Raw genomic sequence first — 71,846 nt, forward strand, 5'->3', positions numbered from 1 at the left:
ATAAATACTTCCCAATGTACATATTGAACTTGTGCTCAGAGGACAGTATAAAGCAAATATTCCTCTTTGAACCTGTGCCTATTCTACCCTGGGGAAATAGCTAAAGCATGTGTACCTGTATTTATTTACTATATACAGCCTCTCACAGACATGCAATATACCACAGCTAGTATATTCCAGCCTCTCTATTGGCTGGCATCCCGTTCACCAACTCTGCTCTTCCCACCACTTTTCCCCTGGGTTAGACAGATTTGGTTACCACTCAACCCTGATTTGCATGTGGCTTACTCCAATTTCTGCACAGAGGCACAGCTGGAGGAGGAAGAGGAGGAGGAGGAGGAGCTCTCCAGGGTTCTGCTCAACCTGAGGTGCAAGGATTTGGGGAAAAATACCTCAAATCTGCCCTTTGATTCAGCCAGCTTGAATCACTGCAGAAGTGAGAGCGTGCCCAATGGCCATGGAGGGCAAGTAAGGCATCAAACTGGTAAAGGCTCTCCACTGTAAGGTTAAAGATAGAAACAGGAATTCTGGCAAGTCCCCATCTACCTGCCTGCATCATGATGCTCTGAGCAATGCCCTGAGCATGGAGCTTGCAGTCCTATGGTCAGGTTTCTGGAGAGATGGTAGACCAATGAAAGTGGGAACAATGGCTGCACTGGAGGAGACAGTTAGTTGAGGGGGGAAGTAGGAGAGTTTCAGGAGCAATGGTGAACTCACCAGAAGTAGACCTGCAGCTGATAGAGTCACTTTCTGAGGGTCCGTTCAAGAATGATCTCATGGTGCTGGGAATTGCAGAGTAGTCCTGAAGCAAGGTGGAACATAGTTTTTAAACAAAATTTTCAACAGGAATTTTGAAGGAGGCAACTTAAACATTATCTTTCTGATTATACTGGAAGTCTAACATCACTTTTTGATCAGCAGCTTCAGCTGGGACATTTGAGTCTGCCTCTCCGTGCTGCCTGATAGATTGACCTTGACTTGGGCTATGCAGTCAGGGAAAACACCTGTGGAGTTCTCACACTGCACTGAGCCTGCTGTTCTGAAGTAGAAGAACTGAGGGATCACAAGCTTAAGACAAAAGCACAAGGATCAGAGTGACCAGTGATGATAACCATGTGGAAGAACCAGAACGAATAGGGGAGAGATAAAGGGGCACACTAAGAAGCACGCTGGGATACTATGAAGCTTTTCAGGAAACAAGCATAGATGCTAAGCAGCTCATTAGGAAGGAACAAATCTCTCCAAACCATAATACCAGACCTGGCCGACTACAGCGTGACTGTGAGCGTGTGTTCTCTGCGCCTCTGCAGTGCGGAGGCTTGAAGACAGGTTTCCCACAAGCACACGTGCACACGAGCTAGGATGCAGCAATATACAGGTAACCTTGGTGACAGAGGCAGGACTGAAACATGCAGATTCATAGCTCCCAGCTCTGTGCTCAGACCGCTAGACTACCTTCTGCCTTTCTTTATCAGCAGTGATGAAATACAACAGTCGCTGCTGCAGGCAGAGTAGGCTAATGGCAGCTGCGCTCTAGGCTTGCCCTATTTCTCACACCCTTTGCCTCAGCACTCCTCTCTATAATCAGAGATTGGGTAAAGGGTCTGACGGGCCTTTGGTTCAGCCCCAGCGCAGTTCTAGTTTCTTGAATGCCAAATAAAGCCCTCATCCAACCTACGTACAGAACGGGATGTGGCACTGTAAGTTTCTTTGTTTACAGAATCTTAATAAATTCTAGAACAAATGTACTCAAATTGGAAGCAAAAGAACATTTTCTTACTGTCATCTCTACAAGCTGGTCTTGAAAGCTGATAGTCACCAGGTTCTTTTCTTCCTGCACATCAATGCAAGTAAAGCTCTGGAGACATAATCCATTAATTTCTTCTGTAGTACCTTCTCCCTGCCTTCACGTCCTGTCTCAGTGCTGTCTCCAGTTCTTACCTTCAGCAGGTTTATGAAATGTCTCAGCTGAATAAAAATATGTTGCTGCTGATACAGAAGGAGGATTGGAATTCATTTCATCTTTATTACAGTGAAATGAAATTAGTTATGTTGACATCTCAGTTATAAAGGGAACAAAAGCTACAATGTGGGGCTTTTTTTACCCAAGTAAATACAATAACTCTGTTCATAATCCTAATATGTTACATAGCAAATTTATTTCTGTACGGTGCTGTTTAACGAAATAAGGTCAATATATGGATTGGATAGGTGTTAGTAGGAACAGCATTTGCTCAGAACAAATAATCCATGATCTTATTTTGTTAGTTAAGTTCCATCTTATCTTCATTTTATTCATTCTCCTTGTGATACTTAAGTTTGCCATAATAAAGACTCTGCTGGGATTCTAATTAGTGACTTTTGCAGAACACCATTAACACAGTGAATTGACAAAAAGGTTACTGCCTCAAGGAATCTGGAAAATACTTGGACTGGAGAAAAATGTCTTTCCTGTTGGTTTATTTACATAATTCAAAGCTTTAAACAGAAGGAAACCAGATAATGATTAATACAAAGGCTACTATCACTCAAAATGTATTATCAAAGCCTGACTTAAAAATTTCTTTCAACCAGATCTGTCATTTTTCATTTGGAAAATATTGGCTTGTTCATCTTGGGTTTTTTGAAATGTGCTTAATCAGACAAAAAAAATCAGAGTAGTCAGAGAAAGGAAACACCTTTGAGACTCATCCCTAATATATTTCCATTAATCTCAATGGAGTAACAACAACAGCATCTAGCCGATATGCTCTGCAGAGGAGAGAAATGCAGTTCCATAGACAAAAGGCATGGTCTGGTTAAATCAATTTCTATAGCATCTTGTCTCGACATAGTTGAGAGCACTATCTTTCTCAATTAATGTCAGTTCTGCTCTGGGAATACTCTTTGGTAGTTAACTGTTGCTGTTAGAGAGCTAACTTTAGATATAACACAGCTGGCTTATATATTTCGCTGTTAATAATTTTTGTAATGGAGCAACAAACGCAAAGTGAACAAGCTACTAAGCAGAATGCAGATTTTTCCACCCAAATAAATCAACTTTAAGGAAAAGAAAACCCAATGGTAAATTTCTTTTGACTGACTCCAGGTAGAAAAAAAATCAATTACAAACTTCTGGAACCCACTTTAGGTAGGTCTCAGGGTTTTCTTTTTTCCCACTTTTCTATGTCTGCAGCATACTGAGGGTCACACACGTGCCTCCCCGCAAACACCACCAGTCTCTAGAATGTTTCATTTGAAATTCATTCTTGGCTTTCATGGGTAATTATCCACTAGAGAGAGATAGCCTGTAACTTGTTGCCAGGTGGATTATGGCAGAAGTTGGACTTTGTGAAGTCCAAAGAAAAACACTGTGGTAAGAAAGCCAGAGAACATGCAAGCTCCCTACCCTGGTAGAGTTTTTGTGCTGCACAGTTCTGTGCAAGTCACCAACACAACTGAAATCCCTTCCCTTTCTCACCTGGCTTTCATTACACTTTTCTTCAAAGAAGCCCATCTCTGTTAACCAGTTCATTCTTTTCTTGGTGACAGCCACACCTGGAGTTGTAAGGATGGCAGGAAGAGTGCTGTGCTTATCAAGGACTAACTGCCACGGCATTGTGAGCCATGTGTGCCTCAAGTCAAGAGACTTGACACCTACCAAGGTGTCGCCTTGGTGACCTTCAGTCCACCTCAGACACCTAGAATCACAGAATATCCCAAGTTGGAAGGGACCCATAAGGATCATCAAGTCCAACTCCTGGCTCCACACAGGGCCAGCTAAGTCAGAGCATGTGACTGAGGGCATCATCCAGACGCTTCCTGAACTCAGTCAAGCTCAGTGCTGTGACCCCTTCCCTGGGGAGCCTGTTCCAGTGCCCGACCACCCTCTCAGTAAAGAACCTCTTCCTAATACCCAACCTAAACCTCCCCTGTTGCAGCTTTATACCATTCGCTTGGGTTCTATCACTGGTTGCCAGAGAGAGGAGATCAATGCCTGCCCCTTTGCTCCCCCTCATCAGGAAACCATGGACTGCAATGAGGTCTCCCCTCAGCCTTGTCTTCTCCAACCTTCTTGGTTCTTTCATTAGGTGCCAACAGGTAATCAGTTGTGGTCTTATTCTCACCTCTGCAGAATGGAGAAGCCTTTTAAAACTCAGCAGACTCAGGCATGCCCTTTCCTCAAGGGAAATTGAGAAGGGAAGTAGAAATGGATGCTTGGGAATCTATGCTGGGAAACAGGGCATAGGGAAAGAAGCTCTTACCCCTTTGTGTCATTCCTGCTTGTGAAAACAAGTATTTCAGGAACTTACGAACTAGGCACCACATCTTGAAGAGCATGTGTCAGGCACTGTTTTGAGCTCAGCTCCCATACATTCGTCTACTTCCTTTTGAACCTATTTATTTAAATTTTGGGGGTTTAGAACATCCCGTGACAATGAGTTCGTATGAAAATGTATTTCCTTCTGTTATTTAATAAACCCTGCTCCCTGACAAACTGATTGAATTAATATGGTATTATGAGCAGTGATAATAACAATTTTCTATTCACTTTCCTCCCACCTTCGTTATTTTCCAGACCTCTGTGTATCCTCTGTGCATTCTGTGTTGCAGCACAGAATGCAAGTCTGGCTCCTGTTTCTACCAAGATTTTTGAATGGGATGAGGCCTTTCCAGAGTCAAGCTATTAGCTGCAACAGTGGTCTCCTCTAAACTCTAGCCTTGCCAGAACTGTTGGATAAATAAGAACATAACGCAAACTCAGAAAAGATGCATAATTATTTCCACACAGGAAGTTTGCAGTTGATAGTTCGGTGTCACAGACAGAAATGACTAGTCTAACGTGCTGTGAACTAAGTCAGAGCCAAAGCAATTATCTATCTAATGCCTGTGAACCCTCAGGGTCAAGTATAGTCTCTGCTATCATGCTTAATGCCAGAAAAGTTCACTAACAAACACCAGCCATCAAAACCACTTCTTCCTCCCAAACTCCTTGTGACTAGTTTTGAAAGCAGCCTGTGGTTCTATCCTGCTTACCTTCAGATTTCCTCAAAAAGAGTACAGGGGTTCTGGGCATGACTGGTTCATTAAGGATCACTGAAAACATGGCACAGCTTAGTTTGTCAGCACCCTGATAGGAACCTTAACACAAACCAGCTTACAGTAAATGGAAAATAGTGTCTTTGCAAAAGTCCAAATATAAGCAACACATTTGCATCATTTATCCAAAGCAACACACAGAAATGAAAAGAAATACAGGACTTTTGCAGACCTGGAAAAGCAGCTGGCTGTGCTCTGTAAAAAAACTAGGCACAGGTGCTGGGATTGAGCCCAGGGCCCTGATTCCCAGCTGGCACGCTGAAAGAGGCTTCCCGCTCAGGGAGAGTTAGATGTCTGTTCCTTGGGAGGAGAGGCCTCGGAAAGGGGAGGTGGTTGTTCCCTTGACACAACAGGAAAGCGCTGCTGGCTGAGCCAAAGAGGAATGGAGTCTTTTTGATGATATCTGTTGGGTGTATTTCCTCTTTTGGCTATTGGATTTGTGATTAAAACAGAAAATGATTGATATACGTCATCTTAGAATGACTGTGGGGCTTGTAACCCTGACTGATGAGCAGTCTGGATGACTTACTTTTACCTGTGCTCAGATTGGTCCCAACAAGTTCCTCTTGCAAGTTATAATGGCTTTAAAGTAAAAGAAGGTAGATTTAAATAAGATACCAGGAAGAAATCCTTCCCTGTGAGGGGGGTGAGGCCCTGGCACAGGCTGCCCAGAGCAGCTGTGGCTGCCCCTGAGTCCCTGGCAGTGTTCAAGGCCAGGTTGGATGGGGCTTTAGGCAACCTGGGCTAGTGGAGAGTGTCCCTGCCCATGGCAGGGGGGTCGGACTGGATGGGCTTTGAGGTCCCTTTCAACCCAAACCATTCTGTGATTCTAGGATTATTTGCAACCCCTGGCTATGGCTTCAGTTCCTTTCTAAAATTCCTTTCAGAGGGAGCGCCTGGTTTGGGGGACTCTACTTGCCCTGGATACTGATCAGATCCAGTGGTAAGGTTCTTTTATGTCAACTTTCTGTTGTCTTATACATGCATGTAACTTGCTTGCTGCACTTTATACACTCTCATAACTAGGATTAAAGCATGTAATGTGTTACTGAGAAAATAACTAATCACTTTAAAGTAACAGGACATTTCGGGGTGAATGCCTCCTGAGTCTGTCTCTAGGGAATACTATAATCGTAATAAAGTGAATAGAGGCCTAAGGCAGGAGAGAGGTTGCTGATTACATGGGAAAGCCCAGACAAAGCGTCTTCTGTTTCTGATGCCTGAAATTCAGCTGCATAGGAAAAAGGCAGGATACTGGCAAAGCACCACTGGGATGTACTTGTGCTGATGCCTCTTTGTTATTTTTCTATAGCTTCACATCACATTTTACTAGGTATTTCCCCTCAAGATTCTCATATACCTACAAGCCAATGCGAACCAAGTGTTGTCAATAGAGCTGCTGCTTCACTTGCCTTGGAGGTTGCCATTCTTTCTGTGTCAGGAGAACAAAGACAAAATTGTTAATTTTTAGCCTTTAACCAACACTTTCATGATATTATGTGGCAAGCATCAAGATTTGATTTTACAGATACATAACTGCACTTGTTCCTTTGCTGCTCCGTGTCTATGGATGTTACTGATAGCAAAGGGACATGGCATGCATATGCATGTGTAGGATTGGGGCCCAACAGCTCGGGTCCTGCTGAGGTCAAGGCACAGACATCCAGACAAACACTGATTTAGAAAATTTACAGTATGGAGGATGGTTGTAGAAAGGGAAAGCGCACTGACCATTCCAAAGGAACCAAGTCCTTTTTTAAATCTCTTAATCTGCTTTTCATTATCTCTGTGGGGAGGCCACTTGAGAAAAGCAGCTCTTTGACTTGAATAAAGGAGGGGCTGTGGGCTTGCACGCTGGAATGGGGAGGTCATTGTACCGCAGCACCAAGATGTGAGTGTTAGTCAGGTCAAGGAGACCAGGATAAAAAAGTGTGAGATCTGTGTTACAGGCTTGGTCTGGGTTATGTAAGGTAGAAAGTTTAAAGCTGAAAGGTAAGTAAGAGAGAGCAATTAAAAGGTTGGAAAGACATATTCTGGTAGGGTCATTCAGGCCGATTGTTAGGGAAAAATATGGGCCAGGACTGATAAGATCAGCAACAAAACCAGCAAGAAAAGGTAACAACAGCTGAGGCCCAAGAGGGCTAAATTCTGCACAGGAATTTTAAGCAGCAAGCTTCAGCAAATCAACCTATCCTATCTTATTTGTTCTTTTAACAGAAATACCCAGTTCTGTTTCAGTCCTTAGAGGAGGACAAAGCCAAAATATGCCTGGGGGGACAATAGGGCTACACAGTATTTTGCCTGCTACCAAGTCATACAGCCAATTGCACGTGCTGTCTGTAATCCTTTCCTCTGGAAACCCGGGCTTATCGCAGGCAGCCCCAGCGTGCCCGGATCACTACCGAAAGTTACGGTATTGCCACGGAAAATGCCCTTGGAAGTAGCCCATTTTCCTCCCTTTTAGAATACAGACTACAAAATGTTGTGTCGACCTTCTGCTGTTTCTTTAAAGGACACAAACTGAAAGGTATCTGTGTTTTGCAGGGACCTCCTATTTTTTCAGCGCTCCTATAATACTGGCTGACTTCACCAGGAATTTGGAGGAGTGCAGGATCAGGTCAACAAAATCCGGGATGGGGGAGGGCTTCCCTGGTCGCATGCTCTTCTTGTCTCTCTTGTTGATGGGTTCGTAAAAGCAGAGGTGGCAGATTTTGAGCTGTTACTGACAGTTACACAGTATTTGCTGTTTTCTTAGAGACCTAACTCTGAGAGGCAGATGATGGCATAGGGTTGACACCTTTCTGTATTTCTAATTGCAGACGGGAACTTGCAAACCTTACAGATTTAAAACCAAAACAAAACAAACCACCCAATGAAATCAGAAAGCACCCAACAAAAAACCCTGGAGGCAAAAAATAACCCTGAATACATATTTTTAAAGCCTGTAATTCATAAAATCAAATGGATGCATTTGGAATCATAACAGGTTATCTAGTTTAAATGTAGGATTGATAATTTTGCAGCAAAATCTCGGACCTTCTCATATCAGCTGGACCTAACAGGTGCATTTTTAATACTAGAGACTCCTTTTGTCGTGCCCCCCCCCCCCCCCCCCCCCCAAATTCTCTAGGTCTAATGCAGTTTACTCGTTATAGCTACGTTCATCCCTTGTTGCTACTCATATAGCCTGAACGCTGCCTGCCCTGCCTCTTCTGCTTGATCCTGCCTTGGACAGAACCTTCTAGCTTCTTCCTCATATCCTCCTCCAGTCCTGTTGACAGCAGCGCCCCAAAATACTGCTTTATGGCATGATTATGCATCTTTTCCGCATGTTTGTTTCACATAAGCTCCATCTGCTGGTTAAAACTAGAATCTGTGTGATTTTTCACTATGGACTAAATGCTAGTTTTTTCCACAATTTGAAATGATTTTCAAAATTACCTGTTTGTACTCTGCAAGCTGCACTCTCCTCATCTGCACGCCTGTCAAATTTAATTAATGACAACCTAATATGTTATTAAGTATTGCTAATTTGGGTCAAGCCTGTGCCATCTTTTAAAATACCATTTTTTGACTAGAGCTTGAGCAGGTAATTATCCTTGGATCTGGAATGACTCTTTACAGCACGTTATTACTGTCAAGGAAATCTCCCAAGCAGCTCTTCACCACATTGTTTGAAGAGGCACCCAAGGCAGATTGTTTCTGTGCGGTTGCTAATGTGTAGCCGCTGCCGCTTGTTTTTGGCACATTACAGACAGGCATGAACTTGTGACCTGGACATACATACAGAGCCAGTCTGTAATCCAGTGGCCACTTGAACTTTTACCTTTGGGCTCTAACATTCAAAAAGCAACAGGCTTCGGTATCCCACGAATCCTTCCTAAAAGTGTAATAAATTATTAGTAGTTGTTTAAAAAATACAACTGATAATCCGTTGGGTTTCTCCCTCGAGTGGAAACTTAATGTAACTTGCCACACAGTAATGTCTCCACACGCCTGCCCTCCCCCACCTTTCCTCAGATTTATGCTGAATAAAGATGAGGTTAATCCCATATTGTTAAACCTATTCAAGGAGACAACCTGAGGATTGCCATGGAAACACAGCCTACAAACTAAAAGCATAACCCTACTTTTAAATACTGTATATGGACCTGTACCGCTACGTGTCTTACAGAATCACACTGTGGACACAAGGGTGATGCTACAGCAGAGAAATGGCAAACCTGTCTCATCAAATACTAATAATGCTCCCACCTCCTCCTGCTTACAGCCCAGAGCGTGGAGTACTGCACCTCCTTCCCTTCCATCCACAGTGTGGAGCCTAGGCTGTGCCTGTGGGATGAACACGAGTGTCATGTTTGGTATTGCTACACAGCCACTTTAACATGCTATAGGGCAACAGATCATGTATCTGAACTTGGGAGTGGGGGTCCTGTTATCCATCCTCAGAAAAAATCAACAGGATCTAGGAAGTGCTTCCTGGGACATGTCTTTGGGGACTGGCCAGGCCGCAAAGGACTCCTGCTCCCTATCTGCTGCCCCTGCTGCCCACTAGAACTCTTAGATTGGAAGGAAGGAAGGAGTGAGGGACAACAGCAGATACAAATTTCATGTAACTACTATGGGAAGTCTCTCGTGCTGTGAAGCAGAGATTTTCTGAAAGAGAATACTGCACATATAGGTAGTTACCTCACAGTTTTGTTCCCCATTCATATTGTCAATCTCCCCCCCCCCCGCCCCCCCCAGACAGATCTGTAAACTCTGTCAATGAGAATTACAGGTTCATCTGCTCTTTCCTCATGTCTGTGCAAGTAATGCCCAGGCATAGGCACACTTTGTGGCTGTACAGATCTTAGGCACAGCCATCTCTCAGACAAGTGAAACATTCTTGCTTTTTTTGTATCACTGGGCTGTGCCCATATGTCCCTGAGCACATTCTGGTATTTCCACAGCCTGTAACAGATAGCTTTCTAATTGTTTATACAGTGCTCACCTTGCTTTTGCTTCTATTTAATATTCGGGGTGTGTTGTGTGTGTGTAATCAGATGTCTAGCACTAAATAATACTCTTAATTTGTTTAACCATTATATTTCTTTCACCCATTCTCAGATCCCTCTTAAAACCAGCTAGAACGGTTTGTGTTTCTTCCTTTTCGTGTCTGTCCCCAGTCCTGCTGGAAAACGTGTTTTTCAACAAGATGGCTGACAACTTCTCCAAACAACACGGTTGCTTTAAGAACCAGGTCTAAAATGGCCGTAGCAGCTGAAGTAATTTAAAAATACACACAATACACACACCACCCCCCATAACTACATGTATTGGGTTTTATTCTGGGGATGAGTGTTTTCTTTGTACGCTCATTGGTCTGGATGGAGTGAAAGATGTTTTTCTTTACAACAAAAACTGACCAGCCTGGAAGGCCCATGTATCACCTACAATCACCCAGGCCTTTTCATCTGGGAGCAATTTGTCCAACTACTTGAAAATGACTCATTCTTCATTTATCTTAAGTGTTACTTCATGATGCTTGGTAAATGCACAAAACCAATTAGTATTTTGAAACTATATCCGTTAGGGAAATTTTCACTGGGTGTATTATCATTCCTTTTCATACAGTAGAAAAACATGTAACTTCCAGGTATAAACAAATCTGGGACAAAAGACTGTATAAACCATAACAGATTTGGCTCTGAAAAGGCTCATGCGTGTACATTGTCTGCTACCCTGAATACTAATGATTTTAATGAAACTATTGAATGTCTGGTTACTTGTCTGCATAAATGTATTGAGACCTCTGTAATCATCTGTTTGCTGTCTGAAATCTCTTGTCAATAGTTTAATGACTTCAGAGCATATTATTCTTCTTGTATAGGCTTCATATAATGTTTCTACATAATTAAGCAGCTTTGTTAGAGGAACTGCCATTAGTTGCCCCATTTCATTTGGTTTTGTTATCAGCCAACCAGAAAGAATAAAGAATAACAAGAGAAGGCTACAAACCCAGTCTCGTGAGAGAAATGTGTAGATTGGGAAGATGTTTTTTTGCTGTTGCTGTTTGTGGGGGCGGGGGTTTAAGATTCCTTATTAACATAAAGCACTGTTAAGTTGCACGCTTTAAAAATTTTAACCATTTAAATGAACTGCACATTTAAATACTTGTAAAGCAAACACAGCTGGCTAAAAATCTTGCAATACATTTGGGAGCCTAATACTTTAAGAACATCTCTAATAATAACAATAGCAATTCATTTTTTAATAGTCACTAAATTTAAATGACACTAGTGTTTCTGTAGGCAGCAGTGTCAAATGTGAAAAAGGGTATCTTTATTATTTTTTTAAATTGGGTCAATTGAATATTCCATCTTCACAGATTCTTTTGAATTAAAAAAAAAATGTGAACTTTTTTGTGCTTCTGAGAAACACTGAGGATTTTCTTGAAATATTACCAATTAAGTTCCTGCATTTGCCATGTATCGAGCACAAAAGGATGACTGCAGACACATTTGTTTTTTCATGCTGTTTCAGTCATGTTTTGGGTCAAACCTGAAGCTTCTATTTGCACCAATTTTCTTCGGGGTTTGGATGGATGTATAGGTGGGCAATGCCTGGCATTAGAAATAACCTCTGAAATACAGGAGGCCTGAAACCACGGTATCCTTGTTACTTTTGAGCCCTGCCCTTGAGGCAGCCATCTTGTTGCCGGGGTGTCAGCCATCTTGTTGGGAAACAGTTACTGCAGCTTCGCTCCCCAACTGGTACAACAAGGAAGGTGTTAACACCCCAGCCTCATACACATAGTTTCAAAAATGTCACTGATGTCTGATTAAATTATAAGTTGGGCAGTCTGGTTATTGCCTTCATCTGCCTACAAAATTAAAGCCTAAGCAAAAGCAGTGACAATACTTAATACTGTTATTAGCCGAGTGTGGAAATAGTAAGAGATCCTAATGCCAGTCAGGAGTGGATTGGTATTTGAAGAATAATGTAGAACAATAATAGACCTGTAGCCAAACTATTAACCATCACTAGTGAAGCACATCTGTTGACTAATGTACTATTTTATATCAAAAATCTCTTAGCTTGGCAAGAACGGCATTTATAATGTCATGCCCTGAGATGCACGAGCAATACTTGGTTAAACAACTTCTATGTGGTATTTAACACCAATATAAACGCCAGGTTTTGGCCCTAAACATGAAGGAAGGTCATTGCACACACGGCCTGGTACCGGTGAACTGCACTTAACGCTATGGCTGTGTTCTCGTTGGCCACACTGGCCTGATCCGCCCAGGGCGGCTTCACGAGACACCAGCGCCCTCCCCGCTGGCAGCGGCCCCTCAGCGCACATAGTATAGTCAACGTGACCTTCCCGGCACGGCGGGGGATGAGGGGGGGCGGTGAGCCGCGACCCCGCCACACGCCGTTTCCACGGTCCCCTCGGGTAAACGAGCCCCGCCAGAGCCGCTCACGCAGCCCTCTGAAGCCCCGAACCTCAGCAGGCCCCTGGCAACCTGCCCGCCCCCCACCGGCTGCGCGCAGCCGGCGTGCCTGAGCGCGGACTGCGCCTCCCGGCATGCCCCGCGCCCCGCCGCCACGAACCCCGCCCTCGGGCTCCCACTAGCGTCACGCTCTACCCTCTGCGACTACCGATCCCGGCATGCTGCGCGCCCGGCGCCCGCAAGCGGCTTACCGTGCGCCCCGAGGACTACAGTTCCCGGCGTGCCCGGCTCCGCGGGGCGGCCCTATGCAAATCCTGCCGGCGGTCGCGGCTCGGCGCTGCTGGGCGTGTGGGGATCGCAACGCGGGACCCGGGCGGCGGGACATGAGCGAGCCGCCAGCCCGCCGCCGTTAGCCCGCTGCCGCCGCCCAGCTGCGCGCGAGCGCCAAGATGGCGTCCATGCTGCTACAGACCTGCGGCCGGCGGGCTTGCCGCCTGCCCCGGGCGCTGCGCCGCCAGCCCCAGCTGGGTGAGGCTCCTCGCTGCCAGTCAGGCGGCGGCGGGTGGGGGTGAAGGGCAGCTGCCCCGCGGCCAGGCCAGGCCCGGCCTTGGGGCACGGTGCGGCCGCGCTGCCGCCCAGCCCGCGAGGCCTGTGCTGGCGGCGGTGCCGGAGGCCTGGTGGAGGGAGGGGGAAGGGCGGGCGGAGGCGGCGACGACGTCTGGGGGCTCCCGGTGTGGGCGGAGAGGTCGTTGCGGGAGGGAAGGGCTGCAGCGGGGCCCTGGCTGAGTCCCCGCCGTTCTGTCTTCCGGGGTCGGCGGCAGCGGGCCGGGCCTTGGCGCGGCGCTTCTCCCCTGCCGCCCTCGGCCCCCTCCCGCGGCGCGGCTCGGCTCCTCCCGGGGGGAGCTGCTGGCGGACCCGGCGCGGGGCTCCGAGCGCTGTCCTTGCTCCCCGGCTGCTCTGCCCGCGCCGGGCAGCTCGTCTCTTCCCACTTACTTCCCTGCCGGGGTGGTTGGAGGGGACGCTTTCCCCTGACGGCAGCACGCGTGCCTCACACACGCCGGCTGCCTGGGGAAGAAAGGTGCGGCCCTGCCCGCCTTGTCTCAATATAGCTTGGCTCTGCACTCGTGTTGTCACTAGTTACGTGCTTCTCGGTACACTTTAAGAAGATACGTGAAGTTATTAGGCCATAGGAGGAAGGAAATCTGAATTTGCCTTTTTTGAAGTGGCTTTGAAAGCTAGTGAAAACAAAAAGGAAAGGTAGTGCTTTATGCTGTTGCCGTTGCTAATCAAGATTATGTGATAGTTTGGACGATGGAGTTTAATGACAGGAAACAGCTGATGACTTGTGACGTGGTTGCTTTTTATGTCCCTGAGTTGGAAGGGCAGGGGTTTAGGGAAGAATGAGCAAAAGCTTAACAGGCAATGGTTTGTCACCCCTGCTTGTCACAGAGGTGCTGTCAGTGAGAACAGAGCATCTGCGTGTTCAGATTCCAGCAACCCTGATCAATTGTATGTATGCTGCTTCACTTTGATAACTAAGCTGACTTCTTGGTCAGCAGTAATCACTCAATTGCGGTAGCTTCTTCAATATTTATTTAGGTTCAGCATGTACAGTGACCTGAACAAAACCTTGGAGTATCTTAACCACTCAGTTTATTTAAAACAGGGAAGAAGCGCATCCATGTGCCTTCAGATTAGATGGGAGCTTTGTTTCTTGTGGCATGGCATCAGAAGGAATGCTAATGATCATTACAGTTTTGTTTGTTATAAATTTTACTCCATGTGAAGGGCCTTTTTTGCTGAAATACTGGGAAAGAATCAAATGCTGTGATGAGCAATGCCTACCTTACATTCAACACTTTTATTTGGAGTTAACTGCTTTACTTAGCTCATCTTCTTTACTTTACCTGTAAGTAGTCTAAGATTAAGTTAAAGCTAAGTGCTTCTAAGAATCCTAAATGTTCTTCCTGTAAAGATCAGGCTGTTAAGTACTGCAGGCTTATTCTTCTGTAGGGACTTCATGTTAGCCTTTTCTTTTTTAAAACTCAAAACATAATAACAGTACACAGCTATTCTACCTTTAAAACGTTGGTTTTGATATTTCATTAAAAATGAAGTTTCTAGTTCTTTTTTCTGAGGATTATATTAACGTAGTGCTTTTCTGACACTATCATCTTTCTTGCTTCCAAACCAAGTAATCCTAACGCATGTTTCTTAAATGAACAGTGTTGGGCAAGGTAAGCTGCATTCACCTCGTTTAGATGCTTCTGGATATCAGTATTACCCTAGAAGCATGGAGTGCAGACTTTGCTCCTTTCAGAAGAAAGTCTGTGTTCTGTTCCAGGCTTGCTCTTAGGTACATGGTTAGAACAGACTCTGCAAAACATAAAGAGCTCTTGTCAGAACTGGCAAAGTTGAAATTAAGTTATTCTGCAGTCTTTTGGTGAAATGATGTTTCTGTGTGCCTGTTCACCCTCCCAGTGGCTGTATGACAGGAAATGTTTCAGTCAGCATGTTTTCTTGCGGTAACCTTAGAATCTTGTTCTTTGGACCCTTCCTTAGTATTAATTAATTTTGTTGTAGAGGGAAAAAAATAGTAAAGCAAAGCTGTCTTGCTGTTAAGTTTTTTTTCTAAGAAATTCCAAGCCAGTTTTCATAGCCAGAGCATCCCTCTTTGTTTTAGAGGCACTTTTCCATAGCAGGTAATGTCCTCTACTAGTAGGACTCTCCATTTTGGCACATAGGCTTTCTGTGCTTCCATGCTCCAACTTGTCCCTCCAGACTTTGAGTACCTCTCTATCTTGATCAGCTGTTCCTTAAAGTCAGAGATGCCCTTCTGAGATGGCTATCCTCTTTGGTCAAGGAATTCAGCTGCTGATCTCTCTGTAAATATTGCAGAGTATCATAATGTCTTCACAGATTCTGAGGGGAATCTTAGTCTTTGAGCCAGAGAGACACATTTTCCCCCTGGCTCTACTTGAGAGGCGGTGAGTACCTCTTAGAGCTTGATATGACTTTAGATGGGTAAATCCTTTTCCTTTGACAACATCATAGATTTTGCTGTCTTGACATCAACACTCACTTAACATGGGACATCCCTTCAGTATTGAGATTTTTCTTTGATAAGTTATCGGTTCCCTCCCTTTCCATACCTTCCGATTTGCCTTACCTGATGTTGGAGAAACCTCTTTTCCTCTAGTAATTAGGCTATTTTGGTGGGCAAAGCTTTTGGTCATCAGCAATGGGTGCTGTGTTTTCTCAAATACAGCTGTCTACTTCAGGATCTGTCATAGGCTATATCTTAGTTTTGATGGTGGAAAAGTTGACCACTAGCCCCTAAAATGAGCTTCCTATCCTCCTGTCTCTTGGGATTGACCAGGATCCATATGAGAGAGAAAAACCCACTCTATGGCTTCTTCATCCCATCATCCCACCTTCCTTTTTTTTTATTTTTTTTTTTTTTTGTAACAGTGATCTTCTGAAAAGATTGGCCAAAAAGAAGGAAGGCATTTTGAGTCTTGCTTGTATGATCTTCCTTTGCTCTCTCCAGGAGGCTTTTTGCACTTGGTATCGGCTAGCTCTTGTGTTATTGCAGCTAGGTATTGATACAAGATTTTTTTTTTTTAATTTTGAAAAATTTTTTTGGAAATTCATTCTTTTCTGGTGGGCTTGGGGATGATTTTCAGTGAGTGGCAATTTCGTACAGCCCCTAGGTAGTGTTTTAGGTAGCTGATGGTGCTTCCATGGTCAGAAGGCTTTCAGGCACGGCCCTTTATGTGAACTGGCTTTAGACAATTTGTCATTTAATAATCATCTCAATTTATTTCCAGAGCGGGTGCTGCTTGTCTCTGCACCTGGACAGAGGATACCCATATATAGGTGTCAGTCTTCCTTGTGGACTTTATTAGTTGTTATTAGGACTGATTCTGAGTTAGTGTTTCAAACAAAATCTGAGGAGCACAGTGTTTGCTGGAAAGTTAACCTTTCATGTTCTTTGGATCAGTCTCATGCCCTTCAAGACAATTTGTATCCTTTGCAGAGAGTCCCAGGGGTAGAGCTATTTTTACCAGGTGCTAATCAAAATGGACAGCAATGTATTGAAACAGTGGTGTGGTTCCACCTCTCTAATGAAGTGTGTTTAGGTTGCCACTCAGATTTTATTTGTTGTCCTGCTTAAAAACTTAACCCCAAAACAAACAAATCAACAGAAAACCACAAATGTTTTCATCCTAAATACTTGGCCTGTGTGCTGTTTGGATGAGGTAACACTGTTCTGTTCAGGAGACATTCTGAAATTAATGTTTGCTTTCAGTGAAGTTTTTGTATGATAGAGTTGCTTGTCTCAGGGACTTGGAAACCTGTCTTTGGGCAGTTGGACAAGTTCTTGTCCACAGAGTTTGACAATATGCACAGACAGTTTGTTTGAATGCTTACAGAGATGTCAGTCGTGTTGGACAATTGCTTTGCACCCATTTTCTTGGTTAATTTTTTTTTTTAATCCTGTAAATTGGGATTACTGATTGAGAGAAATAAGAGCAAGGCACCTGCTTTGACTTGTGTTGGAACAGAATGAGGTATTTGGCTTCAGTACTTCATATGGTTATTGTAAAAGAAGAAGAAGAAGAAAAAAAGAAGTGTTGGATGTTTGTGATGCACCATGATCCACAGTGTGAATGTGCTTATTATAAACAGTGCATCATAAGAAGTTGCTGTTAAGCAACATCAGGTTTGTGTTTTCAGTAGTAGCCATTCCTAAGGAAAGGTTGATCTTTTAAATCACTTGTTTGTGTACAGTTCACTGTATGGATAAAGGTCTTCCTCGTTTCCAGAATTAATGCTGATCATTATTTTTCTAGGTAACTTAGGAGATCGGGCATGTCTTAGCTGTGCATCCTTGAGGCTGGCAAACAAAATGTGAGTAAAAATGAACTTTTTTGTAAACTTGGAACTGTACAAAGCCATCAGTTAGTATGCTATAATAGAATGCAGTTTTATCTTCTAGGCAAAGTTTGAAAGTGTAGGCTCCTGCTTGTCTTCTTAACAGATTAAAGGGAGTCTGAGTATTGCTTTCTTCACCTGCTTGGTTGTGTGTGGATGAAAAGTGAGATCTTCCTTTTTTCACACATTTCTTCCTTTTTTGTTTCACTTACAATATGAAAGCAATTGAATATTAATTTTGTTCTTGAATGATTTCCAGTGGTATCATGGGATATTGTGGGCTTCTTGAGTACTTCCTCTGGGAGTTTCATAAACATTCAGTCACAGTTTGAAAGACAAAGTAGAGGGTTCAGTTCGGAATGTAGATAGATCACTTGAGTTGCATCTTCATTAAACCAAAGTAGTTTACTGTATATTACAGCCTTGGGTGAGGCTTTGCTAGGAGATGGTGTCATTTTCTGACAGTGAATCCAGCTGCTGTGTGCTCATGTGGAACTTGAGGAGTTGGATGTTGGCAGAATCTGTTCTCTTCCTGACCTGGCTCACAAGGCACACCTGTGGATATGAATTTTCTGATGTCTTTCCTTGGAATCTTAAAATACGTATTTTCTTGCTTGTTTACAGTCTTAGCTGCTCAGAAAAACAGCAGCTGTTCCTCAGTTTCCAAAGTTTCCATTTCAACATAAGGATGTGACTCTAGACATAACCCTCTAGTACAAAGTAATTTCTTTCTTTTTTTTAGTCATGTTCTGTATCACTTACTGTATAATTAGTTATGAGAGGGTTTTTTTAATACATGAAGCATTTTAAAATCTCTTACTTTTTAGTAGATTGTTGTATGAAGCCTCTCCCTTGGAAAATCAGAAACTTACTGCTTTAAGTCTGTTGTTTGAGCAGCAGAATATTAGGACAAGGGCAAAAATTCTTCTTGTTCTTTTGAGAAGTGTATTTTTTTACTAAAAACTGCTGTTGATGTAATGTTGCTGCTTAAAATAAAACAAACTGGTGCCCACACCCCACATGACAGAGATCCAAAAGCAAGGGGCACATTCTGTGATATTAGTTATACAAGTACTGAGGACAGCTTGGGATAGAAGTTCAGTGCCTGACCTCCTGCTAATGAACGTGTATTTGGAGAGACACATTTCTTGTGACTCTTTCCCCGTGGACTCAGAACCAGTTCTGCTGGCAGAGCTCCCTCCTCCTGCATGGAGAAGAATATCTGTGTATGTAGGTGCAACTTGGTCTGCAGGTCTGAAGTTCTGCTTTTGGGAAATGACTCTGAGTCAGAGTGGATTGATTTGTGCAAGTGTTTTAATCTGGGTTTGAACATGTACCTAATTTTCTTAAAGGAACCATAATTCTAATTCATTTATATCTGTGCAAGTGTGTACTTTACCAGCTAATCAAGAAAACTGCCTGTGTAGCTCTGTATCTTTCAGCAGCTGTCTGGCCATTGAATTGTCAGATGCTTAAATTTTTAGTTTAAGGTAGAAAATAATTATAATATGTCTTTTTAAAAATAGTCATTTAGTAATTTTTTTGTTTGGAGCTCTAGTTGAATAACACTAAAGAGATAAAAGCATTAAAGTGATTTCAAACTATTAGATGCATGTGATGATTAAGCTTAAAAAGTCCTTCTGGCTGAAAATTGGTGAGACTAATGCTTCTAAGTGTTCAGTAAGTGATTTTTTTTCTTGAAGTGTTGCTCAGAGCTGTGGAGCCACTGAAGACAAATACACATTCTGATTTTGGGTCGGTGGTACGAGGACTGAGTGAAGAAACACCACCGGCCATTTCTGTCCTGTAGACAATTGAATGCTGCCATTTCAGTTTGAGGGACACCTAATGGAACTCATTTATGTACAATATTTTCTCTTTAGTCACATCCTTGTATAAAAGCGTGTGCAATCCCACTTGTGTGTGAGTAGATCTCTGTGTGTGTGTAGTAAGAGTTTGGGGTGTTTGAGCAATGCTTTCCTTCAAACTTCAGTTTATGTTTCATTAAAGGACAAAATTCTGAATAGGGTAGAAGAGTGTTGGTTCTGTGTGCCCCAGCTCAGAACCACTGTGAAAGTTTGGGCAAAAGTTACTGTTGAGAAATGCCATGCATGGAGATGGTAAAAGAGAAATCCTAATGAAACTGGATTTCTCTGATGGGAGTTCTCTAATTCATCAGCTGTCCAAGTCAACAACTTCTATGTTTTTCTCCAGTGTTTTATTCAAACAGAAGAAATAGAAGGGGGTTTATATTACTTGCTTATTTACAGATTTATTTTCAAATGTAGCTTTCTAAACAGAAAGTGCATCCAGTTGCTACTCTTTAATTGGAGTAAAATAAGCTACCTTTTTAAAATTGCTTAATGGGAAATTCTCTACAGGTAATATTTGGGGTTTTTTTTGTCAGCCAAGTGTTACTTTCAGGTCTAGACATCGATCTTGAGAGTCAAAAGTGTGTTGTGTTTTTCTCAAATGAAACCTTTTATAAATACATAAATTCATACAACTATACAAATATATTGTATATAAATAGCTTATGATCTCTTACTAATTCTTGAATGCTTTTTTTCTTTTGAAGGACTGTACATTTTAAATATTGCACTAATGTCCCTCCTGTTCACGCGTACTCCAAAAAAGATCACTACTGTTGTTGGACTAAAGGATCTGCCCAAATACACTTTACCCTTACAAGGTTTTCTGGCTCATGGACGCCACTTGCAACTGTGGGTATTTCAGGTCCTCAGTATCTTCCAGTTAGATGGTGGCATTCTTCACGTCCTCTTCAAGATGACTCCATAGTTGAAAAGTCGCTGAAGTCCTTAAAGGACAAAAACAAGAAGCTGGAAGAAGGAGGTCCTGTATATAGTCCTACAGAAGTAGAAGTGGTGAAAAAATCTATTGGACAGAGGATTATGGATGAACTGAAGCACTATTACCATGGGTTTCGGTTACTGTGGATTGACACAAAAATAGCTGCAAGGATGCTGTGGCGAATACTGCATGGAAACACTTTGTCTCGTCGAGAGCGGAGACAGGTACTGACTTCATACCAGTCTTGTCTGAGGGTCCTTAGTGATTGCTCCACCTTATTTGAAACAAGTTGGTTCTTTCTGTTGTCTTCTGTTCTTAGAATTCAAATTGCTAGGTATGTTTCCCTCCTCCTCTTCCCTATGTGGAAACTAAAAGTTTTGGATGTGACACCAAGACATTTTAGTCTTGTTCCCCATTATTGAAGATAAATTTAATACTTCCTAGTTGGAACACCAGAGCATTCTTCTGTTTTGTCATTTGGACAGCAGTTGTGGTTTTTTCAAGTGCCTGTCCACGTGCTACATGTGTGTACGCTGTCACTTTCTCCACTTTTTTCACTCCAGCTGGAAAAATAGAAGGAAAATGCTTCTAGTAAAGATTGGATTTATGCCAATTCTGTTTTTTTTCTTTTTTAAAACAGAAGCAAAGCTGCAGGCTGAAATTCATGATTGATAATCAGATTTTAATTCTATATCAGTTATAAATATATTTGTGAGATAACTTTAGTCCAAAGAAGAGAATTTGAGGAAAGTTTTGGTTTTTCTTTATGGCATGCAGCTTGCATTTTTGAAACTGTTAAAATGCAACTGACAGTTTTAAAGAAAAGAGAGGGTATGGAGATGAGAGCTGGAGTGCAAAATGAGCGTGCTTTCAAATCAGGATAACGTACATGTATTTCAATAGTAATTTCAGTTTGTGGAGGAAGTACCTAAGTTTATTCAAGTAGAATTAAAATATACATGGATACATGTGAGCTTTTGTACATAAAGACATCAAAATAATAAGCTGGTTTAAAACTGGGATAGTTTTTAAAATATTTTGAAAGAAGTCATTGGTATCCAACTTGACCAGTTGATTAGCAATATATCTGATTTAGTACTTCTCAGTTTACTGTTTTTTAAAGGCAAGATGTTTATACAGATAAAATACTCAAGTCTGTCTTCCTGCTTTTTTGTGTGTGTGTATGTGTGTGTTGCTGAAAAAAGTGTGCTGGAAGAGAAGTTGGAGAGTGTAGAGTGTGTGTACTCTGGCAGTAGGAGTGAATAGTGCTGCTTGCAGTCACCGTCTGGTTCCTTACAGTCGGTACACAGTATACACATTGTGTTAGTCTCACATCTCTGCCTTCAGAAATGGTGTTAAATGATCCAGAATATGAATATTTTCTCACTGTTTTAGTCATTCTCTGGTTCAAATTAGGTACAGAGTTGAACACTTCATCTGTAATGAAAAAAAATAATAATCACCCCTTAATGCAGTACACAAAAGGGGTTCTTTTCCTATCTTTGCAACAAAAACTGTTCAATGCACATGTAGACATTTTCAGCTGTGATTACATTTGGTCCGTGGCTACAGCAGACCTGGTAGATGGTATTTAGTCTTAGCATCTTCATGCTGCTTATTTTTGCCCTCTTCCTTATGCTGGTATGAGTATGTTTGGCAGCTGATCCAGCTGAAACATTGCTCAGCAATAAATATAATGGTCTGTGCTGACACAAGAGAGGGGGTTATGTTGTGCCAAGAAAGAGTAACTGAGGATAGGTGGGAATGAGGACCACAGAACTTCCTGACGTAGCAGTTCTGGCTTGTGCTGGCTTATTGAGAGCTTTGGGAAACTTGGAAAACCCAAGTGAGACAAATTAGTTAATGTTTTAAAACAGAATCAGAACTCCTCCAGTGGCAACATGGGAACCCTGTTTTTTCCTGCCACTTTCATGTTCACTGAGCCACGCTTATGAGAAATTCCACAAACAACAGTAAAATATCTTGGAAGTGTTTTTGCTGAAAAATCAGGACTGTATTCTAGAAGGCATGAACCTTTACAAGTAATACGTTATCTTTGAATGCACATATGTTATTCTATCAATAGATGGAATGTTAAAGGTGACAGGGAAGAGGAACCTTGCTCTGTCCCACCCCTCCCAGTTTGATGCCAGTGCCAGCAGTAGATGCCCAGAGCTGGGACAAGGATCACAGGGCAGCAGGAGAGCACCCAAAGTGCAGCACAAAGGAATTGCAGCCAGTCAGTCTGCTTTGTCAGGGCTCAACTGAAATGCTTCTGTGCACATGGGGAGTTGGAAACGTGCACACACCTGCAGGGCTGTGACTGTATTGGTATCACAGGGACATGGTGGGATAGCTTCTGTGACTGAAGAGTTGGGGTGGAAGGATAGAGGCTCTTCAGGAAGGACAGGCAGGGGTGTCACCCTTTATGTCAGTGACCAGCTGGAGCACGTGGGGCTCTGCCTGGGGATGGACGAGGAGCCTACTGAGAGCTTATGGGTCAGGATTAAAGGGAGCATGGGGACCAGTGACTCTATAGTGGGGGTCTGTTACAGGCCACCCAATGAGGAATATGGAGTGGATGAGTCGCCGTGTAGCAGATAGGAGAAGCCTCACATTCAGAAGCCCTGGTCCTCATGGGGGACTTCAGCCACCCTGGTGTGTGTTGGAGGGACAACATGGCAGGGAATAAGCACTCCAGGAGATTTATGGAATGCATTGGTAAGGCTTGTCTCCAAGTGACAGGAGCCAGTGAGGAGATGTGCTGTGCTGGACCTTGTTCTCGCTAACAAGGAGGGGCTGGTGGGGGATGTGAAGCTCAAGGGCAGCCTTGGAAGTAGTCAGGATCCCCAGGGCAGCAAGCTCACTATTCTGGAGAGCAGACTTTGGCCTTCAGTATTGATTCCCCTATTTTAAATAAAATAGAGATTTATTGTGCACGTATAAATTAGTGTTTACATTGACATAGCCTTCTCTTACCTAGTGATGCGTGTGTGTCTCTGCACAGTCCCATGTAGAAGACACAGGAAAAGTAGTTTTAAGAGCTACAGTAATGTTGATTTTTTTTTAATCTAGGTTTTGTTTCTTCTTTACATGAAGGTAGAGGATTCTGGTCTCTTAGATGGAGTTTTAGTGGTCTTGGAACCCAGGGTCAGTGAAAAGCAAACCAGTCAACAGCTGAAGAAACCCCTTTAAGTGTGCTTTTTAAAAAACTTTTACCTTTGTTTCAACACAGTTCTTTTTTATCGCTTCAACCTTACATTGTAATATACTGACTGATTTTAAGAAGTCTTCAAGCTTTGATGCCAGTTTAGCTACAACTGTGCAAAAGTTGCTCCTGAGCTTTTAAAAAAAGTAAAAAGGTTGAAGTATGTGCTGCTTTAAATGTCCTAAACTGCATATGAACTGACAGCCCTAGAGAAGGCTTATCTTCACGCAGACTGACAAATGAGTTATTTTTGCCTGCCCTTTCCTTCCTCTTTGGAGGCAATAATGGAAAGATATCCAAGTAACCTAACCACATGAACAAGCAATTGCAGCGTGGCTAATGCAAGGCAGCTACTGCTCATGTAAACTAAAAGTCGTGTCCAAAATTCTCCTGTACAGTTGCTGGTAGGGCTTGGATTCAACAGGATCAGGTATCCTCACTTGGGAGCGAAGGCGGGAAGAAGTAAAACATGGAAAATATGACACTGCCTGTTACAAGTTAATTGCTCCAGTGCTGCTTCCTACAGCAGGGAAGGTTCAGGACATGGAAGTGAAATGCCAAACACGATGGAGTTTATGGCAAGTAGATCAGCTTTACCAGCTCTTCAGCCCTGCAGAGAAGGGAGAGTGGGCTGCATGAACTGCAGCAACAGAGAGAGAGCAGTCACATTTTTTTGTGTGTGTGGCTGCCAAATAATGTGTGTGTAATTGTGCACCATTGTATTAGGTTCCTGTGCAAAGTTGTTTTCCTTGAGTTACTGGAGGGTGCAGTTTCATGATTTGTGTAAGCTGATCCAGGGAAGTGCTGCTGTGAAAAAGGCCAGTCCTGCTCAGTCCTTGAATCAAGTTTTCCTCCATGCAGTGTCCCCCTACACCCCATACTTTTTAGTTTGCACTGATCCTTTTTTGCTTGTCTGTGTATGTATTTATGGGTTGGTTTTAGCTGAATCAGTGGTAGACCTTCACACTCTGGCTCCTAGTGTGTGTTCATGACTCTTGAGGCATTAACTCAGGTTAGCATTAGGTTGGCTTAATCTGCCTGTAAAACTGCTTCCTTAGAGATGGATTTTGCCTGGTACAAATACTTGCATGCGCTGTCCAGAAAGAGATGCTGAGCAGAAATGGTCACTGTACAGCACTCTGTTGAAATTTTGGAGTTTTTCTTCTTTAAGGAAAATGTACTACTTCTGACTTTTAAAATTTTCTTCCAAACTTTCTTATGTATTTTTGAACTCCCTGGTAGTCATTTATTTTCTATTGTTGGAATGAATGGAAACATCTTTGAGCCTGTAAACAATGGACCAAAGCATCCCTTCTGGGAAACTGATTTTCTTACATACAAAAAAGATGTTGAGCTTTGGATCTGTGGAGTTTGTGCATTCCTCAGGCTCTATTTGTGATTTTGCCTAGTTTTATGCTAAGAAAATTATGGTTGAAGTTATACTAGTTCTGTATTCTAGCAAGGTCAATGTATTTTAGAGATGTGCAATCTGCACTAGTTGTTGCTGCTGTTACCCTGGATTGGTGTGAGCTTTGGGGAGGGGGTGGAAGGGGAAGCATGTATTTATTTTGTGTAATAGCATTTATGTTGTCAATTTTTGTCAATCATAGCTGTGTTTCTCAAATCCTCATGTTGAATGTCAGTGCGGTGGCCATAGTATATGTCTGACCTTGGGCCTCTGATTTAGGAACTGACAGTATTCCCAGTAATCGGTGATTTGATTTGTAAAACGAGGTAGAGTGAAGCAAGATCTGCGCTCCCCAATATAACCAAGCTATGAAACTTCCAATGAGTGCTGAAATGTTTGATTAGGCACTGTACAACTAAATGTATACATTTGTGGGAAACTAGAAGGACAGCATTTCTTTTATGCAGTTCAGGACTCAGTAATGAATGCATCGGCCTGCTTCAGAGCATTACTGCTATAAAAAAAATAAAAATCTACTGAGCTGGGCTCATTACCCTGGATTTAAATGTACATTACAATTGTTATAGGGCAGAGGGGGAGGGATCTTCCATTTTATTCTTGATTACTTAGTCCATAGTAGCTCATGCATGTAAGAAGCAGTGGAGCACAAATAAAGATGAATAAAAGAAGTTAAGCAGCTTTAACAACAACAAATGACCACCTCCTGTTTTCAGGTGCTTTTAAGAGGTTTAAATGAGATACTTGTTCAATAATCCTATTGAGACACAGTGAGGCTTTTGAAATACTTTCTTCAGTGTTGAAAACTTGTGAAGCTCTGGCACTCTGTAGCACACAGCAATATGAAGAAGATACTAAAAACTGACTTTGTCACATCCTTTTTCTGTGTTATTTTAAATTTCTTTTGTAGCAAATATATCTGAGGTTAAGTGAGAATGTGTATGATTATTCTAAGTATTTTAAAACAAATATTTAAAATGTTACTTAGCAATTGTTTTTTTTTTTCCCCTTCTAGTTTCTGCGAATATGTGCTGATCTCTTCCGCCTGGTCCCTTTCCTAGTTTTTCTTGTTGTCCCGTTTATGGAATTTCTGCTTCCAGTAGCTCTTAAATTGTTTCCTAATATGCTTCCTTCTACATTTGAGACAAAGTCTAAAAAGGTAAGTGGGTCTGAGTTTATAATCCAATAACATGCTCTGAAAAAATGAGAAATTTCCTCAGTAAAGAAATACGAACAACTCTAAAAAAATAGATTATTTTCTTCTTCAGTATTGGAGGAATGATTTCTTGTCTTAATGATCTTGCTGTTAATATGTAGTAATGATCCAGTGCCTTCCTGGTTTACCTTTTTATATGTGCCAGGTGCTTAACTATCAGGGCTGTAAGTTTCTCTTTTGCTATCCTCATTTCCACTTTTCTTTCTGCTTTGTAAGAGTCACAGAATACCATGAAACTTTATTTTTCTAGATTTATATTAAAATAGGCAGACTTTAACATTTGTAGTCCTTATTCTTAGTGCAAGGTGGGTTTTTTTAATTAATATTTAAAATAGCCTCTTACTTATCGTTCTGCTTAAATTTTGGTGGGGTTTTTTTGTTTGGGTTTTTTTTCCTCCATAGAATCCTGCAATGGTTTGGGTTGGAAGGGTCCTTAAAAATCATATAGTCCAATCCCCTGCATGGGCAGGGACAACCTTCCCAGGTTGCCCAAAGCCCCATCCAACCTGGCCTTGAACACTACCAGGAAAGTGTATCCCCAGTGCCTCACCACCCTCACAAGGAAGAATTTCTTCCCAGTATCTAATCTAAATCTCCGCTCCTTCATTTTAAACCCATTGCTGCTTGTCCTATCGTTCCATGCCCTTCCTTGTACAGAGTCCCCCTCCAGATTTCCTGTAGGGCCATTTAGGTACTGGAAGGCTGAGTAATGCCAAGAGCCTTCTTTCCTCCAGGCTGAACAAGCCCAAATTAGCCTGCCTTCATGGAAGAGGTGCTCCAGCCCTCTGACTATGTGCAGGACCTTGCACTTGGCTTTGTTGAACTTCATGTGGTTGGCACAGGCCCACCTCTCCAGCCTGTCCAGGTTTCTCTGGATGGCATCCCTTCCCACATTGCAGCATGTGGACTGCACCACACAGTTTGGTGTTATAGGCAAACCTGCTGAGGGTGCGGTCAGTCGTTTAGAGCTTTGTAAAAACACACCCAAAAAGCCCCACAAGTTCCCACTTCCAGAGCACAAGAGGTTTGCATGAGGCTCACACGTAGTGAGCCCCCAGTGAGTCACAGATAAAATCAAACCTGCCTATAGTTGGCTCTAAGTAACCACTACTTTCTAATTCTGTGATCAATTCCTCTTCATTTTGATGAGATGCCATGTAGGATTTCTGTGCTGGATACAAAGGTTGGTAATTACCCAAACCAGTTAGTTAGTTTCTGTCTTTTTGTTACTAATTCAGAGGGTGAATGTTAGTTTTAGCAGGTGAAGCTGCTCACACTGCATTTCACATTTGGCATTGCATCTCATCGAGCTGATCAGCCTATTTTCAGTGTGGTTTGGGGGTCCTTGGTAATAGGGAATGTCATTTTGTGATGTGTGTGTTACAATAGAGGTACTCCACATAACTTGTATGAGAGCAGCAGAAGTGGTAATTAGTGCACATATTCTGGAAAGAAGGTTTAAACTGAGTATTTTTTTAACAGGAGGAAAGATTGAAGAAAGAATTGAGAGTAAAGCTTGAACTGGCTAAATTCCTTCAAGACACAATTGAGGAGATGGCCTTAAAAAATAAAGCAGCCAAAGGAAATGTTACAAAAGATTTTTCAACATTCTTTCAAAAGGTAACGATTTAAAAAAATACTGATTTTTCTCTTCCTACCAAAAAAAAAGTGTGGTGGTTGGTTTGGTTCTGTGGTATTCAGATGCCTTTATTCTGTCGGACTTGAAGAAGCAGGATGTAATAGATTTTTTTAGGATAGATTTCTTTTTTGCAAGCAATACTTCAGTGTGCTGAAGTTTTACTGTTCTTAGCTTTGGTATTCTAGTCGGTGTTTTCACTCTGACTCTGAAAGAAGTATATTTCTGCTCATGTTGTTCTCTTATTTTGTTAATAAGTTAATTCTGACATAATAAAATAATGCAGTCGGTGGTAACCGACTTCATTATTGTGTAGTCTTCGAACTCTTTTTGATCGTTGGGTGGAAAAAGTGATAGAAAGGAATTCTTAACTAATTAACTGATTAAAACAGTGGAGGGAAAGGTAATGTATTTGTCAAAAAACTATGCCTTTAAAACCAGTTTTTAAGTGCACAGTTGCTATTCTGCTGAAATCCTTGTGTATACTCTTCGGATGCGGTACAGTCCGAGGTTTTGCTAGTATGGGAGTGCTGTGTTTTGTGCAAAACTTTTCTGTTTGCAAACAGCTTCTGACCAAACGTGAGATCTCTGCCTCCCGTGCTGATGGCCTTTAGGTTTGTGTTTCCTTTTACCTAGTTGTAGGTAAGGGAAAGGTATTCCCCAGGGAAATGAAAAATATCTTCTGAAATCGTCTCAGGATAGGATTTATCTCAGTCTTCTCACACTTCTGATTTCTGGTAGTTGTGGGGCTATTGAGTAAGACATGAAGCCAATGACCATCACCAAGTGCTTTGTTGAAAGTAAGAGTGTAGTCCCCTCTTTTGGGGAGAGTATGTATTTGCACAGAAAAAGGCACAGAAGCCTGGGGATTTGCAGACCTGAACTTTGCAAACTGATGAGCTAGCTTGAGCTTTTCCTGTTTGTCTGTGCTGAGAATAAAGTTTTGAAAGGTGGGGTAGGAAGATCTTGTTGGTAGTGCCCTGCAGGTTGCCTCAGATTATGTTGGTAAGTTTTGCTAGTTGGTATCTGCTTGCAAAGTCCATATGCTTTGAAGCTTCTATGCAGTCATCTGTTTCTGTTCCTTTTCACCTGCAGAAAATGTTAAATGGTTACAGCAGTTAGTCGCTGACGTACCGATGCTGCAGATTCTGGGAGCGTGCCACTGCCATGCTTCACGTTTGGAACATTTCATGTACTTCTGAAAGAACTGCTACTGAGAACTTATATTTGGCAGTTAATTTCTGGGGAAATAAATGACATTATCATTCCACATTTGCTGGAGGAAGTCCCAAGTTTCTCTGATGACTAAAAAGTTTCAAGCCCTGCATTTCTTATGTGTGGGTGTGCTTCTTACAGCTATACATTTCTCATTTGTGTCATGGAGACAAACTTTATTGATGCCATTTCACTGGTCTAGATAATAAATGTCAGAGCAAGATGAAGCCTAAATGTTTCCCACTCTTTTGCTGTTCTTTTATAGCCGCTTCTGCAGTGCAGTATTTGATGCTACGGGAACCATTGAGAACAGGAGTAACCTGTTAGCTGCAGCATTCCAGAATTGAGCCTGTGTTGTTCTGTAGCTAGTGACATACTAGACAGTTTCGGTTTGCACTCTCAAGAAGCATATGCTTGGCTCTGCCAAAATTCAGCTTTGAGGAGGAAAATAGTTTTTGTATTCTTAAGATCAGTTTTTGGCTCCCATAGTGAAGGACCTGGTGAAGTTGAACAGCAAGGCCTTTGACCTCTCTTTCTCTCTGGTTTCTCTGCTACACAAGTATCCTGGAGGTTAATAGATTCAAGACAGTCTTGTCTTCCAGACTTGTATCTTTTCCTGTACTCAGTAGCTATTCACTAAAAGGGTAATAAATCAGGCTGTAGGTAATGTTAGGGTTTCAGACTGTACTTGATGTTACTTAGCTTGTGCTTTCTTCACAGTGCTTTAAAAAATGTAGAGAGATCAGAAAAGCAGCTTTTTGGATATCTAGGTGCTTACTGTTCAGGCTGAATGTGCTAAATGAATGACTGTGGGTACTTCATTGCTAAGTTCTGTACAGTTTTGGATTCAGTAATACCACTAATAAGCACTTGATAGTATTCTTAAAATAGAAAAATCAACATTTATACAGGTGGTAATGTTTTACTATGACCTGATGAGGCTAGAGAATGTTTTGGGTTTGGGGTTTTTTAGGGTGTTTTTTTTTTTTACTTTGTACTGTTATTTCTGCTTCTTGTGTTTGGATTTAATTACTGTGAAGGGCCAGTTGACAGCACATAACTCAAACTTAACTTTGCATTTGCACAAGCAGTTACATAGAACCTTCCATCAAGAAGGATGGAGATTCCTTTTCCAAATAGTGGTTTATACTTTGGAATAACTGCATGTACAAATGTATTTGCATTCAGGAAGCAAAACAGTTTTGTTACAAATGTGGTTGTGGAGAGAACATAGGTAAGTGTTGAAGTGGCATTTCATTTGACACCAATGTCACAAAATTTTTGCCGTTGGTCGTATTTCTCACTTTGTCTTCACAAGGTGATGCTTTCAATCTACTTTTATGTTTAGTAATTATGGTACCAGAAAGAATACTTGGTAGTGTGACTTCAGTAGCGACTATTCATTTGCTCAGATAGAGTTTGGGGGGGATTTTTTTTTTTTTAGGTATCTGGTGGCAGTGCCAGCAGAAGTATCTCGTTCTTGGTTTTGTTTGGTTTAAGTATATTACACAATGTTGTTGGAAACTATCAATGCTGTCAGTACTTTTGCCTTTTAGAGTAAACAAGTTGTAGTGGTTTTTTTTAATTTCTTCCATGTCCTATTTCCCATCTCAAAAGTGATGCAAAGAACATGATAAATGAGGAGAATATTTTAATTGTTCAACATAATGCCTAACTATAACATTTGTTTTGACAAACCTGTGTGTCTGTGTGGTTTGTTTTTTTTTTTAACAGATCAGGGAAACTGGTGAAAGACCTAGCAATGAGGAAATCTTAAGGTTCTCTAAACTGTTTGAAGATGAGTTGACTCTGGACAACCTAACCAGGCCTCAGTTAGTGGCACTTTGTAAACTATTGGAGCTTCAATCAATTGGGACAAATAACTTTCTCCGCTTCCAGCTGACCATGAGGTTGAGAAGCATAAAAGCAGATGACAAAGTGAGTCATTCTAAATAGGCACTAGTTAATCATTTTGACATGTAAGAGTAATGTGTATGTGTGGATATATACGTATGTCTTTCTAGCCATTTTTCTTTCTTTGTCTTCTCTTACTTTTGCACTTAGAACTAAAAGGCTTGAAGAGTTTAAAATCAGAAGTGTCCTTTTTTGTAAAGAAAAAGTTTACTCTTTAAATCTACTATTAATTGCAATGAAAGTGATTATGTAACATAGAAAAACATTTCTATGAAATTTTAATTTGTAGGGGAGCTGATAGAAATACTAACTTTGATTGATGGAGCTGTTAAGACTACCCAACAGTGTTCAGAGTTGAAAAATCTTAGGCTGTTTTGTGTTATCGCAGCAGCCTCTAGCGGCCGTTGTAAAAACACAAACTTCTGGGAGTGCATTGATGGTGGTTCTTAAGTTTTGAGCTGTTATGTGTTAAAATTTGGGATTTTTTTATGCTTTACACAGCTGATTGCTGAAGAAGGAGTTGATAGCCTGACTGTTAAAGAGCTGCAGGCAGCTTGTCGCGCCCGAGGAATGAGAGCTCTTGGTGTGACAGAGGAGCGTCTCAAGGAACAGCTTAAACAGGTATGTTTTGGCAGGATGGAACGTGCTGATGGAGCTTCAGTTGCTAGCTGTGATTTTTGTTAAGATTGAGAAGCCCATTTGCTTCTGTTCTCATGAAAAGCTTGGCTAAAACAGTCCTCCTTGTTATGTGTGCTGTGTAAGTATGTAGGAGTAGTGGGTTACTGGCTTTGGCCGTGATCGTTTGATGATGCAGACAGATACTTAGACTGCAAGTGTATTTTGTATTTGTTTAAGTTTTGGCATTGTGTATTACTCTGTAAATTTCCTTCTAGTAGATCAGTTCGTTGTCTTTTAGTGTTTGGTTTAGAGGAATATGTATGGAACAAAACACTTTTGGAAACTTTCTTGAAATACTTCTAACAAAATACTATTTAATATATTTCAGTGCAGTTGCTGTAAATCTTAGCTGCTTATAGCCTGAGCTCCCTGTGCTAGGATATATGACTGATAAGTAGTGATTTAAAAAAAAACAACCTGGGTTTTTGTGTATGCTTGGCTTGAAGTGTAAAAAAAGAAAAAAATCCAGAAGTTGTGATTTGTTTTATGTATTGCATTTATAGTGGCTAGATCTGCACCTGAACCAGGAAATCCCGACTTCACTGCTTATTTTATCCAGAGCCATGTATCTTCCAGATACCCTTTCTCCAGCTGATCAGCTGAAAACAACACTTCAGACACTACCAGAGAGTGTTGTAAGTATTGATCTTCATTACCAACTGTCAGTATTGTCACTGAATGTCTGCTTAGAGAAAGATGTTCTTGGGATTTTCTGTTGGGTTTTTTTTCTTGAGGACCTAAACCATTATTGGAGTTCCCTTCACACACAGAAGCTGGCTTATATAGGGAGGAGTCTGAGAATAAAGTAAATAAAAGGCAATAATAAGTTGTGTGCCAGTAGACAGTAATAGCATAAGAAGATTTAGAATAAGCTTGCTTTTACTGATGTATAAAACACTCACCACTCCAGGCAATATAAAGACATTAATTATGAAAATGTTGATGCTGATGTGTAGATGTCTTACATTACTTTTAGGCTAAAGAGGCTCAGGTTAAAGTGGCAGAAGTTGAAGGTGAAAAAGTAGATAACAAAGCACGTCTGGAAGCAACACTTCAGGAAGAGGAAGCCATCAGGAAAGAAAACGAAGAAAAAGAGATGGAAAGAATGTCTGAAGCTGCAGAGAAAGCCAAAGAAGCCATTCCAGTTGCAGCCATGGTAAGCTACGTTCCCAAGTGCTGAGAAACAAATGTCAGTGGTGTAAAAACTGGCATGTTATGAGTTATTCCCTCTGCTCTGAGTCTTGCCTGCAGCTGGACTTTAAATCCATGTGTGGAAGATGTGGGGGAAATACTAAAACAGTCAGCAACCCAGAAGGGTTCACTCTGAAGTGTAAAAGATTGCCTCAGCCTTAGTATCTTTTGGTTTCTCTTCTTTCCTTTTAATTAGAGTAATAAAAGAAGCCTTTTTTTATTCCTCTGATGGTTTTGTTTGGTTTTTGATCCCTTACCTATACTTGATATGTAATTCTTCTTACCTTTGGCTCTTTTTATTTGTCATGAGCCTGATAAGGTCATTGTATAATACTTGGCTATAAAAGTTGCTGGTCTCCTTGACTGGTGAATTAAGGCTCATGTGCTCACAGGCATAAATCCTGAAGTGCAGTTGGGTATTTCTGTGTGAAACTACCCAGTATGTTGCAGTTTTTTAATGTTGTCTTAAAAATGTTTGCATCTAATTTGGCAACTATTTCTATTTTGAAGAGGCATTCTTTACTGATGGTAATACAGATGATGTTATACTTGTCTTAATTAAAACTTCATGGATCATTCAAATTTAGAAAGAAGTGGAATCAGCAGTAGACCTGGAAGCAGCTGCTCTGCAAGTTAAAAAAAGTCAGGTGACTGTGGATACCGAACAGGAGCTGGCAAGGGCAGATGCGGAGATGCTGAAAGATACAGCACCAGTATTGGAAGGCATCAAGGTAGTCTGGATAACTGTATGTTTTTATACTTTTCAATGTAAAGATTCAAAACAGCCAGGATTAGTTGCCTGGATGTCCTGCAGCTTTTACCCTTTCACTGCATTTTGTCAGTTAAAAGTAGTTAATTAGTAGTTTGCAACTTTTTAAACAAGAATTCAGAAATTAATATTGGTACAAAAAATCTCAGAGTATCTCTGTTACCTATCTGTTATTGATACTAATATACCTATTTTGGGAGTATTTGCACTGCCTATAGATGTAACGGATCTGTGCATGTTTATCTGTGTATGATTAACTTACAAGGAGGGAAGAGAGTATGAGTCCTTTTGCACCAGGTTCCTTGTCTTATCTAGCAGCAGGCCCCCATTTTCTCTTATCTTCCTTTTGGTCCTGATGTACTCGAAACTGGTAAAGGATATATGAAGGGCTTCTTCAAGTGGGCTTTTGCTTTCTTGAACTCATGTCTGCAGGCACTGACACTGTCTGTTCCACCTGGCTTACCTGGCCCTGTTTCAGTCTCTTGTATGCCTGTATGACTTTCTTTCAATGTTTCAGTTGTACTCTGAGTATTATTTGTAGCTGAGCACTTTATCCTTGTCCATAAGGTTTGGTGTCAGGATTTTTCTGAGTCCCAGTGTTATTGTGCAGGAAAATAGCATTAAAGTGGATTTTCACTTTTTCTGGGCAGCATCATTATCTACCTGCTGTTATTATGACATCATTTGTTTACCTTAGAATGCTGCCAAGAAGGTTTTAATGGTAATAATTAAATGGAATGAATCCATGTTGAAATTGTGCGTTTTTTGTGAAGAGTTAGCTGACTCCTGACTGTGTAGCTGGGTGCATGATAGTGCAGGTGTGAGGAATGCCAGGGGAGGCAGGCAAGCCTGAGACCACGTTGTTTTGAAACAGCAAGGATGTGAGGTATCATCACTGCCTGCCAACAGTGTGAGAATCTATGACACAGGGCCACAAGGAGGACTTCCTCAAGAGCCCTAAATGATAGGAGACAAGAAGTAGTAAAGTACTAAGATTAATGTGCTAACTGTAGTTAGTGCTGTGGGATTTTAGCTTTTTTTTCCCCCCAAGTATTCAGTTTGGCAATTTTTATTCTCAGCTTTTTGAGACAAGGGTACATCACAAACTACAGATGTTCATTTTTATTCTTACCAAGGTTGTTGAAGATTGGCTGTTGCTCCAGCTCAGCTTCCTGAACTTCGCTCCGCAAAATTTTTTATGTAATGGATCTCTCCTGTCTGTAGTGAATCATTTCTCAGTTGTTTGGATTTTTCCCCTAGCGAAGGAGGAAGTAAATCATTCTTAAATCAGACAATTAGGTACAGAATTTCAAACAGCCAAACTCCACATAATGAATCACTTTGGCTGAACTTGTTACTGGCGCACTTAAAGCGCAAAGCATCAGTCTGTACAATACTGACTACAAACATCAAGAATCTTGAGTCTGTCTTTTCTGGCAAAAAACCCAAACTCTTTGAGAAAATTCACAAATATATCTTCCATTAATTTGTATGTATTTCTGTTACAGGGTGAGGAAATCACTAAGGAGGAGATTGACATGCTGAGTGATGCTTGCACCAAGCTGCAGGAACAGAAAAAATCATTAACAAAGGAAAAGGAAGAGCTTGAGGAATTGAAGGGTGATATCCAGGAGTATAGTGAGGTGAGGAGTGGGGCATGAAAATTTCTGTCTTTAATATTTTCCATTTCGTTTTGGTTTTAGTTATACCATAAATGGTACACGTAGTTGAAGATTGTCTTACTTGGATGTCTGCTGGCCTGTATTTGGTAGCTGAGTAAATGAGCTTTATACAGACTTTTGTTTGTATAATGTGGTTAGCCTAGTTAAAATCACTGGAGTAGTTCCCACCAGATGAGAATCCCATTCCTCTTATTTCCAAGGTGACTAGATTAGCAGGTGGTGACTAGCAGCTGCATGCTGCAGTTCTTTCTTGTCAAGTATAGATGTCAGTATTACAGATATTTCAAGTTAAGTAAAACTAACCTTGCCCAATTTTATGGAAGACATGGAAAAATAACACTGAAAGGGTGCATGAAAATGTCAGCAGTGTTAAAGTTTATTGTTCTAATTCTTGTTGGCTTTATGTGTTTATGCATTTGCATTTCATTTACAAATGACACCTGTCTTGAAATGCTAGTTGAAGTCAGTAAGCTCTGTTGTTGAGCTTTTGTCTCCTTTGACCATTTATTTTAGGATTTGCAGGAGATAAAAGAGCTCTCTAAAACTGGCCAGGAAGAAGTAGTGGAAGAGTCAAAGGCAAGCAAGCGATTGACCAAGAGGGTGAACCGAATGATTGGTCAGATAGACAAAATTATTAATGAGTTAGAGACAAATCAGAAGACCGTGGATGTAAAGGTGGTCAGTGGTGATAGTCCTGCTGCTGGGTAAGTGACTTGAGAGCACTGAATGTGTCTCTGTTCATCTCCACTCTTGCTTCTGTCTGATGTGTGATTAGCAAAGAATTAGCAATAAGTTGTTTTTTATTTAAAAAATAACAAAATTGTTCTGTAGACTTTCTAAGGTATGTTAACTGTGGGTGAAATGAGGAAGGAAGGAAACAGCTATAATTACCCACTTGCTAGTGCTGAGGGGGTTCTAAGAGTCAAAGCATTGATGAGTATCTTACTATCCTGATCATGGCTGTAGCACTAGCAGTGGTATGGGTGAAATCATGCCTTTAGTCATGTTCCTCATGCAGTAGCTTTGCCCTGTGTCATTGATTCAAAAGGTGCACAGCAGTACAGCAAGCATATTCTTGTTTGTTTTGTAGTGAAGGTGTCTGCGAGGAAAAAAAATAGCAATAAAGTCTGTCTCTGGAGTGAAATGGCAGAACACATCTAGTGGTAGTAAGGAGATAACTTTACATGGTCTCTCTCCAAAAGTTTGCTTCGTTTCAACTTGAACTCATTTGCAGGTTTTCAAAGAAAGATCTTCCTTGATAGTTTCATTGCAAAGTATATCAACGCTTCTTTTCAGTGCTCTCAGGAGACAGGACAAGGGGCAATGGCTGCAAGTTGGAGCACAGGAACAGCAACATGGGGAAGAACTTTTATCCAGTGAGGGTGAGGGAGCCCTGGGACAGGCTGTCCAGGGGGTGTGGAGTCTCCTTCTCTGGAGAGATTCCAGACCTGTCTGGATGCCGACCTGTGCAATACAAGCTGGGGAGCTGCTTTGGCAGGGGGGTTGGACCTGATGGACTCTCGAGGTCCCTTCCAACCCCTGTGATTCTGTGATTGTCCAGGTCTTAATGTTACTGGAGACTCTTTCAGGCAATCCTGTGTTGAACGGTCATATGTTGCGTATTACAGGCACTGAAATACCTAAAAACTGTAACTAATTCTCACAGTTTGTGGTTATGAATGCTGTATTAATCTAGCTTATGCTTGCAGCATTTTGTGTGATTCATTAAGAGAGCTTCCCAGCTCCCACAGTGCCTAACCTAAACAGAAATAAGGATTCTGCTTTTGTTGCTTCCAGAGTTCGTTTTTTCCAGTCCCCAGGGCAAACAGTCGTTTGTTTCAAATTTTGTGTAATAAGATTAAGGCAGCCTTATGAATGGTGCTATAGAGAGGTTGTTGATCAAAACCATCCAAATGTGTAAATTGGAAATACAATGTAGAATCTGCTTGTACGGAATGTACTTATGCTTTCTGTAACTGCATGGGTCTGTGGATCATTTTCTAGGTGATTGTGGATGACTGAAAATTATTAAATACTGCTTGATTCTCAAAGGCTTGGTTTTTAACCTTCAAGTTGTTATGGTATGGTATTACCAAGCCACCAGGACTCAGAAGTGACACAAGTACAGGACATTTAGTGTCCTGTAGTGGACAACTGAAGAAATGCTCCTTGAATAAAGTCAGTCTGTGCCCAGGTTAGGTACAGGGAGGGGATGGGGTCTATATTGATAAGTCTCTTCTGCTGAATATTTAGTGGGTTCACTGTCTCCTGCATTTCAGCTTGACCTGTGCTGAAAGATGGTTCTTCAAACTAAAAATCTATGTAGGCAAGCAGAGGCTTTAGGTTGTAGAAGACAGATGACTTTAGCTTCATGAGATCAGTAAGCAGACAGTGGAAACATCTAAAATCTACTAGTCGCGATGTGAAGTTTAGTCCTTTCTTCTACAAAGTCTATTCCTTGAGAGGAGCAAAGGAGGCCTGTTTCAACAGAACAGCGAAACTGCTAAAGCAGCTAGCTCTTGGCTGTTGTTTTCCTGTGACTTTCATTAACTTTGTGTGGGCCAGCCTCTCTAAATCTGAAAGGGTGACAGGTGCACAGCACTTGTAAATGGGTAAATGGGGCCGGGGGAACAAAGGGCATTAGTTACACAGCCGTGGAAGTATAGAAACTGTGCTAAATGTCATTTCAGATGCTGCCAGATACCTGTGTTTGTGCAGTAAAGCGTGTGGAAAGCGAAAGCAGGAGACTAGTTTGAAATCTGCTTGCTGATTACTAACTCACTTTTACTTTTTTTTTTTGTACTCTGTTCAGAATTATAAATAATTAATGTGTTTTTAAATTGCCTACAGTGTAGTGACTCTCAGTGCTGCCTTTTGTCAACTTTACTCCTTTGGAGTAACTGCTTGCAATGTACAGATTGTGCTTCCTCTTCAGGGAGAATCTCATCAGTATTGCTGAGTTAATTAATGCAATGAAACAAATCCAGAAGATTCCAGAGGACAAGCTAACTAGGATTGCAGAGGCACTAGATGAAAACAAGGATGGCAAAATTGATATAGATAATGTTGTTAAGGTAAGTTTTTAGACTACTTAAATAAGGTTAGCCATCCTCAGGCATTGTACCTGTTTTGACTTAAATTCATACTGCTGTCTTTTGCAAGAGTCTATACTTGAAGCTGGTGAGGTTTTTGAGAATGTATTGTATAAAGGTCTTAAGTGTCTGCAGGATTTTTACAGCTGTTTTTTTATCCTGTGCCTGGTACCCATGTTACCTTTAAAGCTCTAGGTTTGCCTGTATGCACATGTCGGGCTCTGTAAACTGCCATGCTTTTGGTATGCTGCTTAAGTATGGGAATGAGCTTTAGAATTGCTGCTTTGGGAATGCCACTGGTCAGCCAAAGTTTTGACATAATGTCTATAGATACACCTTATGTCAACACAAGAATAGTTTCTCTTGCCTCCTTGTATACCTTAGATATGGCACTGACACCTGTATTTCCTGTGCTTGAGAGATACCAGGTTATCCACTGTTCTTTAAGTCAGTTGTAAATGACTTGTGTTCTTTGGCGGCTTTGTCCTGTTTAATTTTTCAGAATATTCTCAGTGTTTCCTTGCACTTCTCCATTTTCCTTACTTTTTATGTGTTAGGTTTAGAGATGTTCTGAAACTTAATTTCCTTGCAAGTAGTTTTCCTCCTCAGTACATAAATAGCGCTGGAAGGACACTGTGGACAGCTAGAAAATACAGCCTCAGCCTTTTGAAACATGTTTTCCCAGTGGCAGTTGTCTTCCTTCTTGCTGTAAAGAGCTGCTGTGTTCAGTTAGGTTTAGTAACACAGGTAAAATGTACTTTGAGCTCTGCATACAGTGAAGAATAATTCTAGGAGCTTGAGGTATGTGAAGAACACCCTTGTACGAGAAGCTCGATAAAGGAATTTGGAAGCACACTAAATTATTTTTGAATTTTGCTTTCTGAGAGCCAACCCCTCCTGTACTTTTAAGTTTGTGTGAATTTATGTTTTTCTATCTAGTACAGTAGATCTTCTCAGTAAAATAAAACCTATAAAATAAATACTGTTTTAAATACTGTTTCAGCAGGTATGGAATCTGAGCTTCCCATTGGAACAGATATAATACACGGGTCTGTTTTACTAACACTTTAAAATGCGACTGTGTGCTGAGGCCAAAAGTTCCACATAATTTGTTTTAAATTTGACTTTTTTTTAATACTCCTAAAATGTTTGAGGCACTGTTTGTGGTTTGAATTTGTGTTTTTATGCATGAAAATATAGTGGTTTTCTTGAACATGAGAGAATTGATGACCTGTTGTTGTAACAAAGTGTATGAGATGTAAATGCCTCAATTAATTACATAAATATCAAGTAAGCTCTTGATTTCATTTTATGTTCACATAGGTAGTAGAACTGATTGACAAAGAAGATATTGATATTGGCACCAGTCAGGTTGCTGAGATTATGGCACTGCTTCAAAAAGAAGAAAAACTGGAAGAAAAAGAAAAAGCAAAGGAAAAGCATGATAAAGAAGCTGCAGAAGCAAAGAATTAAGCTTCAGAATCTGAAGCTAATCCCAATTGTAACCAAAACCTTGTATATCTTTCTGTGTCTAATGGCTACATATTACTTGAGCTTTTGTGATTATGGGAAGTATTTTGAGCTGATTCTAGTAGTAAATTGTAGATACGTTTTCTGACATGTGGAATGAAATTTCCATTCATCAGAGAAGTGGTTTACTGTCATTCCATATAGATGAAAACAAAATATGCTTCCTTAGCAGTGCTCCTGCCCACAAAAATCATGTATTTGCACTCGTCGTTGTACAGTGATCCATTAAACTTGCAAGTTCTCTGTATAAATTAAGTGTATCTATCATGGAAACATAGAAATTTCTCATTTATCTCCTTTCATCTTCACATGGGGCCGAACATTGCTCTGCCTCTGACTTCCAGCTTTTTCAAATTTTAATACAAGCTTTCCCTTCTGTTACAGCATTATGTATTTTGTAACATGTTAGTGAAGATTTTGTGGCTTTGGTAGTAACTCTTTAGATTGAGTTTTACTTCAGATATCACAAAGCTGTTGCCTCACTGACAGAGAATGTGGCATTATAATCACTTTGTGTTCATGATTCTTTTTTGCTGTTGAAGGGTAAATCAGATTTATTTTTCCCTAGAATGGAAACTTCCAATGAAGTTTGCTTCTTATGGGTGCCTTAAATTTCTTCAACATCCTCTACTTCCTAGTTTGCTTCTACTCAAAATTCCATGAATTACTAAAGCATTGGAATCACAGAAGCCTTTTAAAATAGTTTCAGAACACAATCTGTCACACAGTAAAGTGAGTTAAAGTGTTTGTCTGATAGCAAAATGAAAACAATCATAAGGGGGAAATGTTACTTGTGATTTTTTTTTTTGCATCTTTTTTTTTTTTTTTTAAAGCAGTTATGTTCATGTGTTTGGTTTTCATCTGATAACTATTTACACCATAACTGGTTCTCTTACCACTCAGTTTTCATCTCAGGTATAAAATCACTAACCAGGAATAGTCAAAAGTACATAAATACTTTCATCTCATGGCCTTGCTTGCTGTACAGTCAACAAGTCGGGTCTGGAATTGCCAGTGCTCTGATGACATCATTGGCTTTCTAATTAATTGATTATAGTTACTGTCTTTAACTGTGTGATTAATATACTGACAGTAGGTCAAGGTTTATTCATTAATGCTTGGCCCTACTAGTAAATGTTGTAAGTTTAAAAGGTAAACTGGCAACTGGGATGTTCTGTAATTTCTGCTAGCCTAAGTTTTCCACTTTTACTTAAAGTACACACAGCGTGTGGGTTGGGATTTTTACTTTTATTTTTATTTTGCACCCAGTATTACAAAATATATGAACATCCTTGAGTTTTGAGTATGCTGTAGAGACATCTTACAATGGCGCTGTACACAGTGATACTGAGGTGGGCAGTTAGTACTTAATGCTTTTAGTCTTAGTTGCATATTTTTGTAGAAAAATATTGACTCCCAAGTGTATTTCAGCATAATTCCATGTTCAGTATTTATCTAGATTGGCTAAATTATTTGTAAAAACTTATTTTTAAGTTAGTGGAACAAAAAAAAGATTTGACAGTCTCATGGTTTGCATGATGGACCATTGTATCTAGTTGTTTCCAAAGCAAGATGTACAGTAAGATGTACAGTACAATTATTTCTAGAAAAAGGGTCAGTGCTTAGCTCAAGTATTGAGTTCCTCCTCTGTACAGTTTGCAACGCTGCTTACAGTAAGATCATCCTGAGAGCTACTGTAATTGTATCTGAAGTGTAAAACTGCTGTGACAAAGCTGCAATTTCACCTCAGTACGATCTGTGCAGTTAATGTGCCCCTGAGCAAGGGGGCTGTTCTCTTCCTTGTAAATCGAGATGAACTTAGATTTCAGCCTCAACGTCAGTTTGTAGCTTTTGAAGATAGGACTTTCACCAGGTGCTTTTTTTTTTTAGGTAAAAACTTCTCTCAGATGAAAATGCAAGATGAAAACTCATTTTACAAAAATACAGTTTAAAAAACAATTTTACATGGTATAATTTACAACCAGAGTGAATTACACTGAATTTTGCAGTTGCTTATCTTCAATTTGAAAATGATGTGTCTTACTAGACATTCCCGAAACGTGAGGCAGGTACTCTGAAGCCCTCTGCTGCCTTTCATGCAGTACCAGAAGTCTGAGAACGGCGTGTGCTTGAACGCACGTGGGCTTAGAACAGGGAAATTGCGGGAAAAAACTGTTTTCAAAGATTTACTGATTAAAGTTTCCAAGAGCTTTAACTATCCTTACAGTAAATTATCTGATTTTAGTATTTGGGAGTTCAAGACACTTTGCTGGTGCTCCTTTTCTGTGTTGACTGTCCACTTAAATTTTCTGTGGATTAAATATGAAGGGAGCCAAAAATACCTGATTTTTTTTTTTTTAATTAAGAATATCCTGATTAAAATAATTGTGATACATGTATTGAACATTTTTAGCTTTTGGACTTGTTTCAGATTTGGCTTATTGTTGAATTTTTACGAGTTACATAAAACATGTTTAAACCTAAGTCACAAATGTCAGTTTCCTTGGCTACCTAAAGCGTTTAAAGGACATGTGCATCGGCTGTCACGTTTTCACAGGGAGTATTTTCCTTCTGATATTGAAAGTGGACAGACCCATGACAGCTGGACTTGAACCATGTGTGCTCTGCAAGCTTAAAAAGATGAGGAAGCCCTCGGTGATTCCCATTTACCCAACTTTTGCACCTTCCAGAGCAGCTCTCCCCAGGCGATGCTGGCAGCTTGAGGGGTAGCGTCAGGTGATGTGCGGCGTTGTCTTTCGGGTTGGCCACACACACCCGGAGCTGCAGTACTTTCAGGGGAAGGATGACTTCCCGAGTGTACAGTAACTGGTCAGAACTTACTCCTGAATGAAGATTTGATCAGGGAGATGTAAAATATTTCTTTAAATAATTAAAGGATGTATGAGATTTCATTGACCTTGTGACTTAGACAGGCAAAGCCTATGAACTCAGAGTCAGGTGATCAGTAAGACCTGTGGCTGTTGGGGTTGCTTCAGATTTGAGGAAGGTGGGGTTTTGGTTAGAAACTATTCAAGGGAAAAAAATGTAGAACATAGGAAAATGAATGTGGCAGCAGATGCATGAAGCTCTGAGGTAAAGATGTCATTCCTTTTTCCCCTTCAAAACGAGCAACTATAGGGTTAGGGTTAGGGACCTGTTGTATGGAAAACTTGTATCTGTTTCACATTGGCTCTCGGGGTGGTTTTACTGAGATGTTCATCGCTGCCCATGTGCCATGAGAGAAAAACCTGCCTGCAAGTGGAGTGCCTGAAGTGGATGCCATGTGTTGTGGTCAGGGAATATTCTCCTGTCAGGGCAGGACCTGCGCTTACACAGGCTTTGTCTGGGGGAAGAAGTTACATCTTTTATACACCTCCAAAATATTTCTTGTAACTTTATACCTACATACCTGGCTAATAATTTAAACTTTAGCTACTTCAACATGTATTTAAATACTTTTAAATTGTTTGTATCAAATTATTTGGTGTATTTAATTAAAAAGAAAATTCCCTGTATTCCCATCTTTGTACGTGTTCCAAGTTCTGCTCTTCAGCTGAAGAATTTCAGCCCGTGTTGCAAATTTAAGTTGCAAATTGTTTGTCTGTGCTCTGAGAATACTGGTCCTGTGTTTGCCATAACGCAGTACAAATTTTGAGTTAATTGGAGCTTGTGTCCTTTGTTTAGTTAGAATAAATGTATCATTTTGAAACCCAACCTCTCCGTTCTGCTGCTGCTTTTGGTTAATTGGTGTTAATTTATTGCTGTTGAGATGAGGTGCCAGTCACAGTGCTGAGCAGAGAATTGCAACTGGAGTCTTTGGAGTAGAAGAGGACAAGTTCAAGGACAAAGCTTTAAACCAGAGTGGGGGTGGGATTTGGAAGGGGTTACTGCTTGCAGAAATTCTTGTGACAGATGTGCGACTGCTTCCCTGATGTAGTGAATTCCACTAAACCTTCCTGTAGATGTTAGGTGTGAAAGTGGGGAGTGGTGCCATCTGCAAAGAACTAAGGGCAAGGGTGAGACCTATTCCACATTGAAGTAAGGCTCCGAAGGAAGGAAGGAAGGGTCCAGGTTGTCTTTGTCCCAGCTAAGGGAGAAAACACCTGAAACAATTCCAGAGTTGGATTGTTCGAGGCCGTGCCCTGCATCTCGCCACAGATTTTTTTTTCCCTCTGCCCTCGTGAGGCCCCACCTGGAGTCCTGTGTCCAGAGCTGGGGCACCCAGTGCAAGAAAGATACAGAACTGTTGGAGAGGGGTCAGAGGAGGCCATGAGATTAGAAGGCTGGAGCAGCTCCCCTACAGAGCGAGGCTGAGGGAGTGGGACTGGTTCAGCCTGGAGAAGAGAAGGCTGTGGGGGGACCTCATTGCAGCCTTCCCATCCCTGAAGGGAGCAGAGAAACAGGAGGGAAATCAGCTTGTTAAAAGGGTAGACAAGGGGGATGGATTAAAACTAAAGGAAGGAAGGTTTAGATTAGATATTAGGGGAAAGTTTTTTACAGAGAGAGTGGTGAGGGGCTGGAACAGGCTGCCCAGAGAGGTGGTGGATGCCCCGTCCTTGGAGGTGTTCAAGGCCAGGTTGGATGGGGCTCTGGGCAACCTTGTGTAGATCCAGGCCTGAGGTTGGTGGCCCTGCCTGTGGCAGGGGGTTGGAGCTCTGTGATCCTCGGAGTCCCTTCCAACCCAGACCAGGCTGGGATTCTATGATTTTGCAAAAATGATATGTATTCCTCTGTAATCTTCCTATCCCTCACAAAGCTCATCTTGGTGTACAGCAGCCTTCGAAGTCTTGGGCATAGCCAACAATAATGCTTCTCCAGTTCAAAGCTATGGCCTCTCCTGAAGCCTTGGTGGCCTGGGTGGGAAGGCAAGGAGCCCGAGCCAGCAAGGTGTCCCATGCCTGCCTGGTCATTCAGGAATAGCCAAGCTACCTCAAATGTGACTTGAACTGCTGCTGCTTTGGAAGCTTTGGCATTCGTCTTGGTGCAGCTGCAGTTGGTGCTCACAGAAATGCAGATGACCAATACTTGGTACACTGGCTGTGTTACCATCTAAAGAAGAAATAGGGAGGTTGGATTCTCTTGCCTTGATGTAGCGGGAAACAGCAGCGGTACCCATGGCTGGGCAGAGTGCCTGCCCAGTCCGCTCTGGGGGTAGGTGGTGGGATGGGTGCAAGCCAAATCCACGTCTCAGAAAAGCTGAGACTGGAAGGGAGCTCTGGAGGTCCCGTAGCCTGGGCCCTGCTCAGAGCTGTTTCCCAGGGCCATTTCCTGTCAGGGTTGGAAGACCTCTGAGCACAGAGACTCCACATCCCCTCTGGATGCACCTTGCCATGACCTCTGATGATGTTTGATTGCTATCAAGAGTAATTTTATTTTTTAATGTTTTCCTTGGGACAGAGGAGGAGAATCTGTTGCTACAGGTGTGATCTGTGCATAGTCTACAAGCATACATAGAGGGAATGGTAACTGACTTCACTAATTAAAAATAGCAGATAATGAGATATTGCTGTAACTTCACTGGGTGGACGATTCTTTTACGTCAGGCTGGTAATGCTGGTGTGCAGAAAGCTGGTTGGGAAAACTTCTGACATCATGAAATCATCATCTGAAAGCACCTGTACAGGAGGGGGCTTGTTGCACACCATTTTGGTAAAATGTCATTTCAAAGGAGCAGTGGGGGAAAGATGGACACTTGTGGTTGTTTTATCAACCTGAGGCAGTGGAAATCTGTGTTCTCTCAACAACATGCTGATTGGCTTTTGTGGCTCTGTAACATCAAGTCTCCTTGATGGTGACTGGGCAGATGGGAAGTTCTCCAGAGCAGAAGTCACTCTGCACAAGGATCTGTTACAGCATTTTGTAATATAATAAGGCTTTTAAATACCGAGTGCAGACAGTGGCAGGCCATACCAAAGAGTTTCTCTGGCTAAGGAATTGTACTTCCCTCACTGCTTTATATATTGCAAAGTGTTTCTGGTATTTTCCTGAGTTATTTCTCAACTCTGATGTGAACAGGAGGATGTCTGTAGTGTGTTTCTAATTCCCTGTACTCTGTGCTCACTTCCGTTTTTGTGTATTATTGGATATAAATCTTTCTCAGTAGTTAAATACCCTTCACAGGTCAAAATTCTTTGGGGGCTCATTAGCATGTAAAATTTTACCCTTGCCAAACCTTCTGTGGTTTTCAAACATCAGTTTCTCTCATCTAACTGGCGTAAAGGATCTCTGCTATGCGAGAGATGGATCCAATTCAGATTTGCCTCTTTCCGTCTAGTATTTCTCTTTATGTATGTTGGCAGAGCAGCCTCCTGCATGAATGGCCTGATTTATGTCCCAGTGAATGCTGCAGCCAGCAGTTCAAGATGTCTGGTCTCCCGTGCGTGCGTGTTGGGAGCGGCTGCAGATTCTCCCTCCCCCTCTTTTCTTGTCTTAGCTCCAGCCCAGGAGCCATCCAAGTCCCTTCCTCAGATTTTCTAACCGTGTTTTCAGATCCGTCCTTAAGTGAGATCTTCAGACTCCATCTGGAGGAAGCTTCTGGAAGGAGCAGAAGATGGGGATGAGGAGTAATGAACGATAGAGGAGGAGTGATGATGATAATGGTAATAGTCTTAAGCATCTGTCCTAAATAAGGCAGAAATTCACAGCCTGTTATGTAGAAAACCTGGGGATCTCTGCAGCCTACCTCAGACTTGAAAATGCCAGATGCACCACCCCCCAATTTAATCATGTGATATACCCTAAAGGAGTAAGCAAATCAGCAGATTTTTTTTTCTCCCTCCTCCCTACTCACAACCTTTCCCTTTTCTCTGCCCCTCCCATAATATGTGTGACTAAGTAGGAAAGATTTATGGAGTCCTTGCTGCCCTTTAGTCTCTCAGTATCCTTTGTGCTGGTGGAAGTAGAGTTGAAATAGATTGACTATTAATCTTTCCAATGAACATCTCCTCACTAGATGACTTCACGTGCTTCAAACTCCATCATTCATAGCCTTGATCAAGCTCTGCTCTCACCTTCCTCTATCATGAGCACACCAGCTGCATCATGGTCCCCCCAAACTCTGCATGTGACGCTTTAAGAGCAGAATGATTCATCTTTCCTTTTGAGTCCCATGTGCTCTCAGCACAGGGAACTGTGTGTGCCCTTCTGTAAACCACAGCATTTCAGGGAAATATATGCTGTTAGGGTGAGGCTTCAAAATCTGAAGTGACCTCGATAGGAAGGCACATGCATTGTATTTTTAGACATATCTTCTGCAACCAGAGTTACCTATCCAAATCCAGTGATTAAACTAACACTGTGGACCCTTAGTGATTCACTGTGATTTAATGGGAGGTGTACCTAACCCACCTGGGTCATCTTTTTCTCCAGAAAATCGTTTGTACCCACTCTGACAATGAGATCTTTTGGGGTATCTAGGTTTCAGACTCACAAGCTCAACAACTGACTGATGTCAGCCCAAAAGTCTCTTGGAATAAATGATGGGAGAGGAAGCATTAGCAGAAAACCCTCATTTGTACTTCCTAATACCTTGTGATGGAGAGAAATCTGGTGTGGAAATAGCTCAGCTACCCAGGCTCCTATGGGATTTGTAGAAGTGAATGGAAATAGTTGATGGAGCAAGAGTAGATGGCGTTAGCGTTTTGGTTGTGCTTTCTTCCCCATAATTTGCCTTTGGGTGAGTAGAGCACTAGAATACCTGTTTTAGTTTGGTTAGGAAGATATCCCCAGCCAAGAGAAATATCAAATATGGTACCGCTAACTTGATGCTTTTGCTGGGGTCCTTGGTGAGACATGGGCACTTGAAAGGAGCAGGATGAATGTTAATTAAGCAATGACACACAGGGCTGGTAAAGCAGATATGTCACCTGCCTTTGGCAGAAGACTTAGAGGAAGGGTGGGTTTTCCTGTCCGGGCACAGGGACCAGCATCGCCCCGGGGTTCCCACCCCAGGAACTACACTCAGCCTGCAAAAAAAGACCTTAGAAAAAAAACCCAACCCCCCAAACTTACCCCCCCTCCCCTGCCCCAAACCCATCTGCAGGCCGGTCTGAGCCCCAGGACTTGCGGTGGCTCCTCACTAGATGGCGTGTCCCGACCGCCGCTCTCCGGCCGAGCGCTCCCGGCGGCAGCTCCCGCGGCGGGGCACCGGGACGGCTCCGAGCATGTTTCTTCCTGCTTTTCACCCTGTTCCTGCTTTTCCACAGCTCGTCTTCATGTCCGGCTCCCTGTTCCGCACTCACAGGCTCTGTTTCCCAGCTTCTTGCCTCTCCCACTCTTGTCTTCCTCTGCTGCTAAGGCAAGGCGATGTGTGGCTGGCTCGGTGTTCCCCTTCCCATCTTTCATCCCCCCCATTTGTCAACAAGATAACCCTCCTTTGCAAACCAGAATAAACCTTTGCTATCCCGGCAAATGACCCGGTAGTAACATCGGCCGTGGCACTTCCCCAAATGAATCCCTCTTTAAAACACAGCATCATTTCTGGGAAGTTCCCAGTTTAAAATTTGATAGGAAAAGAGGAGCCACTGCAGTCCTTTAGTGGGCTCTTGTGCTTGTTTACTGCTGTTGCTCTATGGTTTGTGGGGGCTTTCTTGTGAAGGAAGGGAGGGCAAAGTCTTTAAAAACAGAAAAACAAATTAACTCCCCACCCTTGGAAAACGAAGCAACAAAAAGCCAAACTGTCCCTAGTGCATTTGTCTGAAGACCGGTTTCTGTGCAGTTGCTTCAGTTGGTTGGGTGGAAAAGCCCCTGACAATGTTTTGTTCGTGGCGCTGCTCATGGGCTGCATCAATGTGGGTAACGCTGGAGCTGCCCGGCCCCTCCAAAAGTTCCCTGCCTCTCTCCATGGCGGCCGCCGGCTTGCCCTACCCAGAGCCCTTCCCTCTGCCCAGTTTGCTTATTGACTCTTGGGTATCGTCACTGCTGTGAGGGGTTTCGCCTGCCTCGGCTGCAGGGGGTCCCATTGGTGACTCCAGGGCTGGAGGTGACATCCAGCCCCCCCTGTAGGTATGGTCCTCTGGCGATGGTTTAAATGGCTCGGCTGGGTTTGCAGCTTCCCACAGGGCCCAGCCCTTTCCTGTCGCCATAACAGCAGTGGTGCCAGTGTGCTCTCCTGCACACACAAAGGCAGATTTGGCTCTTGCCTCCAGGGCTAAACGAATGTGTTAGTGCCACAAGCACTCTGTTAACAAAAACTGGAAGTCCACTCTTATTTCTTTGGTGCAAGGCCTTTCTAGGATCAAAGGCTAGGCCTGTTCAAAGTGGGCCACGCGTACATGATGCAGAGGTTTGGATGTGATGCTTCCAGTGACTCGGGTGTGCTTTTAAAAATGTAGCTTGGTGAAAAGGGATGAATCAGAGAATGAGAATAATTCAGGCTGGAAGCACCTTTAGACATCATCCAAGCCCCTGCTCAAATCAGGGCCAAATTGAGATCAGCTTGTTCCCAGCCTTGTCCAGCCACATTTTACTTGTCTCTAAGAATGGAGATTACACAAATCCCTGGGCCCTGTGTCTCACCACCTTCATGATGATAATTTCTTCCTAAAACCTGGTGGGTATGTCCTATGGCCTTCCTTGCTGCAAGGGCTCATTGCTAGCTCACGGTCAACTTCTCCACAGGGACATTTTCTACAAAGATGCTGTCCAACTGCATCAGTCAATGACCATCCTGTACTGGTGCATGGGGTTTTTCCCTCTGGGTGCAGGGCTTTGCCTCTTTGTACCACTTTGTGATGTTCCCATCAGCCAGTTTCTCCAGCCCGTTGAGTTCCTCCCTGCCCTCCAGCGTAAGGACCGCTATGAGCACACCGCTGGACAAGAAGGCTTGAAGTGGAAACAAGGAGGTCACACGGTTAATGCACGATGTGGAATGGTTGAGTCTCACTTGCCAAATTCAAGAGGTTATTCAGGGTAAAACCAGTTTAATGACAGGCATGGAAATGATGACAATTTACGCAATTATTATTAAGTGAGCAAACTACCATGTGGTGTTATAGAAGATCTGAAAAAAACTTACTAGACTGTTGGATCAAATGTGAAAGTGCTAAACTCATCGACTCTGATATGCTCTAAAAATAGAGTCTTGAGCCTCTGCATCAAAAAAAAAATAATCATGTTTCCCTTAGGAAGACTTACCCACGTCTAAACAGGAAGATTTCTGACAACTGCTATTTTTTAAAAAAAAATAAGTCCTGAAATTAACTTTCTTTTCATTACTTTTTGGTGGGAAGTGTCTTTTCTTCTCTCCACCATTTCTGTTCAGCAGAGGTGTGGGTTTAGTTGCTACAACGATGAGACTAATGGTATTCCTGTCACCGTGAAATGTTATAAACTGAGAAGTTTACGTGATTTTTTTTTTGTACATACTGGTCTTACCAGTTGTAAATGACCCATTCATTATTTACGCTACATAAATAATGTTTGCAGGGTAAAACTTCAAACAGAAAGTTGTTCTTCAATTCACCTTCAGATCGCATGTTTTCTGTCCTACATGCTTTCTGGCTGTGAACTATAGCAGTATGGATTTTTTTCCAACTTATTTAACAATGCTGGTAGCTGCAGTTTAGAAGCTGCTGTGCAGCAGAGCTGGAACTTGCCAGACCTTTGTTCAAAGTCAATGGGTTACGGGGTTTTTGTTCAATCTATAGATATATGGCTGCTTGCCCCAGGTCTCCCTGCCCTATAGCCGTGATTAAAATGCTGCCTCGATAATTCAGAGCTACTGTCTGCTGGAAAAGCGCTCCATGGCCATGGGGGCTGCTGGATTGTTTGTTTCCCTGCAGTATCTAAGGGTTATGCAAAGCCAGACTGAAACCCCAAACCAGCTGTTTCTAAGCCCAGGCAGAGCCTGAATCCAGGCGAGGATTCCATGAGGCCGTCGGGTGACTGCAGGTCGCAGTGAGAACAGTGGGTTAAAAAGTGTTTTCAGATTGGAACGAAACAGAATATAAAATACAGTAATAACAACCAAAATATTGTGATATCTGTCATATCCAGTTCCATGCTCTCTGGCCCCAGCCCCAGAGGGAATGGTTTATGCAATGGCTTTGCCTATAGCTGCTGTCTTGCTACCAAGTCTTTACATCATGCTGTAGCCTTGCCCACACTGAAACCTCCCCAGTATCCACTGTGGGCTGAAGCGTGGTCAGCTGGGAGTCAGCTATCGGCATACCCCCCTCCTGGGCAGTGGTGGAGACTCCTTTGCCTTGCTGTCTTCAAACCAAGGTCTACTCATCATTCCTTGCATAGGATGCACAGCTCCTTGAGGGGATAGGGGGGACTGTGGGGTATGTATGTGCGTGTGTGTGTGTGTAATTTCAGGAGGAATTAACCATAAACCTGCCATCAGCAAGACAAATTTCAGCGAAGACAAATTTCAGCAAGAAGGTGTGATCCAGTGCACAGATTTCTAAAGAGGAGACAACAGCTGGTGAGGCTGAGACACATCTGGAAGCTATGGGAGACTCCAATCCAAGCAGGACAGTGTGACGCCATTTGTCTGCCTTGTAAGAGCTTTCTGGGCCAGTTTCAGAGGAAAGCTGTGTATGAGATCAGGGAGGTGGCTACACTGGGTGTTGATGAGGTCTGAAGTACAGTATATTGAATCCAGGTTTGGGTATGCTCTTCACCACTAATACCCATGAAGAACTGGAGTGGGTCCAGATTAACGGGAATAACAAGCATTTGGTTGCTGTGAGGAGCAGTTAACGGCATGGCATGGCTTTAATCTAGAAAATACGGGACTGAAGGGAGGGAACACCCAAGTTCAGAAGTGTTTGCTGCACAGGGCCCGGTGCTCTGTTCTCCTTTGCAGCTGCCAGGGTGAGATGAGAGCGATCAACTTAATTTTCAGTGAAATTACAGGAGCAGTGGGGTTTCCACAGACTCTCACCAGCCAACTCAAGGCATTGCAGTTTCTGGTGTCAGCTGGAGGTTGCTAAGCCTGTAGTTAACAGTAAATGCTGATCTGTGACAGCTGCTACAACTCAGCAGTTGATGTGTTAATTTAAATCAACACCACTTGTGCTTTAAGTTATTGTGCCAGACTACGGTGTAGAAGAATTCGGGATGGGATGGCGGGATGCCTCTCATCCAACACCCTGTGCAAAGCAGGTCCTGACCGGACCAGGCTGCTCAGGGCTTTGTCCAACTGAATTCAGAGGTCCAGTCCCAGGATGGAAATGCCACAACCCCTCTGGACAACCTGTTTGTGATATCTGACCACCTTCCTAGTGAGGTTTTTCCCCCCCTTATCTTTAATTCTAATTTCCTGTGTTGCAACTTGCGTTCATTGCCTCTCCCCTATCACGGTGCAACCAGTAACATTAGCTTTCAGTTAATAAATCTCTCAATTAATAGCATGCTTCTTAGCTACTGTCTACTGGGTTTCATTTCATGATACTGCAGAAGTGGAGGACACGAACCATTCCCACTTTGCCCAGATTTGAGCATTGTTAGCAGGACAACTGTTCTGGTGGAGCTGCAGAGATGCTGTTCTCCCCTTGCATTGTGCCTCTCCCACGCAGCCCTGCTCAGTGCGTCCAGCTGTGGACCCAGGAGCATCTGCTTTTTTGTCCTGGTTTTGGCTGGGTTATAGTTAATATTCTTCCTAGCAGCAGGTATAGTGCTGTTTTGGATTCAAGGTGAGAGCAATGTGCATAACACACTGATGTTTTTAGGTGTTGCTGAGAAGTCAAGGACTTTCCAGCTTCTCACACTGCTCTGCCAAAGAGAAGGTGGGGGGGGGGGGGGGGGGCAGCCAAGGGTCTGGGACAAGACACAGCCGGGACAGCTGATCCAAACTGGCCAAAGGGGTATTCCATACCATATGACATCACACTCCATCTGTAACTGGGTTGTTGGCCAGAAGGTGGCATGGCTTGGGAACTAGCTGAGCATCAGCTTTGGGTGGTGAGAAACTGTGCTGTGCATCGCTCATTTTCTATATTCTTTTATCATCATGATGATGATCATTATTATTCTTCTCCTCTTTCTTTTCTGTCCTATTAAAGTGTTGTTATCTCAACCCATGAGTTTTACCTGTTTTTCCTTTTCAGTCCTCTCCCTCATCCCGCTGCAGGGGGTGGGAGGCAGTGGGGAATGTGGGGTGAGTGAACGGCTGTGTGGTTGTTTTAACTGCCTGACAGGTTAAAGGGGTGATGAATTCATCCCTATCTGTAGCTGGTGTGCAGTGGTTGAAGGCATTCTGGGATCCTTGGGGATGAAAAGCTCTGTGAAGGCTGGAGTTGTTTATGATGATGATTACTGAAATAAAACTTTTAAATGCCTTAATGTAAGGAGTTCTTTGGAAGGTTTACAATTTGGGGTGTTTTATGAGGGGAGAGATTATTTCCAAGAACCAAATTACAGTAAGTCCCCCTTAGGACGATGCAAAAGGAGAGTTCCAGCATGTTACAAAATTAGCATGGCTATAGCTTTCTAAGCTTTTAAGATCCCTTCATATCAGGGGGAAAGGGGAAAGGAGAGTCAGGCAGCCAGAACAGGAATCTGTCTCTATTGGGAAACCAATAGAAAGATGCAATGTGGTGGCTGGGACCCAGGCAGAATTTGAATGTCAACCCTTGTCTATAAATAATGCATAAGCATCATCATATTTTTGAATATAGAGCCCAGGGGGAAATAATCTTTCTTGACTAAACTGGGACGTAACATTGTGGACTGGAATTCAGAGGTCCCAAGTTCAGGGGTCCTGAGTGGCGTGTCCCAGCTGCTGGGTACTGTCCCCCCCAGCTTGAGCCTCTCAGGAGTAAAGGGATGAGGATGCTGCTCCTGAAGCAGATCAGAGGGCTGCAGCCTCTTGTTCTGAGGGTTGTCCCAGATGTACTCCAACCTTCCCCCCGCCCCAGGAAAATGGGATGTTTGCTGTGAATAGTTTCTCATCTCCGGACCACAAGGGGAGTATTTACCAACTGGATCCAAAGTCACTGGGTTGTACCTCTGTCAGATCAGAGTGATGCACCTCAAACAGAAAGCTTTGGGGCAAATGTTGCAGTGGGATTTCAGGGTGAACAAAGAACGGAGGGCAGATCCCCTCCAGCCCTCAGGAGTGATGTTGCTCTGTGTCTGGGGCACTTCCATGGTGCTCAGTCACGGCTCATGTCACTGTCATGCTCCCCTATGCACTGCCTCATTGCCCTTGTGATGCGCAGTGCTCTGTCCCGTAGGTGATGGGATGTTGAGAGAGGCCTCAGTGCTCTGTGCTTTTGCAGCTTTGTGATCTTGGCTTCAAGAGGTGTGTGATTCTGGTTTCTGTGATAAAATGATGGCAACAGCAGTCCTGGTGTTTTGTCACATGTCAGCTTAACCCACATGTCCTTGTGGTTAGAGCATGAGGTCTGGCTTTGCCCTCGTTCCCTCTCGAAGCCCATTCATGTTGCCTTGGTATGAATTTGTGCTGGGCATAGGAATTTGGCTGTGACTTGACATTGCTCAGCTCTACTCCATTGCAAGCAAGGAGAAACTGCTGTAGTGTTTTGCCCTGTCTCCCAAAATGCTAGGAAGTGTCACTGTCCCTTTCTGCTAGGCACTGAAATCAGAGACATGCCCCTTGTTTACTGTTCATGGCATGAACAGAGGGCACAAGCAAGGGTTGGTACCAAAACACAGGAGGGTTAAGCAGCTTGGCAAGTTAATGGACATGCAGAGTGGTAAATGAGGTGTCCCACCTGCCCATCAAGTGTCCCCTCTGGTGAGAGGGACTGGATTGCTCACCTTCTACTTTGCTGCCTTTGCATTGCACTACGTGCACCACATTTCAATGTGGACCGGCTTATTTATACAGCCAGCCCTCCCTGTGCCTGAGCTAGGGAAGAAAACTGATGGAAAAGAAATGAAGTGACTACTAATTAGCAATTAGTTCATTAAAAGAAGACATCTGCTTTCACAGTAGGCAGGGAAAGATGAAGAAGGTGACTGTTGCATCCCCAGTGACTGTCTGTCTATGGATTCTGCATTAAACTAGAAATCAGGATTTTTTTAAGGTTGATTTTTGTCCACCCTGGAGGTATCTGCGTATTGAGGGCTGAGCAATGGTGGATACCAGTGGCGAGACAGGGCATCACACAGCACCCAGGACTCATCTGTGAAGGATTCCCATTGTACTGGCTGCAGGGGGGACCCATCCTGCCCCACATCCCGCTTCGGTGCTTCTCTGCCTTGTCCAAATTACTACGCTTGGTATGGGCAGAAACAGGAAGGTGACTTCTGGATTTGTCCCTGCAGTGAATTCGGTCAGGCTTCAGCAGTGTCTGGCACCAGGGTCCCAACCCCCACCCCCTGAGGGCACGCATCCTGCACTGGGCAGGGGATGGAGCTGGCAGTTAGTTTATTCTTGTGAGCCCTGGGTGCAAAATCCAAATTACTGGAAGAACACCAACAGGTAAAGGAGTTTTTAAAGCACTTTTCCAAATTGGGGCAGCCTGCAGCTACCTGGGCTCTTCGGGAAATGCCTGTTGCTGCACTGGGTGAGTATTTCAAAGCAGAAGCAGGAAATCACACCAGCTCCTCCCGAGCAGCAGTGGTTTACTCCTAGAAGACGAGGAGGAGGAGGATGAAGAGTGTCACACAAGACACCATAAAGATGAAATACCGCAAAGTCCGAAGGGGAGCTCCTTGTACACAGCCTGGAAAGTGCTGGGTGGGAGAGAGATGGCAGGGAATTTCTTGTGGTTTTATTGTCTGCTGGAGAATTTGGAAACCCTGCGTGTGAGGAAGCAGGGCTGTAAAAGAAAACAACTAGCAACAGAGTTTGGGACAATGTAAGCTATCTTTCCCCAGCCATATTTCTCAAAGTGTGTCCCTCTCCCCTAAATTTTCCCTAACTCTTCTTCGTCATCCTTCTGTGCAAAGTTCCTTCCCTTCCAAAGATGACAGACCTCTGTTGTATTGAAATCAAATGAAAAAATACATTCTTAGCTAATCCAGAAAGTGATTTAGAAATTTTAATATAAAAAGCCATTTTCACTTGAAAACCATTCAACTGGCTGTAATCAAATCCTTCCCAAATAAAGCAGCAATATTCCCCTGGATTTCAGGAGAGGTGGGGCGGGGACTCAGCAGATTTTGACGCTGACAAGGGCAGCGGAATCCTGATTGCATCGGCTGCAAAGCTCCTTTTCCCAGTCACCACATGGATTTTTCAGGAACATTTGGACCTTGAGACTTGTCTACCAAGCAAAATTGTCCAGAATAATCTATTTTTGCAAGAACTGCTCCAGAGCTGCTGCTCATCCGGACCTTACTGAGGGAGCATATTCCAGAGTGATGATTTTGCTCTGGAAGAGAACGTTAATGATGCCACAGTAAAATGACTCTTATTATGGAAGACAGTGGTCCGAGCAGGAGCTGTTCCAGAGTGGTGATTGTGGAATAGCTTGTTCTGCAATAGCTCTTCTGGTCGAGTTCCCCGTGTGGGCCAGCCGCGAATCCCTGCTGCAGCACGGGTGGGCACGTGCCCAGCACACGCAGCCCCTGGCTTCATGGAGAGCAGCGTGGCTGCGTGCTGATGAGCCTGAGACAGCAAGCTCCCTGTCAGCACCGCCATCTCCTGGGTTTTCCTCCTCCGTTAAACGCCGGGCACTCCCATTCCTCGGCACAGGTACGCAGGGTCGCTCGGCCCGTCTCCCATTCCCGCCCCACTGAAAAGCTGACTTGTTTTATCAACACTTCTTAACCCTCTCAATTTCACAGGGCTTATCCCTCTGCCCAAAGGAATGCAGCGCCCTTTCAACTGCATCGGTGACAGCGCTCCCTGCACCCCCTTTTTTTGCTGGGCTGGCTGGTGAGGTTAAGGGGCGGCCGGCAGCTCTCCGGCCCCACGGTGCCCACAGTGAGAGCGTCGCCGTGTGTCATTTCCTCCTGTTTACAGTCTTCTTGGGCTGCTTTCAGTCGGCATGACAGTGTTTTCCTACCCGAGCCAACTTGAGTTAATTTGGAGCCTAAGATTTCAGGAGACAGTATCAAGTCCTCCAGTGAAATCCAAATAGATTGCAGCTGCTCTGCGCTCTATTAACCCATCATTTTGTAATTCTGTCCAGAAAAACTGGGGGGAAAGGCAAAAAAAAGCCGGCGTCTGGCGGGATTTTGATTCCACACAATCAAATGTGTGTTGGAGGGAGTGTAAGAAATGTTTTCCTGGGCCAGGGTAGCAAGTCAGTGGGGTAGATTTCTTTCTCCATAACATGGACTCCTTTCTTTACCTCCGCACATCCCTTTTATCTGTACATTCCCCAAAGTGCAAGTGTTTGTGTCCCTCATGGCTACTGTAAAACTTCCTGAAGCACCTCATGATTTTGTCTCTTACATTCTTAGCTGCTACCAGCTTCCAGGGGAGCTTCTGGTCCTCAGGGATGAGATCTTCGAAGTAGTTGAAGTAACACATAATAATGATTTTAAAATCCACTGTCACACAAAAACAAGAGAGAGAAATCCTGAACCTCCGAGGATCTCAGATGAAGCAGTTTGAAGGGAGAAGGGATAAAACCAGATCTGCTAAAGATAAGCCTGGGGGTGGCATGTCAATGTTTGAGGGACCGTGTGCTAGTGCCTGAGGAGGGTCACACAGGAGTTGAAGCTTCTCCCCCAGAAAGGTGATGGGCTCAGTGCCCAACTGAAGTGCCTCTACACCAACACAAGCAGTGTGGGCAGCAAACAGGAGGAGCTGGAAGCTGTTGTGCAGCTGGAAAACTGGTGCAGTTGTCATCAGGGAAACATGGTGGGGTGACTGGCACCACTGGAGTGCTGCAATGGGTGGCCATAAACTCTTCAGGAGGGATAGGTGTGGAAGGAGAGGCGGTGGGGTAGCCCTGTGTTAGGGAATGTTTTGACTGTGTCAAGTTTAATGGTGGTGACTATAAGGTCAAGTGTTTATGGGGAAAAACTAGGGGGAAGGCGGCAACAAGGCAGGTATCATGGTGGGATGCTGTCATAGACCACCTAGCCAGGATGAAGAGACAGATGGAATATTCTATAAGAAGCTGGGAGAAGTCTCATATCCAGGGAGCTACAGGGCTGTCAGTCTGACTTCAATGCTGGGAAAGATTATGAAGTAGATCATCTTGAATGCCATCACATGTCACATACAAGACAACCCAGTGACCAGGCCCACTTAGCATGGGTTTATGAAAGACAGGTCCAGCTTGACTGATCTGATCTCTTCCTATGACAAGGTGACTCGCTGAGTGGATGAGGGAAAGGTTGTGGATGTTGCCTGCCTGGAGCTTGGTAAAGCCTTTGATGCAGTTTCCCACAGCATCCTCCTGAAGAAATTGGCTGCACTTGTTTCACAAACACCCAAGGCAACGCTACTGGCTTGGGGCAGAGTGGCTGGAAAGCTGCCTGGCAGAAAAGGCTCTGGGGTGTTGGTCAACAGCCAGCTGAAGTTGAGCCAGAGGTGTTGGTCAACAGCCAGCTGAAGATGACCCGGCAGCGTGCCCAGGTGCACAAGAAGGCCAATGGCATCCTGGCTTGTGTCACAAATAGCCTGGGCAGCAGGACTAGGGAAGTGATCAGCACTGGTGAGGCCACACCTCGAGTCCTGTGTTCAGTTTTGGGCCACTCACGACAAGAAGGACATTGAGGTGTTGGAGCATGTACAGAGAAGGGCAGTGAAGCTGGTGAAGGGTCTAGAGCACAAGTCTTGTGAGGAGTGGCTAAGGGAACTGGGGTTGTTTAACCCAGAGAAAATGAGGTTGAGGGGAGACCTTATCACTCTCTTCAACTACCTGAAAGGAGGTTGTAGCCAGGTGAGTGTTGGTACCCCACGTAACAAGCACCAGGACAAGAAAAAATGTCCTCAAGTTGTGCCAGGGATTGGATAGTAGGAAAAATTTCTTCACTGAAAGGACTGTCAAGCGCTGGAACAGGCTGCCCAGAGAAGTGGTTGAGTCACCAACCCTGGAGGTATTTAAAAGATATGTAGATGTGGTGCTTAGGGATATGGGTTAGTGACTAGACTGACAGCATTAGGTTAATGGTTGATCTTAAAGGTCTTTTCCAACCTAAATGATTCTATGATTCTAATGTGGTTTCACAGATCAAAAGGTGGCTTTAGAACCAGCCCCAGGCCTTTCAGCACAGCATGACTTTTACTGATTATCTACTGTCCCTCCCTTCTAGAACTCAGTCAGCTGACTTCTGAAGCTAAGGAATCCCAGAGAAATGCCCATGGGATTGGCTATGGGTGGTGTTGGTATTTATCACTTTCAGATGAGCTGGAAGTATTTTCTTACACACATTTGACATCATTTCTCCCCCACCTTCTCCTCCCATTCCTTGTTAACAAAAACTTCCAGAGACCTATTACCACCAAATCCACTGGATAGTCTTTGGGACTTTGTAAGCTGTTGACCTTGTCAGTGCTGTGGGACACAAACCTAAGTGAGAGTCTCACAAAATGCTGTATGTTTGGGGTTTTTTTCAGTTTAAATTATATTGGCTGTCTGTTGACCTCCTAACGGTTCCTGGTTCTGTTGTCCTCCAGATGTTTAATGGTCCCTATTCACTCAGTCAGTGCTGTGTTTCTTCTTTCACCCATTATGTGGCTTCTGTCCTTGTCCCAAATCTTTGGGATTTTCTGTTTACCACATGTAAGTCTGTCCAGGTCTTCAAATCCATTATGAGAACCCAAACCAGAAACAAACATCTTGATGGTATAAAGACTAACCAATTAATTCCCTCACTGGGGTAAGAGTTGCTGAGCCAGCTTACGTTTGCATGTTCACTTTTTTCAGGAAAGAAGAGATTTCCCTTCCCTAACTATCGAGCTGTCGGGCAGTTTTTCTGCTAAAATACCCTGGCTTTGCTCTTGCACCCTCCCTGCCAGAGGACCCTGTAGCCCAAAGCAGGTATTTCCATGCACAGTGTCTGTGGCTCGGTGGTGGTGAAGTCATAACTGAAGCCAGGAGCCTGCTCAAGCTCCTGCAGGAGCTTTGCTGATCTTGGGGGTTCCTCAATATAGTCTGTATCAAAGCACAGAGAGGAAAAGGCTAAAGCTATAAACCTCTGGAGAAGATTTTTGGGAAGCTGCTGCATTCATTTCCCTTTTTGTCCCAACCACATCTCACCAAACCATCATGCAGGAGCACTGAGGTGTCTGTGCCACCTACTGTCGTGAGGGACTCCCAACTGTGCCTGACACCCTCAGCAGCCAAACCCCTCTCTGCTGCTCATTCACTCTTCTGCTGAAAAAAGAAAAAGAACACAAACCACCAAAAAGTCAGATTTTCTCTTCATTTTCCCAGCTCCAATGTGCAGTGTAAAGAGCAAAGTCTACTTCTGTATATAACTTTCCAAGGAAGTGGTTCTGTCAGGACATTTCTTTATCAATACCTATAATGCATCTTCAATCAGATTTCTTTGTGGTGTTCTGAAAGAACATATGCTGTGCCCAAGCCAGAAGAGGAGGGTCTGGGAGGACGTTATGCTGTTTCTATCTCACGTACTAACTCTCCATGGGGACCTTGCTTAGATGGGACCCTGAACCAGGAGAGGCTGCCTTGCTCCCTTGAAGCTCTTGGAAAACTCATGCTTAACATCTTCATGTCTGTCTTTTCCTGTCCCCAAAGCATTGGTCATACTACTCCAGATGTTCAACTGATGCCAACCAAAACAGCTCCAGCACAGTTGGTGTTGGTCATATACTCATCTGCTTCCATTGGTTATAGCTCTTACCCTTCCCACGTCACCTCTCCCCCAGTGATTTATTTGTCCCTTCATGCTGTCACATCTTGATTTATGCCGTCACCACTGATGGCAGGGCCTTGCCTGGATGCTCTACACTGTGGCAAAGGTAATTACCAGTAGTGGAGAGCACAAGGTTAATTCCAGGCTCCTTTGCCTGGACCAAACATAAATTCTTACAAGAAACAACTGTGCAAGCAGCTGCCACTCAGCACAGAAATTAATAATTCTAGTTTTAAGAAATTTTTGTGCAATGCATAACTGGAGAGGTAATGTTTAAAGCTATTTTTGCAGTTTTGGAATTAAACCTTCTATGTCGATGTTTCAACACTCATTGTCTCTGTGCATTTGCATTCAACACCCAGCATGGATCATCTGAAGGAGGCAAATATTTCTGAACAGGTCTAGAACAATAAGTCTGATTTTCAGGTGGATGGAGAAAGGTTAAATATGTGTTTTCCTTTTCATTACCCTTGCTTTAATTGATGTTATGATTCCAGTAAGGGAAGTGAATACTCTTTCCATTTGGCACTCCGTTTCATTAAGTAAACTGCTTGCTGTTAAACCAAACGTAGCTGGCTCCTTCTGTGAAGTGAAGATTTCAGTTGCAGCCCATGAAACAGGCTGATGACTGGTACCATGAGAAGGGGCCAAAACTCATACAAAAAAGTGAGGTTTCTCCTTACTCCCACAACAGCTTCAGTCCCTCAGCCAGAGATGTGTGTGATCACATGGGTGTACCTGTCACAGAGAGATTCTTTCACAGGACAGGAAAGCTCCATTTCTATCCCACTAGCTCAAAGCTCAGAAGCCAAAGAAGATGGTGGCCAGCACAGAGCCTATGATAGGAAGATGCAGGTATATTCCTGGGGTTTTTAGATCTCACTGATGCTGTAGGGTCCCTGCTTATGATGCAGCTGTGGAGCCTTTTAATGCAGCTTGTATTACCTGGGAATCAGCTCTTGCAGTAGCTCGTCAATTAGTGAGAATTTTGTGTAATTTGGTGCAACTTTTTTAGACACGAAGGGAACTTATAGCCCATGACTGACATCTGAGTGCAAATGCAACCCCCAGTGACCTGATTCCTGCTGTAGAGCTGGAAGAAAGCCCAAAGAACTAGCCACAGGTCTCAGGTAGTGCTCAGCAGGGATGCAGCTGGTGACAACAAGGAGCCTGGGGGACTACCCAGCTGAAATGTCTTATTCATCCAGTAACTGCAAACTGGGCTCACCTGAAGAAAGCTCCACTCCAAACCCCAGAGCCCTGAGGGGTGTATACAGGACAGTTTGCTTCTGTGGTGCAGCCCTTAATTGGAAAAGCTCTAAAGCAGCTGAAAATGTGGATCAAAAGCCTGTGGGAGATTGCACCAGCATTAGGCAGCTGGCCAAACAGAGTGGCAGTTGGCATGTACTGGATTCTGGTAAGTACAGGAGTTGTGACAGTGATGTGGGAAATTTAAGATGTGAGAGATGGATTTGGTGGCAGACCGAGGGAGTGAAGCAGAAGCAGCTCCTGAGGATGTGGCAGGCAATAAGGGAAGGTGGCTGACTGAAGGGGTTTTGCAAAAGGAGCTGCTTGAGGAGCACATCTCTCAGAATGTTTTTCCTTAATGACCTTGGCATGAAAAGCTGCAGTTTGATGGTGGGAATTCTTCCTGTGCAATTCCCTTTTCTGTGCCTGCTTGTTGCTCTATCTGTGACTTGCAGTTCTTGGCGAGCAGCCTCAGGTGGCAGCTTCATCTGTGCTGCAGGGGGAGTAAGAGGTGGCTGAACAAAGCCTGGGAGATACATGTTCTCAGGGGAGGCTGAGAAGCTGTTTTATGAGCCACAGGAACTGCTGTATCAGGCAGGGCATCTTGAAGGTAATGTGAAGGCCTCCTTCCAATTTCTGGGCTAATGAGAGGCTCAAGCATGACCAAGCATATCATTAAAAAAATGTGAACTTCAGGTTTATGCTTATTTGTCCTTTGAGCTGCAAGGAAGAGAACTGTGAGAGGCACAGGTAAAAAATTTAGTGTCTTTGGCTGAAGATTCAGGTTTAGGACTAATGTAGAGGTGGCAGGAGGGACAGCAATGTAAAGCCTGCTGAAGGAAAGTCACTTCTTCAGAAAGGATTTAGGGATTGAGGAGGGACTAGATAAAGAACCAACAGGAGGATCCCTAAAAAGCGATGTTTCTGCTCAGCTTTATGCTCTGTGTGGCTGCCCAGGCCACTCACCTTGGTTTGATGCTGGACATCTTTTCTGATTTTGAAAGCTGCAACAAATTGCAAGCAGTTGCATATGCACTCACCTTCAGAGGCTCATGTACCTGCATGTCTGATTATAATTATACCCCTGCAAAAACTTTTGGTGGACCTAAGGACTTAATCCCACAAACCTCACCAATCACATCACTGTAGGGGTGAGTTTATGCTTGCAGGATTAAACCCTGCCTTCAGCTATGAAGCAATTAATTGTTAGAAGCAGAAAACACTCGGGGTGTGTGTGGGGGGGAAAGACAAGGTTAAAAGACCCCACAAGTGAAAGAAGATGTCTCGCTGCTGGTAGGTATTTCTGTCACTGGAGTTGATTGCTGGGGAAGCTGCTGTCCCAGGCTCCTTGCTTATGAGACAAATGACAGTTTACTCTGATTATCTCAGAGAAACGAAACCTGATTTGAATCCCAACTGTGTAAGAGTCCGTGTGCCAGGAGTGCTTTCCCTCCGGAGTCCCCACAGTTCCTGGCTCTGTCTTGCAGTTCCCTGATCGCCGCTGAGCTGCCGGAGCTGGGCAGGCTGCGGCCAAGCAGGTCACACGGCTGCAAGCATGGGAGCTGAGTAAGTTGGGACTGTTCAGCCTTGAGAAGAGAAGGCTAAGGGGGGACCTAATTAAAGTCTATAATTATCTTGGGGATGCAGGGGGAATCAGCCAGCCCCTTTTCAGTGTCTGTGGGGACAGGACTAGGGGCAATGGCTGCAAGTTGGAGCACAGGAAGTTCTGCACCAACATGTGGAAAAACTTTTTCACAGTGAGGGTGAGGGAGCCCTGGAACAGGCTGCCCAGGGAGGTGGTGGAGTCTCCTTCACTGGAGATATTCAAGACCTGCCTGGATGCCTATCTGAGTGATATGTCCTAGGGAGCTGCTTTGGCAGGGGGGTTGGACCCGATGATCTCTCGAGGTCCCTTCCAACCCCTACAATTCTATCATTCTATGAAGCTGCGGCTGGGGGTGCACCACCACCCCGAGGCTGAGGTGGACCACGCCAGCTGGGGATGCTGTGTGAATGTGCGAGGGGAAAGCATGGGAAGGGAGGTTTGACTTGGGCTCTGAGCAGACAAAAAAGGCAAGTTGGTTCAAGCACTCAGCTCTGAGTACTCTTCCATGGGAGGTGTTTCTGCTGAGGCTGGGTTGGTAGAGTGTGGTGGTGTGTGAGTGCTTAGGAAAGGGATTGCACAGCCAAAAAAGAAGTTGCCCGGTTAGCTTCAATGACCTCTGCCAGCTCAGGTGCAGACTTTAACATGCTTTCCACTTGTTTGGAGCTGTGTTCAAAGCCCTGCTCCTGTGGAAAGGCTCTTTCTTCTCTTAGAAAGGATTTTTGCTCAGTTTTTCTCCTGAAAACTTTCCAGGATGCTTCACCCAACTCCCACAGCACACACAACTGTGTAAAGATGAGGTTTACTCCTGTTACTCTAGCTTAAACATGACCTTCATAAGTAAGCCACACTGAAGTCATCTGGTTATTGAGGTGTAAATCCACACCCTGACGGTGAATCTCATCGCTGTCTGGTTTAAATCAAGAAAAACACTAATTCACCTGTGGGTGGCGTTATCCCATCTTGTAAATGATCACCATCTTATTGAAATCAACTGAAAATCTGGACTGAGCTGTTTATCCCTTTTCCCTTCCTTCCTTCACAGTGAGGGGATAAACTGGGATGTCCAAGAAGTGCAAGGAGGGGTTTGGAGCTGACCCACAGATTTCTCCATTGAGCAGGAGGTGGTTCTTTGCCTTCAATAGGTTTTAGAGTAGTGAAAAGGTTTGGTGTTGGTATTACAGATGTAGCATTAAGCTGCTGCAGTCACACTGTTCTAAGGGTACACATATAGTGAAGTTGCATTTTTCCTCGTTCATTTCATCTGAACATTTTGGAGTAAGGGGAAACAAGAAGCTCTTGGATGCCTGGGCTTTCCTTCCTGTTTGTATTTGCCTCTGTCTTCAGATAATGGTCTGTGAGCCCTTGTAGAGGCGGAAGGATGGAGCTGGAGCAACCATAGTTTCTGGGACATAAGGATGGGCAGCTCTGATAAATTCTGTGACAAGTAACTCTGAATAAAGCTATCTTCTTTGTCTTCAACTTCTCTGCTGTTGCTGTTTTGGAGCTGAAGCAGGAAAGCCAACCTGTAAGGGCAGCAGGAGGCAGCTGCTGTCCCCTGGTCTTGTGCAACCGCTGACCTACATGGAGCGTCTCTGCTAAGATGTTTGATGCCTGTATTTGAATGAGTAGATCACAGACGTTGAGGATGTTCTGCCAGAAGCCCCAATGGTTTGGCAGATTTCCTGAAGCTCATGCCCCTTCTTGCTTTCATTGATGTCCATCCTAATTATTTTATATATAGTGTTCTTTACTGCATGAAAGAGTATTTCCACAGCTCTGGATGTGTGAGAAGGAGGCTTTGTTGTCTGTTATTACTCATTTAATTAGGCAGTACTGGTAACTTTACATAAAGGAATATGAAAATAATTAGGTTGCTTTTGGCCAGGCTCATCGCAAACATCAGAACCCCCTGAATTCAGATTAATTTCATGTTTTTTTCTAGGGTTGCTGTAATCTTTAGTTGAGTTTAACCAGTTAGGTTGATGGCACAGCCTGTCTCTTTAGGGCTTTCTGTCCCTCTGTTGATATATATCAACCTCTTGAATCATGAATTAAGCCAGTTGCCACCACTGATGACTGGGAAACATTCTCATAGGTAAAGCTAAACTAGCCCACGCACTTTAACAATCTGCAGTGAAAATGCTTGTCACCATCTCTGCTAACAGTGGAGCATGTAAGTCTTAAACAGAAATGGCTCTGTAGGACTAAAGAAACAAATGGAAGGCTTGCTGTTTTATTAGTTCAACAGACTGCACTTCACTCCTGTCTCTGTTTCCCTCTCTGCGTAGTGATGTACGCCTGGTTTCCAAAATGCCCATGTAAACAATGGGGAGGAGAGCCTTTTGTGTGGCTTTTGCTAAGAGTGCAAGTTGTGTGGGCAATACGACTCCACAGAATTTCAATGAGCTTTGCAAGCCTCTGCGCCTGTGCGTGGGGAAATAGCCCATAACTCATATTCTCTCTTAATTGACTCGGGGTTTTTTTCACACAATAATTTATATGAAGGCTAAAAGGGAAAGTGCTTTGACGAAGCAGTCGGGGCTGTCTTTGAAGAACCCAAGGAAATTTTGTTTGGGTTGAACTATTCGTCCTGTAATTAAAACACTTGAATGAAAACATGGCATACTCCAGAGTTTGTAAGCTGTTGCTCTGCCTAGTGCTTTTTCTTAGTCCGTGTTGTCCGCTGAATTGTACATTAGTCATTGTTTTGGGGATCTTGAAATTGTTTTATTGTAATGCTAGCCCTTGGCTCCTGGTGTTACTGAAGAAGTTCAAGTTCTCCTTGTCTGGGCTGAATCCTCATTCGTTCTCTGTCTCTACTGCCATCGCTTTATTGTAACAGTGAAGAGGGACTTAGACATTGCTTGCCACATCCAAACTGATGTGCATCAAGAGCAATCCAAACCGCTGCCTACTTTACGTTACGCAAAGGATGTGCTAGGTGAAGTGTGTATGTGAAACGCTGACTGCTCTGGAGGGTAGGCTCTGAGCTTAAGCAAAGTAGGGGGGTGACACTAAGCTTATGCTGGGTGCTCCAAGAGAATGTGAGTGTGGCTTTCCATCTCCTCCTTTGCAAACAGCTCTTTGCAGACTGCTCACTTGGGCATTTCTGGCTTCTCTTTGTTTTTTCCCTGTTTCTCCCAGCAGTGAGGTGTCTGGTTTTTGTGTACTGGTGGCAGCTTGCAAAATACAGATCCTACCATAGTTGATAAAATTTCACATTGTATAAATGGCAAGGCAAAAAAAAAAAACCAACCCCAAAATCCAAGAGCTCCCCCCACCCCCCCCAAAAAAAGCACTTTGGTGTGACATTTATGCTTTTACATTACAAAGTTTGAACACCATATGAGATGGAAGCTGGGTAAAATCTTTTCCTTCCAACTTTTTGCATCGCTGTAGTTTTGAAGAAGTCAGGGGACTTTCTGTAAGAAAGGGATAAGACTGTCTTGCCTCCTCTCTAACTTTACCTACAGAGGCAGTGATGTGAAGCTACAGTTCTCATTTTGAGTACAAGACTGTGGGAACCAGGCACGCATCAGAAGGCAGAGTCCAGGCAGCACTGTGTGGGTCAAAGCTTACATGTGAGGGTCAGACAGGCAGACTTGGAAAATTGGAAGCAAAACCATGTCAGCCCCAACCTACTGGTAAGACAAAACTAAGAGGTGCACATACCACCTGAAAAAGAAGCCAACTTGCATGGGTGTGGTTAATGGACTACACTGGAGTGATGGGGCTGTGAAGTGTGGCTCATGGGGTAGCCAAAGCAGGGTACCTGCTGCCTGACTTCTTGTAGCACAGAAGTAGCTTTCTGTAGCAATGATGTGCAGACCAGGAAACATCCGTGTTTGGTGTGTGAAGGTCTGTCATGCACCCAAATTTGGATGCATTCTGTAAAGTGTTTTAACGTGTGGATGCATAGCCTCCAGTTCCTACTGGTACTAAGGGCAGAAAGGAAGGAAGAAAGAGGATGGAAGAAAGTTAATAGGAAAATGTGGAACAGGTTGTAATACTGTCAAACATCTACCAAGAGCAAAGGCTTTCTGGGACTGGCAAGATCCTACTGTGTTGCATTTCCTTATGAATATCAGTTTTGTGCTACTGTGCAATTGTACCAGTAGAACCTGGCCAGAGAAACCTCTCTGGAAGACCCATGTGGTTAGGCTGGACAAGGCTGGTCCTTGGGACTGGTGGATTTAAAAATGTTGCAGTAGGTGGTTGCAGTCAAAGTAAGCAGGTGTATCTCAGAGGGCTGAGACTTGGGTCTCCAGAGTGGTGGTGGTGACTTGTGGAAAATGCAGACCTTTAGGAAAGGTAAGCAGTCTGCTGCCAGTGAAACAGCTATCCTGGATCTCAAGGGGCTTTGTTCTAACTTTGACTATGTCTATTTACCAGATGTGCTGACAGTGGAGGGGTGGCTTCCTGGGACTTGTTCTGGGAGGAAGGGTCATGTTTAGTCTTTGGCATCCCTTTGAAATATGCAAGGAGTATCTCCAACATTTCCAGTTCACCAGTGAGGAACTGGGCCACAGAGATTGGATGTGGGACCCTTGAAGTTTCCTACAGAGGGACCCAGACACCAAGCCTGGTGTGAACTCTGTTTTCTCAGGAAGATACTTAGGAATGATTGGAAAGATGAGCCCTGAGAATGTGGACATTGAAACTGTTCTCTTTCCCTGCCCTGTGGCAGAGCAGATCAAGGTGCTTCATCCTCTCTGAAATCTCAGGTATGAGCTTTCTCAAAGCCCATAAGCTAAAATTTCTGTGGTGTAAAGTGTGAAGCCCCACACTTTGGTACACAAAAGGAGGACTTGGAGAAACCTCTGTGGGCTTCAGAAAGGTGACTGCCCCAGGAAGCCCTACTGGTGGTGATGGAGGCACCTCTGGTGCCGTTGGCATCAGCAGGGTGTTTTGTTTTGTTCTTGGCAAATGTCAGTAGTGCCAATCTCCTGGGTGAGAGAGCCCAAAGGGGACCTGTGCAGAGTGGGATGTGGGGCTGGGGTCCTCAGGAACCCAGAGTGATTCCCACCAGGCAAAGTGTCTGTGCTGAGCCTTGTTCCCACCCGTGCTATGGCAGCTGCTGCTCTGGAGCATGGGGTGAAAATGCTGCCTTCACTCTTGTAATGTGCTGCCCAAGCAAATGTAAAATATTTAATCTGGCATTGCCAAAGGGGTGCCTTATGACTTGTGCCAAATTACATTATATAAACATAATTAAAGGGTTAGCTTTGTTTGAATCTGTCATTCTAAGCAATAAAGATGTCAGATAATTTAGTGTTACATTTTGATACTCACCCTATTAAGCTAATAAGTGGTTTTGTGTTCCCGTATGTATATGCAAGCAGCGCTCATAGACTTTTCTTTAAGGGTGACCAAGTCTGAAGATCTTGCTGGCAGAGTCCAGGAACATTATCTGCTACAAAACTGGCTTCCAGTCTTTGCTTCTGAGCCTGGATGCCTGTGGTTCCCAAAACTGCTTGGGGAGGCTGAGAGGGGCAGGAGTCCCTCCCCATGCATCCAAGGCAGCAAGGGTCTGGGCAGGGGAGCAGGGAGGCTCTGGCACTGCTGCTGGGGGGGAACTGTATGCGTTAAAGGTGGGACATGACTCGGGCAAACCAAAAGTTGTCAAGCAGTGAGGGGTAAGGACTTAACAGGCACCATGAAAAATGCATGTTGCTTCTCACAAGAAACAGGGTTTCACATGAGTCGTCTCCCCCTGCCTCACACGTTGTGTTTTGCAGGTGGCATCTGCTTCCCCAGTGTGCTTCACCGAAGGGGCACTGCTTTGGCCAAGTCTGGTCCTCACTTTTGAGGCGGGTGAGCAGAGGGGTGGTTAATTAGATTACTGGAGATGGGGGAGGATTTGGCTGCATACCTGCTTGTGCTGTGGGTACCAGCCCCGAGCAGCTCCAGTGCAGTGTGGCATGGAGCAGAGCAGCCTGTCTAGAGCACGTCTGTCCCTAGCTGGGGCAGTTTTGGCTTATGATGGTAGGTGCTTCGTGCACCAGGGCTGGAGCAGGCTGATGTGCTGGATATGTGCTCAGCTTCTGGAGCAAAAAGACACCCTCCCTGCCCTGAGCACTCTATTTTGAGACCTGTGTTACAACCACTAAATCAAGGGAAAAACAAACCCAAATCCCGTCAGGACAAATATTTTCAAGGTTATTTTAGGGTTTATAAAAAATATTAAACTAGAGAGTAAAATACACTTTATATGACTAAACTGCCTTAATTTTACAGTCACACACATGGCCTCTTTGGATACAGAAAGTAAAGATACGTCTGCATCTGAGACTTACGCTATCAGTGCTTGAGAGTATTTATGAATTAGTAAGTGCAATTATCCTCTTAAAATCTGTTGTCAAGATAGGCTTTGTTTAACGTTGGCTTGCCTTTTGGCTGCAGTTGAGTAAATGCACCGAGCCATAACATGCTGTTTGTTCACCCCTCCAGAACAGCGGGAGCACACAGAGCAGAGTTTGTCATTCATTTACCATTCATATAGTATAAAGCCTCCTATTTAATATTGAGAAGTTGCTGTTGGATGCCTGAACCAGCTGGGTGTACTAGAGGATTTTTTTTTTTAAAAAAAAAAAGGTTCAATTAAAGAGCAGGGCAAAAATAGATTCATGGGGTTTCTGTTTCAAACTAAACTCTTAAAAGCTTCTTTCCCAAATTTCTTCCATTCAAGCTTTGGATCCAGTCCTAAACGCTGGGTCTGAAACCTCAAATTACACCACAGTTTGTGCCCACGTCAGTGACAGGCTGAATCCACAGAGCAGATGGAACCACACTGAAACCCAGGGAGGCTTTGGGTCTCCTGCCTGGGTTCCGCAAAGCTCTGTTGCTCATGCAGCTCCCCTCTGCCATGCCAGAACCCCATCTGTCCCCCCACAGACTGCCCAACCCCTGTCTAACCCACTCAGGGCCCATCTGGGTAAATATCATCTGATGTAGAAATATAATAGGATCTGTATAAGCTGTGAGGACTAGTAGGGGTTAAATCTTTTATAAGTTCAATTAATAAATTAAACTTGGTGGGAGACCTGCAATGTTTCCCAGTTGTTCTCCAAGTATCACAACAAACCTCCTTGCTTTCAGCATGGTATCTAGGGGGTAATCTGGCTTTCTAATCTGGGGTTTGGTTTGGGCTCATCTCTACCCAAAATATTATTTTAACCACTCTTTGTATTTAATTTCCAAGCTTTTCCTTCAATGTGCTTTGAGAAAAGATTCTGCCAAAGACAGAAATGCTTTGAGCCCTGGAAAACTTTCTTTTTTTTTTTTTTTTTTTGCTGTGTATATGGAAGGTGGTGTTTTGCTTGGCTTAGCTTGTGAAATGCATGGCACAACCTGCATGAAATATTTGAGGCTGTGAGGAGACATGAGCGATTCTTAAAGGGGGAAAAAAATTAAAAAGTTAATTTTCATTCAATGGTCTCATTTGCTTATAGCCACACCCAGGCAGGAGGTGTGGGGCAGAGCAAGGAGAAAGAGTTAGTTTATGAACTTGTAAAATTAAAGTTGTTAAAAAGAAACAAAACAAGTGTTGTTTCCCCCCCCCCCCCCAAAAAAAAAAGGTTTCTACATAAGTGAGCAGGAATTAAACCATTAGTGTTTGATAAAAATTCATGAGGCTTTTGAAGCACCAGGATCAGAGAGGAAAGTTCTGCCTCCTGTGCCCAGGTTGTAGGGAAAAAGGCTGCCAAGTGCCCCTGTCCTCGCCTGGGTGGGCTTTTCCATCTGAGGGTCACAGCATGGGGTGGAAAGGTAATAGAGAGGTCTTGTAGGACAGGGCTGTAGGATAATTTAGGCTGGCAAGGACCTCTGGAAGTTTCCAGTGTGACCTCCAGCTCAAAGCAGGCTCATCAGTGAGTCGCTGCTTCTGTGGCCACTTCTGCCCTTGAATTGGGCAGCTGGCTCCTAATGAAGGTGTGGAGGAGAGATGCCAGAAGCAGCTGAATCTGGCTGGACCAGCCTTATAGCATTGAGCCCAAACCAGAGCAGCCCCTAGGTTGCCTTGTTACAGGTTGGTGCTTCTTGGGGATCCCAGCGTGATGCGGGGGGGGGGGGCGGGGGGGAAGCAGGGGTTTTCCCATGGCTCAGCCTGTGCCTGCTCCTCCACAGCATGTCACAAAGGGGCTCTTTGACCTTGTGTGTGAAATGCACGATTTTGGTCACCAATCACTTCTGCCTGTGCTGAGCTTTTGGCTACAAAAAGAGGCTGTGATAGCAAGTGCCGCTCTTGAGCAGCAGTGTCTTGTCATGCTGGGTCAAGGCGAGGGGACCTGGCCATCATTTACACCCTAGAGCTCCTGGAGCCCTGTGATACCAGACTAGAGCCAACCCAGATGATAATCCTGCCTCTCAGATTTCCAAATCCAAGCTGCAGCTCTGCAGGGGGTTAAGATGTGGGTGGGGGAAGGCAGAGCGCCAGGAGAGGAGGAGTTGGGATTGCTGCAAGATGCAGC

The 71,846-nt window shown here is 43.5% G+C and overlaps 1 protein-coding gene across 1 annotated transcript; it reads left to right on the forward strand.

Annotated features, from left to right (window-relative positions):
• Positions 1-12,967: 12,967 nt before the first annotated feature.
• On the forward strand, positions 12,968-40,307 carry LETM1 (leucine zipper and EF-hand containing transmembrane protein 1; the record flags this gene model as incomplete). Its single annotated transcript, XM_084266655.1, has 14 exons — positions 12,968-13,046; positions 17,375-17,432; positions 20,035-20,491; positions 25,917-26,060; positions 27,600-27,737; positions 30,703-30,906; positions 31,384-31,503; positions 32,064-32,195; positions 32,537-32,716; positions 33,339-33,482; positions 35,029-35,163; positions 35,716-35,906; positions 38,138-38,276; positions 39,618-40,307. The coding sequence occupies 14 exons, from the start codon at positions 12,968-12,970 to the stop codon at positions 39,765-39,767; spliced, it is 2,271 nt and encodes a 756-aa protein (XP_084122781.1). The 3' UTR covers positions 39,768-40,307.
• Positions 40,308-71,846: the final 31,539 nt, after the last annotated feature.

The sequence above is a fragment of the Gallinula chloropus genome (genome assembly GCF_964237585.1).
Source record: "Gallinula chloropus genome assembly, chromosome: 7".
Classification (NCBI taxonomy): domain Eukaryota; kingdom Metazoa; phylum Chordata; class Aves; order Gruiformes; family Rallidae; genus Gallinula; species Gallinula chloropus.